Source organism: Camelus dromedarius, chromosome 6 (genome assembly GCF_036321535.1).
Source record: "Camelus dromedarius isolate mCamDro1 chromosome 6, mCamDro1.pat, whole genome shotgun sequence".
Lineage (NCBI taxonomy): Eukaryota > Metazoa > Chordata > Mammalia > Artiodactyla > Camelidae > Camelus > Camelus dromedarius.
The window spans coordinates 14,232,175-14,304,263 of NC_087441.1; the positions used below are offsets into that span (position 1 = coordinate 14,232,175).

At 42.2% G+C, this 72,089-nt stretch overlaps 1 protein-coding gene and 1 pseudogene across 2 annotated transcripts; one reads left to right on the forward strand and one right to left on the reverse strand.

Annotated features, from left to right (window-relative positions):
* Window positions 1-18,615: 18,615 nt before the first annotated feature.
* IYD (iodotyrosine deiodinase) lies at window positions 18,616-41,021 on the reverse strand. Of its 2 annotated transcripts, XM_031456540.2 has the most exons (7): window positions 40,749-41,021; window positions 31,353-31,544; window positions 29,331-29,490; window positions 24,989-25,145; window positions 23,001-23,171; window positions 22,557-22,627; window positions 18,616-19,185 (listed from the first exon to the last, which is right to left on the reverse strand). In XM_031456540.2, the coding sequence occupies exons 1-6, from the start codon at window positions 40,924-40,926 to the stop codon at window positions 22,601-22,603; spliced, it is 885 nt and encodes a 294-aa protein (XP_031312400.1). In that variant the 5' UTR covers window positions 40,927-41,021; the 3' UTR covers window positions 18,616-19,185; window positions 22,557-22,600. The 2 variants fall into 2 exon arrangements, with proteins under 2 accessions (XP_031312400.1, XP_010992304.2); XM_010994002.3 differs by lacking the exon at window positions 18,616-19,185 and having other exon boundaries at window positions 19,796-22,627.
* On the forward strand, window positions 32,161-33,587 carry LOC116154497 (translocon-associated protein subunit alpha-like; annotated as a pseudogene).
* Window positions 41,022-72,089: the final 31,068 nt, after the last annotated feature.

Below are 72,089 nucleotides of genomic sequence, written 5' to 3' on the forward strand. Positions count from 1 at the left end.
AGAACAAATTACTCCTAAATTTAGTAGCTTAAAAACACAATAACCATTTATTATCTGACTCATTTGTTGTGGATCAGGAATTGGGGAGTGGCTTAGCTGAGGGGTTCTGTCTGGGGGTCTCTCAGGAGATTATGATCAAGAGGTCAGCCAGGGCTACAGTCATCTGAAGGACTAACAAGCTGAAGGATTTGATTTCAAGATGGCGCACTCACATGGCTCACAGGCTGGTGCTGGTGGTTGACAGGAGACCTTATTTCCTCCTCAGATGAATCTCTCCATGGAGCTTTTTTTTAATGTTTCATTTCACCAACATTTGTAATATGATGTGATAGATCTTGTTCTGAAGATGTTAAGATTGGTGGCTTCTTGAATATTCTTTCAACATGGCAGCTGGCTTCCTCCAAGATATAGCAAGGTGGAAGCTGCAGTGGGCCATGAAGTCACACTGTCAATTTCATGGTGCCTGTTGGTTATGCAAGTCAGCCCCTTTCAGTGTGGGAGGAGACTGCACAAGGCTGTGGATATCAGGAGGCAGGTATCACTGGGGACCATCTTGTAGGCTGGCCACATTAACAAAGGACTTAAAGTCTGTTTTCTTAAGGACTAGATTAAACCAACTAAAAAAAATATGTAAGTTGTTTTATAGAAAAACTCCCTTGGTCAAAACTTCATCAAGGTTCCTTAATCTGAAAAATGCTAGAAATAGGAAGCTATTTCCCAAGGCTAGATCTTGCTCATGCCCGAGTGGGTCCGGCATGAGTAAGCTGAGTCTGTGGGATGAATACATCAAAGAGTGGAACATGCATTTCTTACCCCAAAACAAACAGTTTTCTATCTTATCAAACTCTGTCTTGCTGGTATATATGTGTGGTAAATACTGGACCAATATCCAGGTTTTCTTCTTCCTGGAAAGATTCCTGAAACTAGCTCTCATCAATGGAATGTAAGCAGAAATGATGTGTGTCACCTCCAGACAGAGGCAGTTAAGTGAAGTATGATTTATCCATTCTTCTTCTCTCACCTGCCAATAGAATGCAAAGGTAGAGGAAACCACAGCACTAGAAGATGGCAGAGTCACCAGTTGGAAAAAGCCTGAATCCCTGAGTGAATGCATGGAGCAGAGCTCCCTCCCCGTCTCCTGCGAGATGCATGTTGAGCTGAGTGAGAGTGAGAAATAAACCTTTATCTTGTTAAGCCACTGAAACATTCAGGTTTTTGTTACCGCAGCCAGCATTACTTGTGATAACTAATGCCAAGTATAAATCCTGTGTAAATCTTTGCCATCCTGGAATTGCATTTAATTATTACAAAACTGAATCCATGCTTACTTTCTTTCACATTTATGTTTTTTCACAGAACATATCATTTTTTAAATAATAAGAGCACCAAAACCCAAGAACATGGTTCTAAGGTGCAACTGTATAATGTCACAACTTATTACATGACACCTGGATCGGAAAAAAAAAAAAAGAAGTTAGGGCTTAAAAATAAAAAGTAAATAAAGGTTATTAAAAATGCAATACTATGTACAAATTGATCCAATATATTCAAAATTTAAAAGAACTCTACCTCTTAATAAATGTCAAATGGCACAAGGTTCTTTTTATATCCCAAGGACTGAATCAGTAAAAAACAAAACAAAAAAAACAAACAAACAAAAAAAACCTTTAACCATATATTTCTAGAATTAAAGGTCGTCTCTGGAGACTTCAGTAAGACATAAATAGTTTCTAAAACCTTGTCAGCATCATTGAGGACTGTTTCTCCATCCTCTTCTAGAAGAAACTAGATCACATTCTTGTTTTGTGATTTAGGCTATTATTTTTTGTCTTCTCCCTGTGGAAACCGAGCACCATCAGGAAAGAGAAGAAAGCACAGGAAATGAGCTCACTTTATCCCATTCATCTTCCACCTTCTTGGGCTGGGTCTCCTGTGCTTTTGCACCACCCACTCCTGAGGCTACCACCACCTCAAGGGATCTCTTCTTTAGATTGCATGAGATCCCAAACTCAAGCATTTCTTGGGACAGCAGCAGAGATCCAGCCAAGAGGTGGAACTCCCAGCCCCCATCAGGGCTTCAAGCCTCCAGGCCGTTCTCGCTTCAAGTTTCTACCCAGAGAGCCCTTGCTGGTCACATCTGTGGCACTGTAACCTCAGGCTGAAGAAATCTCATTTCTCTCTTTTTGCCCAAGTCTCTTCTTTGAGTTCCCTTTATTGACTCTGGACTTGATCCAAAGGATGTCCTTCCAAACTTTTCCTCGGGGGGCCTGAGTGTGTCTGACTCTAGATGGGGTGCTGGGGCGGGGGTGGGGGCTATACCGGGAGACGGCGTATCTCAGCAACCACAGGACAGTCTCACTGACGTGCCTGATCTTGCTGGTTCAGCTTCTGGCTGGGAATAAAACATTTCCTGTCTCTCTCTCTCTTTGTTTTTCTCTTTTTTTCAAAAGACAAAGACAAATAAAGCTGAGTAAAGAAAGCAATCATTTTCTTTGTGTCTTGGGGTATTTCTTTTCTCTAACATCTTTCCAAAAACTGAGCTGCTTAACACAGTGCAAAGTAAAATGAGTGACGTCTTTGAGAGGGCTAGGGAATCGGGGTCTTATAAAAGAAAATTTCCAGTACATTAAAGGTAGGAATTTTCCTCTCTATCAGTATGTGTACAAAAGAACAGAGACCCAGGCCACTGATGTAACTGTATGAAAAATAAAGGAATGTGTGGCAAAGGAATAGTCAAAATACTTGAACTGAAAACAAAGCGGTCATTTTTACAGACCCGCCTTAGACACAGAACAGTTGATTTGGATGATTAATTCTAGCACATCTGTATTTACATGATCTGGAAGACATAAATTACTAACACACAGGAAAATTCTGAGGGAAAAAAAAAAAAAAACAAAAAACAAGTAAACTTCGGCTCCTTAAGTATCTGATGAAGCTATCCGGTGAGATTTACTGTCCTCATCTATATGTGGAAGTCTTGATCTAGCGTGAGTGCGCCATCTAGTGGAGTCACAATAATTGCCCTGATTAGATTCAGTTCAGAAAAGGTGCCTTGAATTTCTTCTCATCAACTACAATAAATGGAGGTAGAAAGAGGGTGGGAAGGGACAGACTGGGATTTCAAAACGTAGAATAGATAAGCAAGATTATACTGTATTGCACAGGGAAATATATACATGATCTTGTGGTAGCTCACAGCAAAAAAAATGTGACAATGAGTATATGTATGTTCATGTATAACTGAAAAATTGTGCTCTACACTGGAATTTAACACAACATTGTAAAATGACTATAACTCAATAAAAGATGTAAAAAAAAAGAATATGAAAAGGAATATATGTATATATATATATAACTAAAACATTATGCTGTACACCAGAATTGATAACAGCATTGTAAACTGAGTATACTTCAATAAAAATAAATAAATAAAGTAAATTTTTTAAAAAAAGAAGGTAGAAATAGTATTTATGTGGCATCCACATGAGCTAGTTCCAAATTAAGTAAGCCAATCATGGAGTGAAACCTCATGAACGTCACATAAACTCCTGGTGTCATCATCTAAAAGCATCCACTCAAATGTCAAGATGTGGACTGTGTCTGGACACGGAAGACACCACCAGCTCTGTAGACGGTCACTGCCCTCCAGCAGTTTAAGTGGTGAGGACAGGGGTTACAGACTTCTCTCTCCTTCTGTTTATAAGGTCCTAAGAGGTAGTGATAGTACTTGTAGCAACTAGCAAAGATCCAGAAGAAAGATCCCCAAATCCAACAGCCATCTTTTAAATGACCAAAGCAACACTGACGTCCTGAGCCGCTTCCTCTGAAATAGTGATGATCCTTGTCAATTTTCTCTCTAAGTGTGAAGCCTCATAACACCATCTCTGGCTCTCTCTTTACCTGGAGTCCCCAGCTCCCTGACCTGTGTTCTGGAGGTCGTCAATACCCACCTGAGTTGTCCCTAGCCCTCAGATTTCCCCAGTTCTCACAGTTCTCTGATCAGCAATTTACACTCTCAATGGCGGTGCTCAGCACCAACCACAGTGAAAGAGTCAGAAGAAACTCGGGGAAGAAAATAGAAAACAATCCCCATAGTTTATTTTACGAGTTGCTTTGAAATGACTGCACATTTCATGCAGACCTATAAAAACATACAAATGTACAGCATGGTAAAATCGCTGAGCTAAAAGAAAGCAAAAAAAATTTTTGCAAGTGAAACCGACAAAGGCTTGATCTCCAGAATATATAAGCAGCTCATACGACTCAATAAGAAAAAAATAAACAACCCAATCCAAAAATGGGCAGAAGACATAAACAAGCAATTCTCCAAGGAAGACATACAAATGATCAAAAAGCACATGAAAAAATGCTCAACATCACTAATTATCAGAGAAATACAAATCAAAACTACAATGAGGTATCACCTCACACCAGTCAGAATGGCTGTCATTCAAAAATCCACAAATGACAAATGCTGGAGAGGCTGTGGAGAAAGGGGAACCCTCCTACACTGCTGGTGGGAATGCAGTTTGGTGCAGCCACTATGGAAAACAGTGTGGAGATTCCTCAAAAGACTAGGAATAGACTTACCATATGACCCAGGAATCCCACTCCTGGGCTTGTATCCAGAGGAAATCTACTTCAGGATGACACCTGCACCTCAATGTTCATAGCAGCACTATTTACAATAGCCAAAACATGGAAACAGCCTAAATGTCCATCAACAGGTGACTGGATAAAGAAGAGGTGGTATATTTATACAATCGAATACTACTCAGCCATAAAAACCGACAACATAATGCCATTTACAGCAACATAGATGCTCCTGGAGAATGTCATTCTAAGTGAAGTAAGCCAGAAAGAGAAAGAAAAATACCCATATGAGATCGCTCATATGTGGAATCTAAAAAACAAAAACAAAAACAACCAAACAAAAACAAAGCATAAATACAGGACAGAAATAGACTCACAGACAGAGAATACAGACTTGTGGTTACCAGGGGGGTGGAGGGTGGGAAGGGATAGACTGGGATTTCAAAATTGTAGAATAGATAAACAAGATTACACTGTATAGCACAGGGAAATATACACAAAATGTTATGATAACTCACAGAGAAAAAAATGTGACAATGAGTGTGTATATGTCCATGAATGACTGAAAAATTGTGCTGAACACTGGAATTTGACACAACATTGTAAAATGATTATAAATCAATAAAAAATGTTAAAAAAAACTTCTGTATCTTTTGGAAACAATTGAAAAAACTGAAATGTGTCAGATTTTTAAAACATATTCTAATTTTGAAACTAGAATATTCCAAACAGTTGATAACATTTGGTGGTTTATTTACTGTTTATTGTTGCTAAGATATAATTCACATAATGTGAAATTCACCATTTTAAAGTATATAGTTCAGGGGGGTTTTTTTTGGTTATTCACCAAGCTGCACAAACATCACTTCAAACTAATTTTATAACGTTTGCATTACTCCCCAAAGAAACCCCTACCTTGGCAGTCACTCCCTGTCCTCTCATCCCACGCCAGCCTCTGGCAACCAATAATCTACTTTTTATCTCTGTGGATTTGCCTAGTCCATTTATTTTATATAAATGGCATCATGTACTATGTGGTCTTTGGTGTCTGGCTTCCTGCACTTAGTACGTTGGAAGTTCATCCATCTTGTAGCGTTATAATACTTCATTCTTTTTTGTGGTTGAATGATAGTCCATTGTATCATAACACATCATTTATTGTACACTTAGCAGTTAATGGAACTTGGGTTGTTTCTACTTCTGGCTTTGTTATAAGTCATGCTGACATGAACACTCATGTACAACTTTTTATATAAACATATGTTTTCAATGCTCTTGAGTATATGTTATAGGAGAGGGATTGATGGTAATTTTCTCTTTAACTCTTTGAAGAACTGCCAAGCTCCTTTGTTTTTTAACTGTAGCTATACCACTTTACATTCCCATCAGGAATTTTTCTGTGTTTTTACCAACACTAGTTATTTTCTATTTTAAAATTATTGTTCTTTTTACTGCTATCCTAGTGGGTGTGAAGAGGTCATTACTTTTTAAGGGCAAGTATTAATGCAAATACAGACTGGAAAACAAATTGATGATCTTGGGCATGGAAAAGACCTATATATTTTAAGGTCAACTATATATTTTGACCCCTAACCCTGAAAAGAATAATTACACAGGTTGTTTACCTATATATTCTGCTACCAGGACATTTTTAGAATCACAGAGTCTTAGAGTAACTGTCAGAGGAGATTCCTCAGCTGATGAAAGAAATTTCTCTACAATTTACCTGACAGTTAATCATTTCATCCAACTCAACCAATGACAGGAAACTCCATTCTTCACAAACATTACCATTTTATTTATAACTTCTAGAATGTCCTTCCTTACATTTAAGGTTTGTCATCTTCTAACTTCTTGTAAAGTTTGAGACCATGTGAAAAATCTTGAACTGTATCAAGCCACCTACCAAGTCCTTGTCCTCAAAATTTTTTTCCATTAAGCTATCTTCAGACCATTACGTTTCCTATGAAGTCATGCATTCCGTTCCTTCGCCAACTCTGATGTCTTCCTCTAGGTATTAAAATGGGTCAATATCCTCCTAAACATGTATCACTGAAATGTGAGCCCAGTGTGCTCTGGACAGTGGGAACACAACGAGAGCGTTATTTAGCTGTGATACTGTGATTCCTCTAATAATGGAGTCTGAGGCTGCAAGACTTTCTGCAATTATGTAATCTACTACCTCAAACTGTGCTTGTGCCAATCAGCTAAAAACTCTCTGAACTTTTTCAAGTGACCTGCTGTCACCCCACTGTTCTTGGCCGGTTAGTTTTCAAGGCTTGTAAGACTTTATCCTTATTAAATCTCATTATTTAAACTTTAGTCTCTAATTCCAGGTTTTGAGAATCTTTCGGACTCATGAGTCTGTTTCCACTTCACTAACTACCTCTCTCAAATTTATGTCAATCATAAGTTAGAAGGGCATTTTTATTGGTCTTTGACCAACTCATTGTTACGAACCACCCAGAAAGCCTCCTCTCTTGGATAGTACCTATTCTCGGATGCAGCACCACCATGCAGTTCAAACATCTGTTCACTTGTCTGTCTCTCTATTAGATTAGACTCACATTGTTCTTGCAAGTACTTGTCACTCAACAAGTGTTTGTTGAATCGAACTGAACTGAATCTCCCATTCAAATGCCAGCTTAGAGCTTTGTTGATAGGACCACTTGCCAAAACACACGAGACATCTCCTATCTCTTGCTAAAATCTCACTGATTAGTTATATTAAACTATAACCAAGGAAGGGGGAAAAAATCTGTTCATTGATACCTTCTGCTTAGCTAATAATTCACTTCCTAATATATCATCCTCTTCTTCCAAGTTCTTGTAGTAATAGTTTATATTCTTTCAGTCTTTTCTATGTGCTAGGATCCGTACTAAGCATTTTACATGTTTCCTCATCCCATCCTTAAAGCAAACCCACAAGTCACAATTATTCCCCATTCTAGAGATGAGGAAACTGAGGCATACAAGGAATTTAAGTCAGTCATCCAGGGTTCTATGTCTAATAGCTAGCCAAGCAAAAATCTAAACTCAAGTCAAATCTAATCTGGAGCCAGAAAGCCAACAGCCATGCACCTTGGCACCTTTTATGAAGTCATGACTTTCATCTAGAAACGAGATGAAATACTATTGTGACGTGCCACTGAGAACATCCATTTTGCTACTGGCATCCACAGATTTCTGCTGGTGATTGATAATCTTTCATTCAAAAGTGATCGCAAGGGAATGATGTGTTTTGCGGCTGCAGAACTTTGGACAAAACTGTTTTGATTTTCAGAGATTTGGGGATTATTTTGATTCCACTTTAGAGTGGCTGTTTATTTGATTTGCATTCCTTCACAACAGAGACCAAAGATAAACTAATCCATTTCATAGTTTGCAATGAATCTCCAATATTTCTGTCCTCACTGTGACCATCACATCTAATATATAAATGGTGCTTTATAGCTTCAAGATAAAAATGATCTCAATTGATTCTTACACAGAACAGTAGGAGTAGACATGACTGATGTTACCCACCCGAAGAGGGAGAACGCAGAGGTCGTCTTCTGACTCTTGGTGTAGGAGACTTCTGCCCACTCAGGGTGGCTTACCACATCTGCCCTTGAGATGGCTGGCCTTCTGCAATCCAAGGATCCTGGCTGGCCTATGTTGGCTCAACAGTTTTATCTGTATTTGCTTCTTAATTGTCAGCTGTGATAAAGAATCCTCCCTACAAGGCTTTATTTTATAAATTAATAATTCCAAATTAGGAACAGTCAACCGCACACATAATTTACTATAAAGAAGAATGTCAGTGAGCTGTCAGAATCTCTCCTTTCTAACCTTGGCTTTGAGAAGGACAGAGTTTCTGGTAATTGGCAGACTCATATTCTACATTACTTTTTATGATCAATCATAGAAATAGGGCTTATAAAAAAAGAAAATGGCATTTTAAATCATATCTATTTGTATATAAGGCTTGGGGCTGTTATAATACTTCAATATAATTCATCACGTTGAAGTGAACCATTTATCTCGATGACTGTGATCTGTAGCTTCTTCTACAACGGATATGCCACATGTCATATTGAAATTGACAAAGCCTGCAGTTCTATGTGATGAAGAACAAACGCTGAAGGATGCTTTAGAAAAGACTTTCCCTACTCATGCAAGGCGGCTTATGTTTAGATAACAATGTAATATGATCATTTGCACTCAAGAATGGTGGAAAAGGAAAATATCTCAGAAATTGCCTTCCTTATTTTCTTTATTGCTCCCATTTTTTCTTTGTTTTTTAAAAAAGAAAATTCAGTACTATTAGCTGCCTTAAATCTTTATTGAAAGTACACATATTTAAAAAGGAAGTAATAGAGATTCGTGCATTTAACAAATACTCATATTTCATCAAGTATTGACTTGGCCCTGAAACCTAGCGTTTGGATATGAAGTCTTAAAGAATTAAAGCTACCGTCTATTAGCTTTGATTTTCATGTCCTGTATTAGTTTTAATTAGTGGATATCTGCCTCTTTTGAGCTTTATTTTCTCTCCAGGTTCTCCTCAACAAATTTCCCTTTACAGGTCACTGCCAGAGTTCACTCTGGCTCTTGTTTAGTTTCTGCCTCTAAGCTAGGAAACTCTGAGTTTTACTTCCAACGTGGGAAAAAAAATCATGCATGGATGAAAACTGGCATCAGTTAAATCGCTCCATTCCCCTAGACGTCAATTAAGGGAATTGCAGAAGTGTTAATTCAATTGCATTTAAACACTTCAACTTCTAATTGAAAAGCAGAAGTCCACTAGCTTCTTGGTACACAAACAGTTTGTGATAAAGGTTTCACAAGGCTCCATCTCAATGTTATGAACAGAATCATTGACACGCATATGTTTGACATGATCCTTTTTGTTTCAATGGTTCATACATTAAGTCTAAGGCCATATAGCTTTCTGGGATCACTAGCCCAAGTTTTTTTCAGAAATTAATATACTAAAAGTTTAGAAGGTAAAGAAGGAAGATCATACAGAAACTAGTGGGGCAGCTGATTCCAGAAAACGATCCTCAAAGACACACAAACAGGCCCAACCTGCCAAGCCAATGGCCGGGGCCTGCCAAGCCAATGGCCGGGGGGAGGCATTTAACGCGGCTCTGTCCCTGAGGGCACGCTGTCCCTCTGGCCTCGCTGGGCTCCTGCGTCCCAAGCTGAGGTCCAGACCCCTAGCTCGGCAGGTGCAGCAACTTGTGCCGGGGCAGCGGCTGAGCGTGGCAGGCTCTGAAATGCCATCGTGAGAGAAAAGAGGGGCTTGTTTTGTCTTCCCTCCTTCCTGCTGCTAGTTTAATCGGGTTCTCACCAGGGGACATTCGGCAGAATGCCCAAGACAGCATTCGACTCCCCTGGTGGAAATAGTGTGTGTTTGAATAAAGGCTGAAAATGAATAATATCGGATGTCCAAGTCCAAATATTTCCATAGAAGGAGGATGACTGGAACAGGTTTTCTATTTTCTGAAGCTTTGTCAGAAGGCGGCTGAAGACCACAGGGCCGCTGTGGAATCTTCTCAGGACAAGAGCTCTTGTGTTGTCCGCCAGACTCTGTTCTAAGGTCCTTGAGGGGGCTAACTCCATAATCCTTACAATAATCCTCTGCAGGAGGCATGCTAGGGTCCTTTCTCCCTTTCCACACACGAGAACCCTTGATGGAGAAGCTGACCAGGAGCTTCCGGTTAAGTAGACCTGGAACTTAGGCCCGGTTGCTGGTCTCCAGGACCCACAGTCCTGCCTACCAGGCTCCACCACCTCTTCAGTAAGAACGGGAAGTTCATCTGTGATTTCCACGGGAACTTTGAGGTCAGGAAGTAAAAGGCATGAGTTCCTTATTGCCCTCAGGGCGACCACAGACACTGTAGTTTTTACTTTTAAATTTTATTTTTAAATTTAGATCTATTAGTAAGCACTAGGAAAAACTATCCCTGTTCTAAAAAAAAAAAAAATTTCCCATAAGACAAAAATAGGGAAGAAAGGAAGGAGGGAGGAAGTGAGAAATGAAGGCTCAGCAAATGGAAAGCAATGGCAGGAGTTCAGAGGGTTGGAGGAAGGGCGAAGTCAGAGTACCTCTTCTCCCTTTCCGCCTTAGACAGCATCCTGGCTGTTGCCACACAGACCTGTGGCCCCTACCTGTCAGGTCATCCATGTTCCCAGCTTCCTCCAGGTGGTCCCTCTGGTAACATCCTCCCCAGCTCCCCACCGCCACTGCCAGCACAGCACCGGGGAAGGGCGGGGTAATGGCTCATCAGCCCTCGTCTCCTTTGGTCTGTCAATGCTCCCATCAACTTTGCAACCAATTTCTTTTTTAAAATCCCTTTATGGAAATAAAGGGTGTCTGTCCCCTTGGCTGGACCTGTCTAATACACCTTGTAATACCTTTCTTAGAATGCAGCAACATGGGTGACATCCATCCCTTCCAAGAGCAGAGAATGGGCTTAGAAATCCCTTTCCCAGTCCAAAAATCTATATAAACATGGTGTTTAGTAAGCCAAATGCTCCCAGTTTGTGACCAGAAATGAAATTATAAACTCAGAGTGCCAAAGAGTGTGGATGTTGCACTTGCTTTAATCCCATCCCGCCACTCCTCTCCGCAAATACATACCCTTACTCTGCCCATAATGATGTGGGTTTTGTTGTAACTGGTTTATGTCACTACCAAATCTGAGAGACCCAGGCTCTCTTTTTTTTTCCTCCAAGAGTTTCCCACCAAAAGTGCAGAAAATGTTTTGGTGAAGTCACCCGATCATCCAGAGATGGCATCAAATTGCAGGGATTCCCTGCAATGTGAATCCTATCAGACAACAATTACCAAGCCCTGACCATGGACCAGGCCATGTGCTGGGTGCCCAGAGGACACCAAGCTGAACCAGGCTTGGTTCCTGTGCTCTGAGAGCTGAGAGTCCAGTGGAGGGCTTGACTCGAGGAAGAGGATGCAAGTGATGTAGGAGGGAACACCAGGGATGCTCGTAGGAGAGAGATGAGCCCAGCCTTGGTCTTCCCCAGTAGAAGTCTGATTGGAGAATCTGGGGAGACTTCTCCAATAAAGTGACAGAAAGCTGGCCCTTAAAGGATGGGAGGATGAAGCTGGGAGAAGTATGTGGAACAGATGTCTGGGTCTGAGCAGGGAGGGCAACCGTAGGGGATTAAGTGGCACCGAAAATGGCCTAGTTTGACTAATCAGGACCCTGTGTGGGGAAGCAGACCGTCTGAGTGATGGTGGGACACCCCGATGCTGGATTCTTGAGTTAGTTCTCTTTTATACACTCTCTGAATACATGCTCAGCCGAGCGCTCTATCTGTCTCTGTCTCTGTCTCTCTCTCTCTCTCCCTCCAGATATCCGAGTCTGGTGGAGCTGGTCCTTGGGGACTAGGAAAGACTGTTAGCGCCTCTGTGACTCACATCCCCAGCCCCTCTCTGCCCCCAGCCCGCTCTGCCCTCGCCCTTTCTCCAATTGTGCCTCTTCAAGCCCCCTTTGGGGGTTTCATTTTCCTTCCTTTTGGTGGTCCTGTTCTCTGGTTGCTGCTAAATGATACATACATTCCAGGCGGGATCCAAGACAGTGTGTGATGAAAACCAAATGCAAATCAGCTAGAAAAAAAAAGCCAGAGTAAACACAAACTTCAAGCCCTCAAACTGAGTTTCCAAAGCTGAGGCTCCATCCAAGCTGTCCTCTAGGGCTCGGCCGCTCCGCCAAAGCGGTCCCCAGGGGACGTGCTGGGAGCAGGAGAGAAGGTCTCTTGGTGTTCTTTCTTTGCTTTTTAAAGATTGATGTGATCTCAGGGCTTACACAGGGAGCCTCTGCTGGGTCGGCATTCCCTCTGCCAGCAGAGTGGCCTGTCCCCCAAACTCTCCCTCTCTGCTGAGATTCTGCATCCCCCCATCACCACAGCCCCCTTTGCCCCTGCAGCTCTGTTCCTATACTCTGAGTCAGATCCTCGCCTGCTGAAGAATCTTCAGGAACTACCCCCACCTCCACGGGGAGCGTGTGTCTGGCCCTCACCAGCTCAGACCCCATGGGCTGGCCTGCTGGCTGCTCAGTGTGAACTCACTCCAGATTTTCTTCCTGGGGCAGAACTTTGGACCTACAGCTCAAGGGACTGTGTTTACAACGACTGCTTCCTTTTTGGCTTTAGGGAGCGAGCAGCCTGTGCGCAAATCCCAGCTTTGTCCCTGAGATAGTTTGTAACCCTGGACAAGTCACTGCACCCTTCTGGGCCACCATCTTCTCAGTCATTCAACAAATACTTACATAGCGCCACTGTTCGGGGCGCTGGGGATACTGAGGGAGCATGAGTGATAAGACGTCTTAAAATTTAAGTGTGATCATGGAAGACCCTCAATATATGAGTCTTAGAACTCGGTGGTTGGGGGGACCGAGGAGAGCAACTTGATAATTTCTAGTTGAAATATGAATGCCCTTCAGCCCAGCAACTTTCTGCCCAGTTATATATACCCTAGAGAAACGCTGAAGACATTTAACAAGGAGAAAGAATGAACAGGAAAGAATTTAAATGCCAATTCACAAGAGAATGAATAATGTGGGATATATTCCCACAATGGATGGTGCAGAGCTGCGGAAATGAATGAACCAGAGCTTCTCACAACAACGTGGACTGTGTCACAGACGTAACACTGGCTTAGAGAAGCATGTCACAGAAAAAATATGTAAAGTGCAACATCATGTGACATTAAAAATATGCAAAATCGTATCACTTGTTATTAAGTGGCAAATTCACTACACAGGGAGGTTGGTGCTTTCCTCCCTGGAGGGATGGATTTGGGGAAGAACGTAGGAGGCATCAACTGCGCTGATGATGTTCTGTATCTACCCCAAGTTGTGGTTATGTTGTTACTTATTACAGTATTCTTTAGATCTGTGTGCATATTTTAAATGTTGCCTTAATTTAAAAACTTATTAGATAATGACAGTTGCTATGAAGAGAATAAAGAGTGACTGGCCTGGGGCTATTTGGATTAGATGGTCGAAGAAAGCTGTGCAGAGAGGTCACAGTTGAGAAGAAAATGTAAATGACGAAGAGGAGCCAGCGCCACAACACCTGGGGGAGGAGCATTTTAGGGAGAGAGAACATTTATTGCAAGGTGTCAGGAACTGGGAAGGATCTAAGCATGCACCCACTTGCATGCTAAAGAGGTAGCCTGCCAGTTTTGGTGCTGGCAGAAGGCCCAAGGCACCTGGGTCAGACCAGGAGATTGTACCATTCACAGCAGCAGGTAGTGCGACCTTCGTGTTCACCTGGGCTCTCCGTGCTCCCTGCCTGTGGGCAACGCAGAGGTAGACTCAGTAAGACTGCTGATGGGTTTCAATGTGGGGGATAAAAGAAATGATAGAAATTTAGGATGCTTTCTAGATTTGAGGCTCCACCCAAAAAAGAATGAACTGAGGATCCTAGCAAGGGTTGAGAAGGACTCAAATTAATTACTTTGAGCACGAAAGCATCTAAGATGCTTAATAGATACCTAAGAGGAAGTGTGTAGGAAGCAGTTGAGTGTAAGCGTCTGGAGTTTAGGGAAGGGGTCAAAGCTGGAGGTACAGACCTGGGAGGCACCGGCAGACAGTGCGTAATTAAAGCCCTGGGACGGACGAGCTCACTTGAAAATGCTGTCGATGTTTATTTACCAGACTAATCTGGTCAGCAGAACCACCTGGAATACTGGTTAAGACCATAGATTTCCAAGTCCCATTTGGATCTCACATTTAAAAATTGTTTATAATATAGATACATGTATTTTTGCACAAATTCAATCTTTTCCTAATATTTATTGAGCACCTATTATGTTTCAAGTACTGCGCTTGGTTGTGATGAAGTAAGCTATATCATCATCCTGCAGTCATGAAGAAAACCCTGGAGAACCACTGAGATTTTGGCACTGATCTCATGGAAGCCTGGACCTGCATCCAAGCTTGTCATTATGAGGGGAAAATACCCCCCTATTTATTTAAGCCACTATGGTTGGGGGTTTTTGTTTATTTGTTACTTTCTGCCAAAAGCATTCTAACGTGAAACACATGTTTTATTATTACGTTTCTAAGTCTAGTACATTTAAATAAAATAAAACTAATCACTTGGGGGAAGAAGGGCTTTAATTAATGCTTGATTAACCCATGTTGAATAAGCAAGACTCCCTTAAACCATCAGTCTCATTTACAAGCATCATTTATTGAAATCTCTTAAACATTTTAAACTCCTTGTATGGACTTAATCATAGCTGACTCTGTTTTAACACTTCATTTAATTGACCTGGCAAGTTTACAACCAATTAAACCAAACTGTTCTCATATACTCAAACATCTCTTCTAAACCTACTAAATTAAATTTATAAATATAGTGAATCTATTTTAATACTGTTAATGAGCTAAGTCAGATTTTATTATACCTTTCAACATAAAATTATAAGCTTTAATCAATTTTACATTTTAAATTGGAATCATAAGTTTTAAATATTTAAATTACCTAAATAAGAAACATATGCAAGATTATTCTTAAACTTGACATGAAAGTGTCAATATTATGGGTTTGTTTTATTCATCATCTCCATATTTAATACTAAACATTCTCAGACTTGGAAAGTCACTTACTCAATAAAGGAACAGATTTTCAACCTCAAGGAAGTCAAAGTTACTGAGTCAGGGACCCATGACCACAAATACGGTGAAATCTCAGATAAGAGGGTTTTTAGGAGCCAAAATCGGGAGGGAGGTGAGAACTCTGACCCTCTCCGTGGTTACTATGACAACAGGAAACACCTTCAGAGAGGTTTGGTTTTAGAACCTTCATTCCAAGTACCTCTTAGTTACTGTACTTTATTTTTAATTATTAGAAAGTTGGCAACTGTAACTCCACCCAAGTTAGCTAACTTCCTTTATTACTTCATTGGCTCGTATATTTACTTGGCCCTCGGCAGACATTGCTAGCATATTTCCATGTTGCTCTAAGGACATTTTAATGCTGTTGAATTTAATCCTGAACATTTGGCTCTATACCATGACTCTAAAATCATGATGATAACACAAACCATTCCTCTTTCTTGTGACTTTTTAGGAATTCCCCAAATGGGATTATAGCATCTCACATTTCATCAGAACTACTGTAGTTAACTTGCAGGATGTCTGCTCTGGATACTGTTCTCCCTCGAGCCTGGACATCCTGGATGTTATCTGAGACCAACCAAAGGGAGCACTTTTCTGGTCCCAATCTCAGATGTATTAGCCCATTCAGTCAACTCCAGTGCGGGGAGTCTCCTTACTGGCCCCACCTCCTGTTCTCTCTAGTCACCTCTCTCTAAAAGATAGATAAGTACTTCCTGTTTTGAATGTCTGGCCTTTTGTGTGTGTGTGTGTGTTTGTGTGTGTGTGTTTGTGTGTGTGTGTGTGTGTGTGTGTGTGTGTGAACATGAAGCCACCACAGCAGAGCTGGGGCAACATTTGTTTCAGACTTTTCATTATTTAAAGATATGTGTGGATTGACTATTTACAATAGCCAAGACATGGAAACAACCCAAAAGTCCATCAACAGACGACTGGATTAAGAAGATGTGGTATATATACATAATAGAATACTACTCAGCCATAAAAAAGAATAAAATAATGTCATTTGCAGCAACATAGATGGACCTGGATATTGTCATTCTAAGTGAAAAAGAAAGAAAAATACTATATGATGTCATTTATATGTGGAATCAAAAAAAAAAAGGACACAAATGAACTTCTCTACAAAACAGAAACAGACGCACAGACATAGAGAACAAACTTACAGTTACCAGGGGGTAAAGGGGGTGGGAGGGGATAAATTGGGAATTCAAAATTTGCACCTTTTGGGGAGTGATGGAAATGTTAGCTATCTTGATTGTGGTGGTGGTTTCATTAGTGGATACAGCTATCAAAATGCATCAAATTGTACATCTGAAATCTATGTAGTTCACTGTACAGGAATCATACCACAATAAAGGTGTTAATAATAAATAAAGATATGTAAGGATTGAAACATTACAATTGTTCCCATTTCACCAAATTATAAGGGAGTGCTCTGATGATATCCGGCAAAAGAATAGTTATGTGCCTCCTGCCTCTCAAGCATAACAGTCATTGATAACTATGTTTTATCTTAGGTTATAGATAATTCTCAAAAATGTTTACTTTTTTTCAGTGTCATATCAGTTCAAATATTCTTTGAAAACTCCAGTATTTAGATAAATTCATTGATGTATCATCTTTCTAAGGTGAATAATCACCCCTATGTTTAGGAAGGAGATATATATGTTTATATGGATTTCCTTGGCCCAAACTGATGTTATATTTAAAAGCTGTATCGGACAAATACCAACCAATCTTAATGTTTACCTTTCAGAAGAGAATCTTTAAGCCTTTCACAATCCTAATTCTAGTTTCATCCATTTCTTCAGCCTTCCTTTCTCCCTCCACTTTTTTTAAACATTTTTTATTGATTTATAGTAATTTTACAGTGTTGTGTAGAGCACAATTTTTCAGTTATACTTGAACATATATATATTCATTGTCACATTTTTTTCTCCATGAGCTACAATAAGATCTTCTATATATTTCCTTGTGCTATACAGTATAATCTTGTTTATCTATTCTACATTTTGAAATCCCAGTCTATCCCTTCCCACCCCCTGCCCCCTTGGCAACCACAAGTTTGTATTCTATGTCTATGAATCTGTTTCTGTTTTGTATTTATGTTTTGTTTGTTTGTTTGTGTGTGTGTGTGTTTTTTATTTTAGATTCCACATATAAGTGATCTCATATGGTATTTTTCTTTCTCTTTCTGGCTTACTTCACTTAGAATGACATTCTCCAGGAGAATCCATGTTGCTGCAAATGGCATTATGTTGTCAGTTTTTATGGTTGAATAGTATTTCATTGTATAAACATACCACCTCTTCTTTATCCAGTCATCTGTTGATGGACATTTGGGCTGTTTCCATGTTTTGGCTATTATAAATAGTGCTGCTATGAACATTGGGGTGCAGATGTCATTTTGGAGTAGGGTTCCTTCTGGATATATGCCCAGGAGTGGGATTCCTGGGTCATATGGTAAGTCTATTCCTAGTCTTTTGAGGAATCTCCATACTGTTTTCCACAGTGGCTGCACCAAACTACATTCCCACCAACAGTGTAGGAGGGTTCCCTTTTCTCCACAGCCTTTCCAGCATTTGTCATTTGTGGATTTTTGAATGATGGCCATTCTGACTGGTGTGAGGTGATACCTCATTGTAGTTTTGATTTGTATTTCTCTGATAATTAGTGATATTGAGCATTTTTTCATATGCCTATTGATCATTTGTATGTCTTCCTTGGAGAATTGCTTGTTTATGTCTTCTGCCCATTTTTGGATTGGGTTGTTTGGAGTAACTCTCCCAGACTTCAGACAATGCTATAGAGCTACAGTCATCAAGACAGCATGGTATTGGTACAAAACCAGACATATAGACCAATGGAACAGAATAGAGAGCCCAGAAATGAACCCACAAATTTTTGGTCAACTAATCTTTGACAAAGGTGGCAAGAATATACAATGGAATTAAGACAGTCTCTTCAGCAAAAGGTGTTGGGAAAACTGGACAGCAGCATGTAAAGCAATGAAGCTAGAACACTCCCTTATACTATACACAAAAATAAACTCAAAATGGATCAAAGATTTAAACATAAGACAAGATACAATAAACCTCCTAGAAGAAAATATAGGCAGAACATTATCTGACACACATCTCAAAAATGTTCTCCTAGAACAGTCTACTCAAGCAATAGAAATAAAAGCAAGAATAAACAAATGGGACCTAATGAAACTTACAAGCTTCTGCACAGCAAAGGAAACCATAAGTAAAACAAAAAGACAACCTACGGAATGGGAGAAAAATTTTTGCAAATGAAACCGACAAAGGCTTGATCTCCAGAATATATAAGCAGCTCATACGACTTAATAAGAAAAAAACACTTTTTTTGTTATATCCAGCTTTATTTCCTAAGGTCAAAGGTGTTTGTTTGGGGGAAAGAGACTTGTAATGCTCTCAGCCTCCCCTCCTTCCAGACGAGGGTGACATTTCTTGATCTTCAGATGAGGCGATGTGACTAGTTTCGGTCACATCAGGTTTCGGGTTGTGAGGGTGAGGGAGACGTTCCTGGGCCAAGGTCTGTAATCACTGGGTACGTACCTCCAATTTTCTCTTCCCCCAAGTGAGGAGACAGTGTGCTCTGGACAGTAAAGTCACAAGACAGCTGAGTCACCCCAGGGAGAGCAATGGTTTTGGAGGGTTGTGGGGGCCTGTGGGTGCTTTTCCTGCCAAGAAATAAACTTTTAAGTCCCAGAAGTGTTGGAGTCATTGATTGTCACAGTCCTTCTTGGTTTTTTCTCCCCTCTCATGACATTGACTTGTTGGAGAGTCTAGGCCTATTTCTTGTAGAATGGTCCATATTCTGGGTTCTTCTGATTCTTCCATCATGTCAATTGGCTTGTTTCTCTAACCTCAGCATTAACTGTAAACTGGGAGTTAGGTGTAGAGACTTGATTGGTTTCTGCTCAGACCTTTTGGGCAAAGAACACTTCATAAGTGATGCTGACCCCGGCATATTGCATCCCAACAGGAGGAACTCAGTGTCCGTTCTCCTTCTTTAATGATGTGCTAAGAGTTTATCACTGAGTTAAGGTGACAGACAGAACTTTCCATCACGATTTTTAAATAAAAATGTTAAAAATGCATGCAAACAGTAACTACCTGATTGCATCTCAAACCAATAACATTAACTTGTACAGCAAATTAAAAAAAGGCATTTCCCAGTGGTGGTGTTTCCTGAGAAGCTCTCTGTCCTGGTGAGGCTGACCCGCTCTGGTCCAACTCCACCTGGCCCTCAGCTGCCGCCTGAGTCCCTGCCAGGCTTCTCCTCTGAGGGGAGGGTGCCCCTCCTCCACTCTTCTTACCTTTGCCCACCTGGAACCCAGAGCAGGGCTGCCTTACAATGACAGTGGTGCCAACCATCACCACCGCAATCTGAACTCCTATCATGTAAAAATGCTGTGTACCGGGTGCTGTGCTAAACTCTATGAGGTAAGTATGATTCACCCCATTTCATGCATCGGATAAGAGGCTTAATTAAACAACTAGCTCAAGATTACCAGGGAAATAAGAATTTTCCCCTTTTTAAAAATTTCTTCATTTTTCAGTTTTATTAGGTAGAATTATTACAATTTGACTGCACATATACAGTATGTTGCATGTAAATACATATACACAATATACTGCACATATTTTTAAAATTTACATATATGTACTGTTCATTGTTTCTAAGAACGTTTAGAGCTTTAGCTTTTCAAGCTTACATAGTTATCAAAGGAATAAAGCCAACCAAAAAATAAGAATTAAGAATTTTCCCCTTTAGATCCCTGACAGAGCAGAGATATGAACCCAGGCTGTGTGACTCCTAAGCTCATATGCTTAAGCATTACACCCGCTGCCCCCACTGTCTCATGGACACGACCTTGATGGTGATATTGACATATGAGGCTACACAATCTCCTCCCCTCTCCCCTCCCCCACCTGTTAAGAAAGGCCTCCCTTCACCTGTTATTATTAGGCCTTTATTACCAGGATCAGAATGATGTATGGGGGAGAGCAGGTGGTGAGGACAGAAGAAGCCAGAAAGGCCAGCTGGGTTTATAACTGTGAAAAGTGAGAGGGAAAAAATAGATGCAGAGAACAGAAAGAAGCAAAGGATACAAGAGAGCTTGTACAGGGCCAGTCTGTGACAAAATGCTGAGATGATTAACAAATGGGGATGGCAGATACCTTGGGAGCAGCTGTCATACATGGGTTGCATGTATATTGAGAGAGAGGGAAAGATGGGAAAGAGGGTTTTCGGTTGTGGGATCTTCCTTCGCTGCGTTTACAGTTTAAGATGATTTAGTGCATGAAGGGCAAGGCTTTTAAGGGGTGCCATTTTATTTTTAATGGGGTCAAATGTGCATGGCACGTAGGGTTAATAATAGTGATAATAACACTAATAATAATATCAAGAGCCCAGAGGAAAAGCTAGCACTAAGTTTTACCACCGTATGCCGGGAACCATGGGAACCATCACACGCAGTCACACAGTAGTCCTGAGATAAGCACTGTGTTCATCTTCATTTCATAGATGAAGAAATTGAGGCTGAGAAAAGTTCAGTTCTCCACCGCCACCCAGCTTATGGGCACCAGGAGGGGACTTGAACCCAGGCTCATCTATGCTGTGCTGTCCAGACTAAAAATTACTAGTAGTTCCACCCCTCAAAAAGAAAGCCAGCTGTAGCTCTCCCCAAATCTATACCTTTGCAACTTTGCCAAGCATCCAGGAAAAAGGGTGGTGTGTCTGGGTGATGTGATTAGAACGCAACCAGATCAACTTTTTGCTCAAGGGCCCTACCTTGTGCTTGAACTTTCACTTTCCTTCAAGTGACTGTACTTAAAAGACCCCTGCCCACCACTGGTGATTCCCTCTCCACCCCGTGCCCAAGAGGCAAGGTACCCTCAGCCTCTCAGCAGGGTGGACTAAAACTAGCAAAGAACTCCCTGGGCTCAAATGGTTCCAAAATGTAAGAAATAGAAAAGAAATTCATAAATACAACTTTGCTTTCTTTGCACTGTGATGCTAAAGTGCAACTCAGAGTATCTTTTTCCTGTTAAAAACAACGTGAGTTACAGTGATTACGTTCTCAGCTCACATAAGTCTAATTAAAGCCACAACGTAGTTAAAATAATGCTCATTTACATAAAGACAAGAAAAATACCTATCACAACACTAATAATTTTTTTAAAAGAGTAGAAACAAAATGTAAGAAATTTTGCATTTAGTAAAATGTGTAGACTTGGGGAAAGCATGTTTAGAGATAAAAGATTTAGATGGAAGATTTTAGAGATTCTAAAAGAGACTTTTGGGTACTAAAGAGATCAACAGCATAAGTTCTTGTAATATCAAATTATATTTTAAACGGAAAAAGTCTTCATTGTCTCTGATACAGACTTGTCACCAGCTCTGACTCTTATCAGTGATACCATCAATGATCTTATCAATGCACGATGTGACTCGCAAATGAAAGGAAGAGAGGCAGGAGCAATTTTTCTGGAGGGAACTGAGTTTAAAAAAATAGAAGAGAAAAAGGACAGTGGGAGGGGATGGAGAGATGAGTAGAGTTGCTTGATGAGCAGTTATCTGAGCTATGTTTACGAATGCACCTGCGTGAGCAGCGCTCCTGGTAGAGAAGACAGAAGATCATTGGTGAAAGACAAAAACTGGCATCTGCCTCCTGGTACATTGTGACCCCATCAGTTTCAAACAGCGTGACTGCCATCTGGAGAAAAAGGATAAGCGTGTTTCATGGCAGAGAGTAGAAAAGAAGGGGGACACAGTTAGTGCTCCCTCATGTACGGAAAGCAGTTCTCTTTAAGAAAAAGAAAGCAAACCCTGATTTGTATGTCTGCCCATTGTGATGGTGTAAGTACTCCCCCAATGGGCAATTTCAAGCTACAAATGGTTTAATCACTGGCTTGCAAAATTCCCGAATATGTAACACTCAGCTTCCGTGAGCTGGTGCGAGCCAGCTCCAACACACACTGGTCAGGGCAACTAGCCATTAATGTGTCCAGATGGTTGCCAGTCCGACCCACTTACGCAAGCACACACTGTTCTATTCTGCGCTTGAGACATTTTAATTATTTCAAAGGTCACTTATTAAAAACTGGTGGAATAGCCATGAAGTTCAGGAAGAGTGTATCTCAAAAGCACATCCTTGCCTAAAAACCACCAGAGAGCCGAGGGCAGAAGGCCGTTTGATCAGTGTAAATTAAAATTCACTTGCTTAGCATGTAGGATGTCCTGGATTTATTCCCTAGTACCTCCATCAAAAGAAAAAAAATCATCACATACCTGAATTCTTGGGGCTACGTTAAAATTTCTGATAATTCTGTCCTCTATGAAGTTTTTAAAAAGTAAAAGAGCTAGAGGGAAAAAGAAAAAAGTAAAAGAAAAAGTCACCAGTGATTTTTCTGGAACAATTTAAAAAACTTAAAAACTAGGGCATGTTCTTAGTAAAATTTTAATGCATTTCCAAAGTGGGCAAGAAATGGGAGAGAACATACTTTTTCATCTCTTACTCTATGTTTAGCTAATCACACTGTCAGAAGCAGGGCTTCTAGGACTCAAAGTGCTGGAGAAAGTGGAAGGGTTTCTTGAGCACTGAGTGGCCACCCCTGTGGAGTGGAGTGCAGGGGAGACCCAACACCCAGGGAAAGAGCATCTGTACACCCAAGAGGAACAGTGGCGGCAAGGCCTTCCAGCATCTCCCTGCCAGGGTCCTTCCTACACAGTCACCATGATCTGATCCAGGGGTTTCCGTGTGAGGTCAGGCACCGTGGCATCTTCACTGGGGTACCCCACGGGAAGCAGCATCAGCAACTTTTCATTTGCAGGGCGGCCCAGGAGCACCCTCAGATGGGAGCCACAGTTCAGAGGCGTGGTCGTGACAGTCACCAGTCCTGCGTTCTACAACAGGAGAGGAAAAAAAAAAAATTTAAAAGTCAGCAGGCAAAAATCCCAGCTCTGCTTCCAGCCTGGCCACGGTCTAGTCCCTGTTACATCTGCTTGGCCCATCATTTCCCTGAAGTTGGGCAGCAGACAGGGTACCAGCTCAGGCAATGGGTATCTTGAGTCTTATAGGTTCCCCTCGACCTCCCCAGACCCCACCTTCTTTTAACCAAATAGTAGAAAACTTCTCAAAGAAGAAAATACCAGTTTTATCTTCCACTGATGCTTAAGAAATCAGAATGGTTATTTCATGGAAAGAAATTTGGGGGATCCAACTACACCAAAGGAATGGAAAAACGAAAGGGAGTTCCTATGATTATATAACCGGCAATGGAAGCAGAGCATCACCCCCAGCTGCAAACACCTGTGTCCAGTGGCGGAAGACCCAGTGGTCAAAGGCTACATTGGAGGTAGAGGAAATACTCCGTTAACCTCTCCCCAGTCCCTTCGAGTGATAAACATCTAATAAAAATCATGTGAGGCTTCAAGACACTTTCCCAGTTGGCTCTCTCTGCCCCCTGCTCTTCCAGTCAGATGGTCACTGTGAAGCCTGGGCCAGTAGGAGGTTCTGGAACTGCCTTTGAGAGGCCTGCACGCCTCCAGTCCCTGTGCAATCTGTCTTCAGGAAGATTCTTTCCTCCCTCACAAAGCCAGACCCATGCTCAGAATTATGCCTTACAGAAAGCCAGAGGGCAGCAAACTCAACAGCAAAGTGGGGAAAGTTGCTGATTTGAAGGCACAGAAGTGAAGGGAGCTCGCTCCAGGCCTAAACAGCTTCTTTGGGGACCCCAACTAAGATGAGTGGCTGTGCCCTGTGGTCTGACGTTGGACAGCGACCCCTTTATTTATCTGTTACAACATCAGGAGGGAAATAGGATGCCAGCTCCTCTGGAGCCATTTTTCAAGTAATCTGAAAACACATTCCTCTTTTGTCACAAGGACTATCATTTGCAAGGGGTTTCCTGCATACACATTTTCCTTTGAGATACTGAAGAAGCATATAGTTTTTTTTTTTAATCAATTGTCCCTTGGAAATAGGCTCATTTACTCTTATAATCCTGTTGGCTTTATTTATTTCATATGCTTAATGTCTCGCTCCAACACTTCCCAGGACCCCAGTCCCTGTTAGAACATACAGTTCTCAAGGCGACTATCCTGGTGACTCCTAGGATCTGCCACATAGAAAGAACTCAGAAAATATTTGTTCGGTGAATGAGCTGAATCTTGCAAAAGGCAGACCTCAATCCTGCTCCATTTCATGCTTGGCATTGCTTTAACTACTATATAGATGGAATTTTTTTAAGCACGTGGACATCTTTCTAACGCAGTACAACGTAAGCTCAACTTCTCAGGAAAGGAGCTCTATGATAGGGTCCCCCTTCTAACTTTGTAATCATCCCACTGGCTCAGACAGCAGTAAACAAAACTAAGAAGCTAATCCCTGAAACCTTCAGAATCTGAAGCTCTTCTTGTGTGTTTACCAAAGCCCTTAACGTTTCCTGTCATTACAGGTGAAGGCCAACACAACGACCATTCTTTTGACCTTTAAATGATGTTCTAAGTAAATTTCAAGGAAGGATTCCAGCTTGTTCGAACCACATACTCACCAGTCCAGGTTTCCAGAGTCAGTTTTTACATCCGTTACTTAGGAATTCAGTGTTAGATAAGTTCCCAACGTCCCTGAACCAGAAACTCAGCTGAAATTTGCAAACAAAACTGCATTTGGCTGCTAAGTATCACCTGTCTCTCTTGGGCTGAGCGGGAGGGTAACATACCTGCAGGGCAGCTAAGAGGATGCCGCAGGCGATGGAAACACTGATCTCGTTGTAGTAGTGGATCTTTTTCTTGCCATTTGCAGCAAAACCATGTACTTGTTTGAAAACGAGAATCAAAACAGGAGCTGTGTCCAAGTACTCTTTAATCCAGTTGGTCCTAAATAGGGGAAACATAGGGTTCAGACGAATATTTTCTCTTAATGGTTTTTTGTTCTCTTTTTACTACCTTAACTTATTGACATTGAAAATAAAAATATTTACCTGTTTAGGGGGGAGGTTAAGTTGAAAAAGAGCGAGATTTTTTTTTTTTTTTTGGTCTGTGTCACATTCATCTTTTTCTATCCAAAGTCAATAAACAAGCATTAATAAGGGCCTACTATGGCAAGGGACGTGAAATGCTAAAAGGTACAAAGATGGATCCTATAACCTACAGGAAGCCAAATTTATCAAAATAAAACCTGGTAAGTGTTATTAAAGAAATATAAGCCAAGCGCATTAGGAGCCCAAAAAGGAAATGTTAGTTTTGAATAAGAAGATTGTCAGAATGTTTCCAAAGTTTCTCTTGAGGCTGGGCGCTGAAGACCAAGCAGAGAAGGGGCATTGGGGAGGGCATCCCAGCGAAGAGATGAGTAAAGGGCAGTCAGGAAGGAGAATGCTTGGCCGGCCAGGGAATTTCAGAAGCCCGGTAGGCTGGAGGATGGTGTGCATGGTGGGGCATGGGTGGGCTGGCAGTCTTCATACAGAGTTTGCAGGGTCATGAACTCTGTTCAGTAGGTAATAGAAAGTTATCACAAACTTCCGAGCAGAAGCATCACATGATCAGATCTGTTTCAGAAAGAGGCGTATTGGTGTGGGCAAGGGACCAGCTCATAGGGGAGCAGACAAGAGACAGTGGCAATAGCCCAGGAGAACTTGGGGCACTGTAGACGCTGGAGCTGACAGACTGGCACAGGAGTGAGCAAGGGAGAAGGAAAAGGTGGCGGTGAGTTTGAACGAAATTCCAGGTGGGCAGATGGTGATGCTCTTAGCCTAGTTATGGAGAAAAGGAAGGAAAATTTTGTGGGAGTGAGATTACTCAAGTGAGGTATAAATGCTGAGTTTCAATTTTCATTTTCCAGCCACGAGTACCTCTTTATTTCATTACCCTACCTATGCACTTCAGAGAAAGCTTTATTCTAGCACAGACATTCAAAGGAAAGATATTCATACAATGCTATACATTGGAATTTTTCTTAGGACATATTATGTCATCAATAAGCAAAAGCTAGTCATCATTTATTTCATTTTTAGCTTAATTATGCTGCCTTGTTTAAAACACACTCAGCTCACGTGTGCGTCTTTCTGTGGTTCCTCTGACACTCCTAACTTCTATACGTTACACTTTAAAACGACTTTACCGTTCTTCAACCAGCTTGCTCGCATTTAACTAGCATCACTTCTTTCTCTCTTTACAAAAAGGGAGACTGTTAATAGTTTAGGGAAGAAAAACTCTGGCGTCAACTAGCTTTGCCGTGTTGGGCAAGCTGCTTACCATCTCACAGCTCAGTTTCCTCGTGTGTAAAATGTACGACTGTACACTCACCTCGAACAGTTACTGTGACGGTGAAATCAATCAAAACAGACCAAGTGCTTAGAAGACTAACTAGCACATCGTGCTGTGGATGTGTTAGTTAGTATTACTATTACTACTAAGGATTATTTTACAGTGAATAATTCAAAACAATTTTTAAATACAAGATGAAGAACAAGCAGTTTACCCAGGTTCGGAGACAGGGGAGTCACTTTTACCAATTTTTGTATTTATTTATTTTGCCTGGGCATACATTAGTAACTAATCTTTTGGGTTTGTTCAATTTTACAAGAGTTTATTATGACATCATATAAAAGACAGTAACGTGCCAAGGCCTGATAAGAAAAGGACAAGGGGCACTTCTGTCTGGGGTGGAGGGCTCACACCAGCAGCAGGAGGGGGAGACTTGACAGGTAGGTCGGGTCCAGATTGCATATGAAGCCTTTGATGACAGCTTTGACTTTCAGAGTTTACTCAAACTGGGTATCAGGACATATGTTCGTTTGTAATTCAATTTGACAAACATTTATTCAGTTACCTACTAGGCATCAGTGCTGTGCTAGGAGGTGTAAGACATTTTTTAAACTGGATGTCCCTGGACCCTAGAGTTTTTCATGTGTAAGTGTGTGTGTGTGTATGTGTATTGTCCGCAGCGAAAGCCTGTAATGTTAATTGGAATTTCAAGAGTATCTTGGTGTACAACAAAGGTTTCTAAAATAGGGCCTATAAAATGAGAAGAAGAGTAAGCTAATAATGAAAATAACTACGTGGTGATGACTACTTTAAGTTCACAGAAGGTGTAATTAGGTGCTTTGAGCATGTAGATGAGAGAGCAACTCCTGCTGCCTTAGCTGGGGAGGGGATGGGGACCGGCTGCATTTTGTATGTGCTGCACACACACAGCACAGCATCTCTCTAAGGGCAGAAATTCAACTTGTCTTTACCCACCCTGTTTTTTCTCATGACTACTGAATGAGATTTACATATTCATTATTCACTTCCTGCACATCTAGAACACGGCAGTAAGTTACACCACCAGTAAACATCCATTTCAGTAGGGTTTAAATATCTCTGGAAAAAAATTATCCTCTGCGGCCTAATAAACAAAACAGGAGCAGAACTAAGAGGCCATTCCTTCTCACCACCTGGCGCTAACCACTGGGGGACCAGTTCTGCTTTACCCCTAGACTGCAGCCCCATCGCCCTTTCCTACGCTGGGAGCACAGTGCTTGCTGGGCGGCTGGTATCGGAACTGGTCACAAAAGGCCCACCGTGGACAGCCAGAGGCATGTGTCTTCCTTCATCCTACGTGCCAAGGACACGAGCTAGCTTCCCTTCGGGGCTGTCTGAGGTCAGGGCCCACATCTGTGTCCCATCCCCACCCCCCATGCTCACTCTGAGAAGAGATTAGAGCAGAAAGGAAATGCCACTGTGGGGCGGGCAGCCTTTGTAAGGGGCACTCTGTGGCAGATGTTTTAAAGTGACAAGGCTGAGTCTGAAAAATGGACTGTTTTAATTACAGATGACTCAGAAATTATGGAATCGATCCTAGATACCGTGTAGGGTGACTGGTCCTTGATGGGAAAAGAGGGCTAAATATGGCATGGTTAGTTGTAGCTACTAAGGAAAATAGAAACCTTGTGTGTCCCTGCTCTGAGACACTGAGGCTCTGTGGTAAAACCAGTTACACTGAGTCACAACCCACTTCTTTCCTGGAGAGAAGGAAGCCCACAAAGTCACTAATGCCTAACAGGTATCATACTTGTACCAAATTTGTGCTGTCACTAAACATGGACTAAAATTAAAGCCTGCTTAAGCAGATCCTGTGGAAGAAGTGATCATTATAATAAAATGTAGTTTATTTCACTCAAGAACCTGAGAAGTATTTTATGATCTTACCTTCCAGGTGGGAGAAAAGTTAAGTCCTCAAAGTTTTATTTACTAATAAGTATTTGGGTCAGAACCTACTTATTTACCCATGTCATGACCCTTACTATGTGTCCTTATCACTGTTCTGGGTGCTGACAAGCTCACCTAACTTCCATAATGAAGTGGATGCTAGACTTATCCCCATTTTACAGATGAGGAAACTGAGGCACAAAGAGGTTAATACGTGGTAGACCTCATATATAAACCCAAGCACTCTTGTGAGCCTCATTTAATCTGCAGAAGCCCCAAATAGAACAACAAAAAGTGGAATAAGGGAGAATTTTCTCTCTCTGCCTAACTGTTTTCGAGCTGAAATCTCAGTCTTCTCCTGCCTTTGGGCTCAGATGTGGATTGGAATGTACATCGTTGGTTCTTCTGGCTCCCAGCCCTTTGGACTCAGGCTGGAACTATACCATCATCTCTGCTGGGTCTCCAGCCTGCTGACTGGGTCGGGGCTTCTCAGCCTCCATAACTGTGTGAGCCAATTCCTTGTAATAAATCTCTTTCTGTGTTTCTCTCTGTCTCTCTTTCTGTGTCTCTCTTTCTCTGCATTGATTCTATTTCTCTGGAGAATCCAGACTAATGCACAAATAAAGTGCCCGAGGTCTTGCAGTTGGAAAATCAGAGCTAAGACATGAACCCAGATTTGATTCTAGCCAGCATTCCTATCACCTGCCCAATATGTTTGCTCAACTCAGTTACAGCGGGGAGGCCCGACTTAACGTCCATAATTTCTCCCACAGTCGAATGCAACTTTAAAGCACATAAAACAAAACCTGCAGTCATAGTTACTTCACTTTAAGAAGCCAAACCAAACACCCCTATTTCTATCCACTTTTGTACCTGAACTTCTTCAGGTCTGTAACCCATCGAGGACCCATCCTCTTCAAGTAGTTTATTTCCTCTTCCTCCTCAATGATCTCCCGAATCTGATGCTTCGTGTCCGGGTCCTTCACAACCACAAAGGTCCAGGGCTCTGTGTGGGCCCCACTTGGGGCTGTTCCTGTCACCAATTAAGTTAAAATCAATAGTTAAAACTGTGGAAAATGTGAGGCTGTTAATTAAGAATAAATATAACTCATATTTGCTCAGGATGAAGTTAGATCACCCGGCACACAGAGCGCCTGGCAGAAGCCTCTGGGATGTCACTGTGGGAGTCTCCAGACCAACTCACTGGGATCAAGGCCAGTAGTCCCAGGGCTGTGGGGATTTATCAATGTTCCTCTTATTATATGGGAGAAAACGTCCTTAAGTAACTATACTGTGACCAGTTAGGGGACTCAGAGGGGAAGTTCTGACAGCTAAAATCCCCCAATTTCGTTTGTTTTGTTTCTTTTTGTTTGTTTGTTTGTTTTTGTTTTGTTTTGTTTCTTGATAAAGTTGTGAGGGTTATTGGAAATGATAAAACTGAAATGGTAAAATGGTTTCAAAAGCACCCTCCGGAAGGCAACTAAACTGTAAACTGCTCTGAGTGCGGCGCTGTGGGTTGGTGGTCTTGCTGGGGATGCATGAGAACTCTTGGCCCTGGGCGCTCCTACACACAACAGCCGGTCTTCCAGCTCCCACAGGCCGTGGGAAGCTCTGCCCGCAATTGAGCCAGTCTCAGTGTCCCAGAGAGAACTTCAGAGTGTGTCATGGAATCCAAGGAGCTTGAATTTCCTTTGAGATTCCAGCCAGGGCCTGGGCCAGCTTCTGATCTGGGTGTCACCCCTCTGTCCTAGAAATGCCCTATTTTTCCTAGAAGTAGCACACAGGGATCCGCTGGGGAGATACTTCAGAAGCAAGTTTTCCTTTCTTCCTAGTGAGTAACTTAATGGCATAAACTCTACAGGAGGGGCCTCAGGCCTGCCAGCCTTAATGGGGTTCTGGTTCGCAACTACCAGTCCCCACAGTACAGAGGGCATGATTAAAAAGTCAAATCTCAACACAAACCCCATTTCTGAACATAGTGACTCCAGTTCACTTTTTGCATGTTGTCTGTTCACTAAATATTTGTTTCACTAAGCATAAGAAATAAATTGTCTCCTAATATTTTTAATTATGCCAAATTTATCTGAATGTCATATGCACACACACACATATTTAGGTACAGATATATACACAGAAGAAATCCAGTAACTGCTATTAGTGAGATGAAGGACTCAACAGTCTAGTGCATTTGTGTTCTTAACTGAAATGAAATGTTTTATTCTTTCTTCTCTTTCATTTGGGCAATGAATTTACAATGGTCATGCGATAATTTCTGCAAATGAATTTAAATGCGAATTATGCAGGAATAAGAATCCAATCAGAGGAGACTCTCAAATAGGGATCTTTCTCTTTTATCTCCTCCTCCTTTTTTTTATAATTCTCATTTATTCTTCTGGAGGGATATTAATTTGCATTGAAAATAGGTTTGCCTTGCTTTGATTTACTTTGGAAGTTCACATGAATAAATTTTGCCAGTTCATTAGCATACAGTATTAGAACACCACGATATGTAATGTAAGAAATTTGTTTCCAAAAAAGGGAATGTGTAAATGTGAGTGAGTGTGTGTGTGTGTGCGTGTGTTTTAAGGAGAGGTGAAAATATGAGGATATTTCTCTTCCAGTGTGTAATAGTGTGTTCAGACATTTTCATTTTTAATAAAAGTTTATAATATTGAATAATTTCAGAAGTTTTAAACCATTGTCACATCTGCTCTCAAGAAGTTTGTAATAGTTGAATGTTTGTGGAAAGTGGAAATCATTATGTTCCTGGCAGTAGTCAACACCTGGGTTAGACTTTATAGATAAACATATCTCTCCAGGCTTTATTCACTGTGTTTGAATAGATATTGTCATTTGCAACTGATGTTCTGAAGGACCCAATGTGCAATTACAGACCTGCTGCTTTGATGACATTATCAATGACTTCCATTGGGACTTGCTCATTACTTATGAATCTAACAGACCGTCTCTTATTGAGAAGTTCATAATATTCTTGGGATCTCCGAACCATTTCCCTCTCAGGATAACGGGTATGGGAGAATGGGATGTGTTCAACGTCCTCCTCTGACTCTTGCCATCCATTGGCATCTGCAGGTAAGAACAAGAAAGACTGTGAATTAAATGACCTCTCTTGGATATGCCCCCCAAAATATGCCTTTTTAGTGTAAGAATTATTTTGAGTTGGTTATTTTTAGGAAACGGCAGACACAGGAGAAGCCCCGAAAAGCAGAGTAGAAGTCACCCTTTTGCAAGAGACATTAACGTTTACAAAGGAAACCTCCATTTGGAAGTGTCTCCCTCTCTGTACCAGGAAGAGAAGGATGACTCAAAATCACAAGAAACTCTTTTAAATAGAGAAGATGTGGACTTAAATCTCTGAAACAAACTTACCCTCGCTTACTGTCTTTTCCTGATGACCTCCCATGACTGGCTCTCCCCAGCCCCCAACATGTTTCTTTTGTCTTTATTTGAAGATGGTATTTAGGGCCGTTTGGGGGAGTTACTCAGTTTTCCTGGGTCTCTCCCATGTGCACAAGAGGTACACATGCTATTAAACTTCTGTTTGTTTTTCTCTTGTTAATCTGCTTTCATTACAGCGGCAGGGGTCTCAGCCTAGAGACCCTAGAAGGGTAGATGGAAAACTATTTTCCTGGCCTATATTCATAAGGTGGCCATTGGGGAGACGGAAATGAAGTTCTCAAAAATGTCGGTAAGGTTTCATAAAACATCAACCAAAAAATGAGAAGAATAGATCTACAGAAGGCTGCACTCGGATCTTGACTGTCCTTCAAACTCCAGGCTGGTTATAAATCAAGAAAAAGAAAATTTTTACCTACACAAAGATGAGAAATACAAATTTCTATTAACTGTGAACTACCTTATTTGAAACAGTCTCCCACTGGCTGAAAACCACTAAGATCTCAAAATAAAGTAGTTTTTTAAAAGCCCTTTTAAAAATCAATGAATGGCTGACAACATAGTAAGAAATCCCCAGGGCAAACCTGAAGGGAAAGTATGAACCTGCAGAGGTAAATTAGCACAGAAGCCGCACTCACCCTGATAGTATCTGTCAGTCTCAATAAATCTGAATTTTTAGTTTTATATTTTCAGGGATTAAGAAGGGCAGAAATCAAAGCCCAGGCCCATGTACAATGGGAAGTCTAACAAGCCAGGACCTCAAGACTACATCCTTAGGAAAAGCAAGAATCATAAATAAATCAGCCCCCAAGGGGTTATAGCATTTCGGTGGATCCTGCCTCAAACTTGAATTTGGAACAAGGTGTTCCTGCTTGGAAAAAAAAACCAAAAACATTGTTCAGCAGAAGTAAATACCAATATACAAATAATTCTAAGTACAATTATCAGCAACCCACCAAATACAACCAGATATACAAAATCAAAACATCTTGAGCAAGAAAGAGCAGAATTGATTCTTTAAAATAGAGTCAGACATTCAAAGTCTCCAAATATTGGAATTATCAGACGCAAAAGGTAAAACAACTAAGATTACCAGGTTTAGCAACAAACAGCGCTGTGAAGTTCCTGGGAGGCTTTTTAAACAAGGGTTCAGAAGACTTTACTGTTGAATCCCCGGACGCTTCATTCCAATATTCTCAGAATTGTTGGTTACATATCCAAAATGTCACAGCTCTACCTCTGAATACGTGTTTCTTCATTCCTTTCAGAACCATGAGTAGACACTACTTTTAGTTTGAACTACAAAGACTTAAATGTGAACTACAAAGATTTCAACAGAAAGAAATTCCAAGATGCTGTCTTGAAATAGTTAAAATTATTGAAAATAGGAATGCTTTGGATGGAGAATATATACATATATTCCTTGCTTATCTTGATTTAGTCTTGGACTTCTGGTTGTTGGTGAACTTCATCAATTCCTAGAATCTAGGAGGCAAAAAACATCAAAAAGAGGGCAGGACAGAAAGTGGATCTCAGTACATCAAATCAGAATGAATTGATACTAGTTGGATTTTTCAGGGAACTTGAAATCAGATAAATAAGGCTTCACCAAGATGGCTACCCAGGAAATATACACTGAATATATCAGTGAAATCTAATGAGTTCCTTTACACAATTTTGCTTTTTCTAAATCTGCTCTGTTTTTCAGCCTGATGAAAACTGGTGTAGAGAAGCCATATTACCAGTAGGAGGCAATTCCCACTTAGATAAGAACAGATATCAGAGTCCACAATGAAAAAAGTGCTGAAAATGCTCCATACTTACTTTCATAAAGTAACAAATTTAGATTTTTAAACCATTAACATTTGTGTGCATGTGTATGCCTTACCTGAATTATTATTAATACTACCTAAACTGTGTCTTTAGAGAACTGAATATGATGCTGTCATATATCTTCCTCATTGATGACCACCCAAAACCCAACGAATATTTGTCTGATAGGATGTACATCCCACACCTTCAACTGTGTGATGAAAACAACTTGTTGTTGCTTTCTTCTTTGCATAGATACGAATCCACTTTGATGTGCAGATTAGCTGATGTTGTGGTTGTGGTAAGGTTGTTGTGGCATTTACTAAAGGAGTTCCACTTCCAATAATGGTTATTTACATAATTTGCATGAACCCTCCAAGTTAAAGAAAGTTAATATTCTTAGTAGAATATAATTTTAAGCATTTTCTTCTAAGTACTAAAGAGCTCATCTGTGCCTGTGGGACATCACAGTCAAAATCTAGATGAAGGTTAGTACCCACAGAGGTAGACCAGCACTCAACTGTCCAGAGAACATTTTCCAGTTACCAAGAAACAGCTATGAGGCTGAGCTGAGACAGAAGGATGGTGATAAAAGTCAAAACCCCAGGGCCACCCAGGGCCTGAAGGTTATGTTGCAATAGTAAGAGTAAAATTTACGAAAGCCAGCCCTGATGTCTAAGAGCCTGCGGTAACATCCTGTGAGTCCTCAGCCTTGACCTCAGATTGAAGTTTCCCCAGAGTATTAGAGTGTTGCCCAACTGGTAGATGCAAATGTGAATATTCCCTGGAAATAGGTAATGGTATTCTAGACCTCAAAAAATGTAAGGTTTAGCCATTTAATTGGAGTCCTGGAAGAAAAGGAGAGAAGAGAAGGAGAATGGGACAGAGGTAATATTTGAAGAGCTAATGGCTGAAATTTTTCTGAAATTGTTGAAAGACATCAATCCACAGATTTTAAAACTCAGCATTATATAGTGAAATTAAATATATATATTTAAATATATATATTCTACAAGTCTCTACTTGGCTTCTCCAGGAAGCAGACTCAGACTGAGACTAGTGTGTAGGATGTTTATAGGAAGTACTTCTGGGATCAAAACCTGGGAAAGGAAGAGGAAAGTAAAAGGACTGGACAAAAGGAGAAGTCAAGCTGTAATGCAAGTCTGAATGATGGCTTAACCAAAAGCAAGAGCTTCTTTGGGACAAAAATAGCCCATCAGAGTTGTCCCAAATTAGTGCTCCCAAAATGACTGGGCCTTTATACCACTGACCCAATCAGTCACTGGATTTGGGCCACCCTGAGAAAGGCAGGATCTTGGGCAAGGCAGCTAGGCAGTACGGGTAAACCCTGGAAGATGCTGACAGTTGAAGGCTGTTTGCTGATAGCACTCCCAGCAGAAGGGACAGCAGGTCCTTGAAGGGGAATCTAGGTGGTACATTTCCATGCCAATCACACTATAACCCTGCAATTCCACATATGCCTCAGAGAAGCTCATGTACATGGGTACCCGAAACAAGTATTAAAATGTTCATAGAGGCATGGGTTATAATAATCCTAAACTAGAAATAGCCCATATATTCATCAACAGTAGAGTGAATAAATTGTGATATACTCATGAAATGGAATACTATACAGCAGTGAAAGTGAATGATCTCCAGTAACACGTCTAACCTGGATGAATTTTACAAATACAATATTAAGCAAAAGAAGCAAGTGGAAAGAATATAAACAATATAATTCTACTGTTTAGGAATGCATACATAGGTGATACATCAGTAAAGAAAAAAGCAAAGAAGTAATTTTCACAAAATTCGAAATAATAGCTACTTCTGTCAGATATGGAAGAGGTTATGACTGGGAAGGAACATGTAGGGGTCTATGGAGTACTAGAAATGTATATTTCTTGACCTAAGTGATAATTACATGGATTTTTGCTTTAAAATTATTTGTTAAGCCATTCATCTATGTTCTGTGTAGATTTTCTATGTTCTGTGCATTTCATGGTTAAGAGGTTTTGTTTGTTTGTTTGTTTTAACAAGAAGGCCATAGAAATGAATTACCAAAAAAACCAAGGGTAGATCAACTAACCACAACTCTTAGATAAGGACATCTGAGAAAAAGAGCAAAGACACGATATTTTCTTAGGTGAGATGAGAGCACAAGAGATGAACCATTTGGGGAAGGTGGAGCAGAAGTAGGAATAGGAATCAAGGGCACAATTAACTTGTCCTGGCCACGCAGTAATCCTTATGCAGCCAGAACTATAATCTAGGTTACCTAACTGCTAAGTCAGTGTTTTTTCTCCCAATATAGTAGTCCTCCCTTAGCACAAGTTTTGCTTTCTGAAGTTTCAGTTACTTATGGTCAGCTGTGTTCTGAATATATTACATGGAAAATTCAAGAAATAAACAATTCACAAATTTTCAATTGTGTGCCACTCTGAGTAACACGGTGAAATCTCACACCTGTCCTGCTCCATCCCACCCAGGATGTCAATCATCTCTTTGTCCACCGTATCCCCCCAGTTAGTCCCTTGTAGCCTCTGAGTTATCAGATTGACAGTCAGGGTACCACAGTGCTTGTGTTCAAGTAACACTTATTTTACTTAGTAATGGCCCCAAAACACATGAGTAGTGATGCTGACAATTCAGATATTCTCTTCCTGTGTCTAATTTAAGTTAAACTTTATCATAGGTGTGTATGTATATGTATAGGAAAAAACATAGGATGTGTTGGGTTCAATACCATCTGCGGTTTCAGGCATCCACTGGGGGGTCTTGAAACATATGCCCTGAGGATAAGGGGGACTGCATTAAATGTCCAGAAGGCGAGAGGTCACTTTGGGAGCCCTCACATAAAGATGAGGATGACAATAGGAACAGAGAAAAGAGACCAAAAAGAGAGAGGGCCTGGCCCTGTGGGTCTGGGACGTTCCGGGTGGAAGAGAACCCATTTCCCACAGGCACATCCACGCACTTCAATCCAAGGTACATGCAGATGGGGAGAAGAAGCCAAGAGGGAACAGAATGAATAAGAACTTCAAAGAGACTGAGAGCCCAAGCACCGTACTAACAGCTACCAAGGTTAGCTCAGTGCTAGTGTGAGAAACTTCCTTTCCCACTTTGCGAGCTGGAGCAGCTGGGGCCCACACTCTACACATTTAATGAGGAGGCCCAGTTACTAAGTTAAAAGGAAGTAGGTGTGATGGAGGAGTGGCAACAGACGCCCATCAGCTTTCTAACAATCCACTCTGTATCCAGCCCAGGTATCATTAGTATCAACCCCAAACTTTATCAAATGGGTCAATAAAGACTTTCAATCCCAGTGAAACTTCCCCTCCCTTTATTATGAAGTCTGCCAACCTCTCCAAGTCAGTAAGTAGTAAATGAACCAATGCACAAACGACCTCCCTGACTTCCGGTCCGTTGAGCATTGTATAATCTAAAGGCAGCCAGGGGACATGACTCCGCAGTGTTGCAGCCTCTCAAGTCCCGGGCAGCCTCCTGCTCTAGCAGAAGGACGGGCCGCTGCCTGAACTTCATCAGCGCAGCCGTTATTTCCGAGCAGGGCAGACAAATGGTCCCAACCAGTGCTGGGTTGGAGTGTCCTGAAGAGCCCTCCAAGGCACAGGGGGACTGCTGTCCCTGAGCCTCTCCCAGGGCAGAAAGTCCATGTTTGGTCTGAGGAAAAGGGGCATGCCTGGAGAGAAAGCTCCAAGGATCAAGGGCCATGAAGCAGTACAAGAGGTACCACTCTGTCCTTCCTCTTGAACTCCTGACTGCGCCCGAGGAACGCCACCCTCACCAGAGGGGACAGAAGAGCTTCCTTCCACAGCTGTCCTGCCTCCACCCCAGACCAGCCAAGCCACTCTGGGAGGTTCATTCAAGCAGCAAAGCCCACCTATTCCAAAATAAATGTGTGCTATGATGCTCTGCTTTTTAATATAGGTTCTGTGCTGCCACACGCCAGGTTTGCTATTGACACCAAGACCAACTGGCCTTTCATCACTGCTTTAATGCCAAGGAACCTTGAATTGCTCTGTAATTAGGTTTAATGGCTAAGAAATTCTAGGCCACGTCTATCCTTTAATGTTTGACTTGGAGGCATTTTTCTGGCTGCATCTCTCCATAAATTGGTTTTGTGTTTCTGCAGTTCTACTTCAAAATCTTTGCAAATGGGACAAATATTTTCTAGCTGGGAAACGACAAGGCCAATTTGTGTCAAGTCTTCCTTGTTCCCTCCTTGCAATTTTGGGGGAAACTTAAGCAGCAATATTAATAAGCCTCAGGGTGACACAGCTCTTGTAGGAGACAGATTCTGAAGGTGGGGATGGGAGCAACACCTGTCCTGAGGACTCCTCCTACCCAAAGGCCTCGACCATCACTCTGCTTTCTACACGGGCCTCTCAGCCATCCAACTCCCTCACTGCAGTATAGGCTGATGATTTCACTAGCAGCAGTCGGGGTGGGTGGGGGCCAGGGAGCCTGGGAGTGTCCAGATAGAAAGACCTTGAATACAGCAGGGCTATTCTGGGTGAAGCTGACAAGACTTCTGAGCCCCTTCACCTCTTCGTGGTGTCCCCAGTGTCCTGTACTAATCTTCACTCTCCCCCTAGAAGAACTCACTCAGGTTCAATCCCAAGGACAATGTCTTCATTCAATTCCTTTCCCTTCTCTAATCTTCTCTCATCTGAATTCTAACCTCCCTCCCCTTGGTCCTGGAACCATAATGTCTTATAGGAGTCCTGGTAAACAAACCTTTTAAAATTAATCATTCAGAAGCATTCATATGTGAGTGTGTCAGATGATGATGAAATGCAAAGATGAAGCTGAATTTATTACTCCTATAGCAAAGGAAAGCTATGCTGGTCATGTTCTGTGAACACAGGAGAATGCTGACTTTATATAGTGTTTTTGTCAGTGGTGTGCTGGTAAACCAGTTCTCTAATCAGGCGAGAGCCCTGATTTACAGCATTTACCAGTTCCAGTGGAGTAAATATTCCCATCATGGCCTGACTTCAAGCTACTGATAATTGAACAAATGGCCCAGGATTTCCTGCATATTTAACAGCTGGATCTTGCCGGCTCCACAGCCTAGCTCCAGCACACTGCTTGGTGGGGAAGCACGGAGTTCAGGGATTGGTGGACTTCCAGGACTTACACAAGAGCATTGATGTCATCTCTAGGGACAGTGTTACTACACTGAAACTGTTTTTGATTGGTTGGCACTCAGAGGGGCTGGTACTGGAGTGAATCCACCCCTGATTGGTTGACTCCCTAAGCTTTTACTGAGATGAGTTGTCATTGATCCATTGAACAGGTTTGAAACCAATTCTGACAGCTGCTTATGGGTGCATAAAAATCTGTCTGTTCCCAAGTTTGTGGGAACATTTTTATTCTCAGGTGTTACCCACACTAGATAAAAATTTTAACAATGATCTTTTTAGCAGTGACTGTGACAATCAAAATTTCAGTTAGAATAATAGCTTGTGGATGGCTAATGACACTAAGGGAAGAAAAATCCCCACTAACATTAAAACGGACATATCTTAGTGAGTCGTGCTTCCCATATCTTCTTCTCCTATTTCCAGTTCCATGAACTGTCAGGAATCTGGGCCTGACTAGAGAATTTTTGTGCTGGATTTTTGGTTCGTTTTAGGGAAACAATCTGAGGTTTCCACTTTGAGATTAAATGCCAGCCATTTCTCCTCCTTAAACCTTAGACGCTACAGATAAACAGGGAACTGACAGCATTAACAGGACACCATATTTGGTCCCCAGAGGAAGTATGTGTCTGCCATCTACTCAGCATGTCCTCTCTGTGCCCCAACCGCCATTCCCCCACCGGCCCACACATTTGCTGATTTCCTGATCTGTGAAGATGGAACAGACATTCTTTGTGAATCAGAGCAGGCAGAGGCACCTGTATGTTCCTTAACTCACACTACAATGGCCTACCATGCTTATTTTACTGTTTTGTCTCATTGTTAATTATCCAGTTGGTTTGAATCTGGTATTTATTTACTGTTACCAAATCCACCTCATGTTCCTTCAGTAGCAGAATCCCTTCTCTTCTCCACACACACATACACACACACACGGGCGCACACACACACGTGCACACACACACACACCTTCAGGTGGCCTCTGTCAGAGGGAGGGTGGAGGCATTACTAGCCTGGCTGAGAGTCACTGAGCCTCTTCCAAAGCAAATCCATCCTACAAACCCACCTCAGACAGACCTCAAACACGGATTACTCAAGGCTCTTTAAGAACCTCTCCCTTCCTTCCTGCCTCCTCTATTATCTCTTCTTTCTCAGGTCATGCATCCCCAGACTGTCCTCAATACCCCATTTCATTTTTGCCCTTTCCCTGGTGAGTACAATCCTCCCGTCTTATCAGCATCCTTGCCAGTACCAGTCCCTGTACTGAGGCTCTTTTTGTGCCTCTCGCCTGAGCTGCCTCCTACCCTTTGCTATTCATCTCATTCATCTACCAGCCCCGGTTCATTCTTTTTCTAACTGCTCCACCACCCACTCCCAAGCCTTCTCAAAACACCTTATCATCAGTTCCACCCTGTTCATCTCTGTTTTACTCTTATCAGTTGCCTGTTTATTGCCTTGTCTACTGAATTGGATGCTCAGCTTTGAGGACAGCAGCCTCTAACCCATAGAGAGGTAGCGAGCCCGTAGGCCGGTGTTCCTTTTTGACTTCAAAGTTCTTGATCTAAACCTGACCACTAAACCCACGGCCACCCCAGCCTGTGACAGGCCCCTTCAGAAAGATTTTAGCATCCAGAACAGGACTGGAGCCAGGGAAAATGTCAGCCCCCCTATAGCTTTTTACTGAGAATCCAGGAATAAAAGGGGGTTCGTGCCAGCAGGTGACAAGCTGACCACTTGAGAGAAATGACCAGTCTCCGTCACACACTAATTTGTTTGCACAAGAGAGGTTGACGATGACCTGCCTCTGTTTCTTCCTCTCCACAAGCCCTGCCATCGACTTGCCCTCATCATAACAATGCAGAAGGTGGCAGCTGAGCGGTACAGCCAGTATCCTTACCTTCCTCCACTTGGTGGACGTCAGTGCAGTCTTTCAAGTCTTCATCCACCCAGGGACAAGCCTCGGCCTGGGCTCTAGCCTCCCCCTTCCTTTGCTCGGTGCCTCCATCAGAATTTTTAAAGATCCACACCATCAAAATGCAGACAAGTGCTACCAGGACTGGAGTCAGAAGAAACATGGTCGTGAGGCTGACCCTGAATGGTGCCCATACTTCCCAGGCTGGGATTTAAACAAACAGGGACAGGAATGGGGAATGCCGGGAGAGGCAAGGAACAAAATGAACTCTGATTCTACGAGGACTTTGCAAAGGTGCAAAGATCACAGGCATGTGCATCAGGGTGTGTTGTGGGTTTGGTAGTGCATGGATGCGTGCACTTTTTTAAACTGTGTGCTCAATCAATATATTCTTAGACAATAATTGCCAAGATCTGAGGACACTTTAGTGCACTAGATCTTGCCAGGAATGGTGAAAGGCATTTAATTTTCCTCCTTGTAGATTTTCTGAGAGCAATGTGTCTTCAAATTGCCTGGGGCTAAGAATCACCTGGAGAACTTTTTTTTTTTAAAGAACAGATTTCCAGACACCAACTCAAATCTGCTGAAAGAAATTTTCCAGGAAAGAGGTCTGATAGTCTGCATTTTAAAATAGCGTGTTTGGGAAACACTGCCCTGAGGTTTTATTTACTTATTTTTTTAATGAAGCCTGAGCCAACATATACAGCATATAAGTGATCCTGTTTTACATTAGAGAACAAAAATTTGATCCAGGAAAAGTGATACCAAAAAAATTTAAAATGGCAATTTAATTAATTAATTATAAAGTAACTTAAGTAAGCCTTTAAAAAAAAGTCTTGTTAAGCTGCGGTAACAGAAATACCATACATTATATTTTTGAGGATCAATGTGAAAGGCATTTCTTTAGGTGCCAGAAATTTCTTTAGGTGAACAGAGCAGACAGTACCTGCCTTCCTGAAGCTGTGGGCTAAAGGAGGAAGCAGGCGATCAAGTCTTGCCAATTAACGTCTCATTTCAGTTATCCCAGAGCAGGAGACAGTGAGATTTGGCCAAGCTGGTGAGATCAGAGATTTCCCAGAGAAAGGAATGGTTGAGCTGAGGTTGGGATTATGAGAGGGACTGATTAAGTAGGGAGAGGAGGAATCTTCCAGGCAGAAGAGAAAATGGGCAAAGCCTGCACTTTGGAGGGAGGGCAGAAGCAGGGGATGTGGGGAGCCTGCTGATGCCAAGAAATAAGTAAGTGCTAGAAGATGATAAATTGTTTTCTTTGCCCTAAATGGAATGTGGGGAGGGGAACGTTAAGAGCTGACACTTACCACGTGCTTGCAGTATGGTGTCCGGTTCTCCTCTGAGCACTTTATGCACAGTAACTCACCGTGTATCACAACAACCCGCCCCGTAGATCCCAGTGTTATCCCCATTTAACAAATGAAGAAAATGAAGTTCGTGGAGGCTAAGTAATGTGCCTAAGGTCAGTGTTATATAAATGGGCCAGAAATAACCCCTGTGTGTTAGCCTAAAATGGCCCCATGCCACTCACTGCCTCACAGCAAACTGGGATCAGTAGCCCAGAACCCTCTGGAGCCAAACTGGCTTGACTGGGGAATGGAGGGTGGAATGCTATGGACTAACTGTGGGTGTTCCTCCCCAGATATGTATGTTGAAACCTGGACTCCAACACTGTGGTCTTTGGAGGTAGGGCCTTTGGGAGGTGACAAGGACATGAGCACAGAGCCCACACAGGTGGGATTAGAGCCTCTGTGAGAAGCAACCCGAGAGCTCGCTCGCCCACTTGCCACCACATGAGGACACAGCGTGAAGGCAGCCGCCTCTCACCAGACACCGAATCTACCAGCAAGTCGCTGTTGAACTCCCAGCCTCCAGCACTGTCAGAAATAAATGCTGGTCTTTTTACACTGCTCAGTCTGTGGTATCCTTGTTGTAGCAGCCTGAGCTCACTAAGACAGAACTTCCCATGGCCTGTGCTCGGCTTAGGAAGAATACAGAAAAGAGGTTTGAAAACAGGTCTAGTTCAGAGAGAAAGAATTTAGCAGTTGTTATCAGGTGAAGGGCAAGAGAAGGAAAGAGAGGAGCCAGGTAGTTCATGGTGATGCCTGGAGAAAGATGCAGGGTTCCCAAGCTTTGGTACCCAAGCCGCCTTTTTTCCAAAGCACCCGCAGTGCTGGTCTCAGCCAAGGTGACTTCTCAGGTCTCCTGGTCAGTCTTAGATGTCCAGGAGATCATCCCCCTCTCATTCCACGTGAACTCCTGCAATACTCATCTGAGCTCGTCCGAGAGGGTCTCTCTTCACAGGCCCTTACCACCCACACAGCCTCCACAGCCGGCTTCCCACTCATGATGAAGTCAAGATAGTCACATTTTTCATTGTCATCAGCAAGCACTGTAGTAAAGCCTTCTGATAATATCACAGTTTCAAATCAGTTACACTTTGGACACAGAGCTTGTGGTGTAGGGACAGAGAGGCCCTGCACTGCTGACGTTTGAATGGCCCAGACACACCTGTCCACTGTGAGCAGGTCTGACGCATCTTGGGGTAATTGTTGTCCCAACACTTCCTCCTCATCAAGGCAGGAGAAGGGGATGAGCGCGGAGGGTAGATGCCATGGAGGACGCCCTGAGACACTCTGACATCATTTATTATTGTAATGTTTTGTTACTCACTTCAGATTCGTTGTCCATCTTAATCATTTCATTTCCAAATATGGCAGAAAACTTAATTTTGATTTAAGACAATTCTACCCCTTCCATTTGACACTGCAGACAATGAGGATTCTCTCTTGCCCTTTCTTTCCCTGGGCACCCTCAATGTGCCCCGAATGGAGGAGAAGCGTCTGGTCCTTGGTGTGAGCCCTCTTCCTGCTGGATTCCACCCAAGGATACAGTGTTAGGTGACAGGCACCATACGGGCTGTCACCACATGAAACCTCCTCAGTCCCCCAACGTCCTCTGTCTCCTCCAAGTCCAGATCACAGGGCCCTCTGGTTGGCCCACTCTCCCCCAGCCTCCATGCCCCTTTCGAGTGGTTACCAGATCTCCTGGGATGGTGCGGTTTGGGAGACTGGGGGAAGACTTGCCTAGCTCAGGCCTCTCCCTCACATTTTGCCATATGTGTGTATCTATTTGAATTTTTTCAACCAGTATGTAATTTTTTTCCTACTTTTTTATTGTGATAAAATATAGTAACATTTACCATCTTAACTCTTTCGAAGTGTACAGTTCAGTGGCATCAGGAACATTCACAGTGTTGTACACCCATCACCACTCTTTCCAACGTGGGCTTCATCATCCCAAACGGAAGCTCCCTAACTATTAGCCACAACTGCCCACTTCCTCTCCCCAGGGCCCCTGGTAACCTCTGGCCCCCTTCCTGCCTCTCCGACTCTGACTCCTCCAAGTACCTCATGTAAGCGGATCACACAGTATTTGTCTATTTGTAACTGGATTATTTCACTGAGCAGAAGGTCTTCAAGGCTCATCCATGTTTTAACATGTATCATAACACATTCTTTTTCCTGGCTTTAGCGTGTGCTACTTATTTTTATAACTTCAAAATAGATACTAAATAAATATTCTGTGATATTTTAAAAAGACCATTACAATACAGTGCAATGAATGCTATGATAGATGTGCACACTGTCCCTCATTCAGTCTAAGGCAAGACAAGACCTCACGGAGGACATGAAGATTTTTATCAAGTCTGGACAAATCCAGTATGACCTGGGACAGTGCTTCTCAAGGAGCGTGTGCCAGAATCTAATCAACGCACTGTTTCCTTCCTTCTGAAAATCTTGTTACCAAAAAAAAGTCAGCTGACCTGACCTAAACACTGTGTAGTGCGGTGACGTGGTCAATTTGCCTGAATCCACGTTCCAGTGTGTGCTCCATGTCTCATTTTATGCGTCAAGATTGGATGGACTGGCCAGTCTGCAGACCACACTGTGAATAGCATTATCCTGGAAAACACATTTTCCCAAGACACACATATGACTTTTAACTTCCAATGCTGATGCTGAATCTGATTTCCCCTGTCCCCGTTTCCTTCCTGCGTTTGCAGCATCTGACAAGTGTACTTGCAAGGGAATTCAAAGGACCTTAAAGAGAATTTTCCAGGAAAGAGACTTTCTGGGGCACTGAGTGTAGGAACACAGTGTTAATGATCCCCACAAGTGACCTGCCATCAGACATTTCTATCAAGTGCCAGTTTAGCAAGTGTTATATCAAGTATTCAAGCTAAAGGCTTGAAAGAGGATGTGCTTATGTCTGCACCAAAATCTTATCTCAGTTCAGGTGTAAAGTTGGGGGAGAAAATTCTAAATGTTTTTAAACCTAACGGGCCCCACTGTGCACAGTCCATACTCACTAACAACATCAACACCATCAAAAGGTATTTATTATATATTTACACCTAACTACTCACACATTTATGTTACTATGTGCAAGCGCTGTGGTGACACTTTATCTACATTATCCCATTTAATTCACAGGGTGAGGCGCTTTATAAGAAACTCCACTGCTCCAGCAATTCCACTACTGGTCATATACACAAAAGAATTGAAACCAAGTTCTCAAAGAGATATTTGTACACTCATTGTCATAGCATCATTATTCACCATAGCCAAGACATGGGCTGGGCAACCCAAGTATCTATGATCAGATGAATAAATAAATGAAATGTGGTAGATACAGGCGTTGGAATATTATTTAGCCTTTAAAAGTATAGATGAACTCTGAAGACATTTGCTAAGTAAAAAAAACACCAGACACAAGAAGATAAACATTGTATGTTCACAGCAGCATCGTTTAAAATAGTTAAGACATGGAAACAACCTAAATGTCCATCGACAAATGACTAGATAAAGAAGATGTGGTATATACACAATGGAATACTACTCAGCCATAAAAAATAATGAAATAATGCCATTTGCAGCAACACAGATAAATCTGGAGATCATACTAAGTGAAGTAAGTCAGACAGAAAAAGACAAAAATCATATAATATCACTTATATGTGGAATCTAAAAAAAAATGATACGTATCTTATTCACAAACTAAAAATAGACTCATGGACATAGAAAGCAAACTATGGTTATCAGTGGGGAAAGTGGAGGGAGGAGGGATAAATTAAGAGTTTAGAATTAACAGATACACATTACTATATATAAAATAGGTAACGAAGACCTACTGTATAGCATAGGGAACTATATTCAATTTCTTGTAATAAAATATAATGGAAAAGAATCCAGAAAAAAAGATAAACATTGTATAATCCATATATATGAGGTATCTAATGTAGTCAAATTCATGAAGACAGAAAGTAAAATGGTGTTGACTACAGCTGGGGAGGGGGGAAAAGGAGAGTTACTGTGTAATGGGTGCAGAGTTTCAGTTTTGCAAGATGAAAAAAGTTCCGGAGATGGATGGTGGTGATAGTTGCACAACAGTGGGAATGTACTTAATGCTGCTGAACTGTACACTTAAAAATAGCGAAGACGGTAAATTTTATGTCGGATATATTTTACCAAAAATTTTTAATTAAAAAAAAAAAAACTCCACTGTTCTGAAGAGAAAAGAAAATGAAGGCTTATATACCATGACTAAGGCACTGTGGATGAGTTAGAAAAAGGTCCTCAAAGTGTGGTCTAGGGTCACTACCATCAGCATCCCCTGGGGGATTTGTTAGAAATGCAAATTCTCCTGCCCTACCCCAGACCCACTGAATCAGAAACTCTGGGGGAAGGGAGGATGAGCCTGGCATTCTGTGTTTCCAGAAGCCCTTCAGGTGATTCTGACTCTTGCTAAGCCTGAGAACCACTGGGCTCAAGAAAAGGCTGTCTCCTCACATTCTCTACTTTGTCCCAAATTTAGATTCTCCAAGCCTAAGTCCTCTACCCATCCAGGAGAGCAAAGTATTGTAAATACCCAATGCTAATTGAAACTTTTTCCCAGTGTCTCAATAAAGCACAGTATACTGAACACAATAAACTCCTAATAAATATAAATTCAAAGTTTTAATAATGAAGATGATGTCTTAAAAACTGTATTACAGAAGATTCATCTGGTTACAAAATCAGATGCCATTAAAGGCTGTGGCCAGGGATCATTGCAGCAGTTCAGATGAGAGCTAACAGAGATCTCATCTAGGGAGAGAACCATGGGACTGGGAAGAGGTAAAGGTGGCATGAAATCTGGAGGTGGTGGCAATGACAAGGTCCAGCCATGGGGGGTTACAGAGTGGGAATCAAAAAATACATCCCTTCTCCTCCAAGAAAATCACAACTTCCAATCTGTACTTTTTCTCACTCCTCACGCTCTCTGGGAAAAGAGTTTGGGATTTCACAGCCTTCGTGTTATCAACCCAGTGAGCATTTAAGTGGAGAGACTGGAGGGAGAGACTCTTCACAAGAAGGAGCTCTCAGGAAAAAAAGCTCAAAAGAAAATGTGAGTCTCACAAAGCTGGGGATTGTTCCCAAACCTGATTTATCAAGTGAAACTTTCCCTGCCCCTATCAAAACATGACTTCTGAGACTGGAGGGTTTCCCAAGAGTTTCTTGTGCTCACTCAAACAATATAACAACATAGAAACAGCAGAGCCAGGTCATGGACTGGGGCTCACAGAAGAAAAATGATAGGATTTCTCCAACCACTGTATTATTATTTGTATTATTATTATTATTTACTATTACTATTATTTTTACCTTTTTTTAATTGAAGTATAGTCAGTTTCAATGTATCAATCTTTGGTGTACAGCCTAATGTTTCAGTCATACATATACATACACTTGTTTTAATATTCTTTTTCATTATAGGTTACTACAAGATATTGAATATAGTCCAACCACTGTATAATATTATCTTTTGAAAAAAATGCCTTTATATGGAAGAGCTTAGCCACAAACAAGATGGCATCCATTCTAAATAAGAAGACAAAAAACACTAGTGGTATTAACCAGAAATATTTTTAACAGAAAAATGGCATGTCCCAGAGCAATATTACTTAGCATTTATCAATACTGTATATATTTCCTTCCTATAAATTCATTATTGTTTTTCTGTAAATTAAAAAAAAATCACCTGAACTAATGATTATTTCTCAATCTTATTTCTCCTCTATGAATAAATTATGAGGCAGAATTTTGACAAAATAAGGCGACCCTTAAGAAAAGAATTGATTGCTTGGCATTTAAGGTGATGGCCTGGTTAGTTTCTGAGGGCAGCTGTAACAAAGTACCACTAACTGGGTGGCTTAATACCACAGAAATATATTGCCTTATAGTCTGGAGGATAATGGTCTGAACTCAAGCTGTTAGCAGGGCCATGCCCCCTCTGAAGTCTCTAGGGGAAAATCTGTTCCAGGCCTTTCTGTTAACTCCTGGTGGTTGCCAGCAATCCTTGGTTCTCCTTGGCTTGTAGAAACATCACTCCAGTCTCTGCCTCTGGAGTCACACGGCATGACTTTATTTTCTGGTCATCTTCCCTCTGTGGGTCTCAGTCTGTGTGTTTCTTCTCCTCTTCTTACAAAGACTCTAGTCATTTTAGATTCAGACCCACCTGCTGACCTCATCTTAACCTGGTTACACCTGCAAAGACCCTAGTTCCACTTAAGGTCACATTCACAGGTTCCAAGTGGACATGAAAATGTCCATGAGGACACGAACATGTCCATGAGGACACAGTTCAACCCTAACACCTGGTAAAATGGAAGTGAGGATACTTACTGCCTACTTCATATGAGAATAAGTTAATAGGCAAACATTGTTCAAATCATAGAGGGTCTCCAGGTTTTTAGTCTTTCTGATGGTAAAGTGGGCAGAGCAGGAGAAAGTGCATTCATTTCTCTCCCTCCTTGAAGACAAAGGTGTTCACTCAACCACCCTATCTGTAATCAGTTCCCTAGTGGAGGCGAAGGCTCATCAGTGAGTAACCTGTCCAATTAGGACTTTGAAATTGTTTAATATAAATGGTGGAAGACCAGAATTCTTCTTCTTTTTTTTTTTTTTTTTTGGTATACCTAGAGTCAACCCTGGACTCTGGAAAGGCCAGAGGTCCAAAGGTTACATAATTTAATATTCCTTATATTTAAAATGTTTGACTAGATAGTAATGTTAACTACTGTAACAAGCAACAGCTGGTCAAGTCCTTCTCTCATGTCATCACTCTGACCTCCACCTCTACCCACTTTCCGCTGGGAGAATGACCAGGGCAGGGGGTGGGGAAGGAAGGATCTCTCCTTCCGATTACACTGGGCCCGTCCAATAATCCAGGATAGTCTCCCTATTTTAATATTTCCTTGGAAATTTTGACATAAAAGAATATTTCTGCAGACAAAGGGAGGCATTCAGTACCTTTCTTCCAAATAATGACTCAAAATCTCTTTAATACTTCATGCTAAGTATCCATGTTGGCTGTTTTCCTACTCATTAATAGAGTTATGGTACTCTTGTTTTATGAACAATTGATCTAAACTAAGCCTAAAGCCAACGGCATAATATTCTTTTTTTTAAAATTCTGGTAAAATAGACATAAAATAGAACACAAAATTTACCATTTTAACCATTTTTAAGCTTACATAAACAGTGCCATTAAGGGCATTCACACTGTTGTGCAACCATCACCACCATCCATCTGCAGAACTTTTTTCATCATCCCAGACTGAAACTCTGTACCCATCAAACACTAACTCCCTATTCCCTCCTCCCCTAGCCCCTGGCAGCCACCATTCTATGTCTCTATGAATCTGACTACTCTGGGTACCTCATGTAAGTAGAATTATATAATATTTATCCTTTTATGTCTGGTTTATTTCACTTAGCATAATGTCTTCAAGGTTCATCTACACTGTAGCATGTGTATAGCAGAATTTCTTTCCTTTTTAAGGCCAAATAATATTCCATTGTAGGTGTATACTGCATTTTGTTTATTCATTTACCCATGGATGGATTCTTGGTTTGCTTCTACATTTTGGCTATTGTGAATAATGCTGCTATGAACATTCTTGAGCTGTGCTATTCTTTAACACTGCTAACAATATAGTTCAATTTGAGAAACTGAAAACTGACTCTAAAATTGGTTGCCCCAAATGCATGAAGGCTGATTTTTAAAAAAACATTATACAACACAAGTAGCTAATTTTTCTGAGACTTAGTTTTTTTCCCTAGTTAACATTACAATTACCCTTAATTTCTTGTATTTTAATTTTTAAATATTTCTCTAAAAAACAAATAAATTTATTTATTAAATAAATAATAGCCCTGGCTCTTTAAAGAAAAAAGAATACAACATACACTAATAAATGTGAATAAGAAAAACACAACTGAACAGAATTAGAACTCAGATCATAACTAAAACAATTACAAAGTGACATTTTAAATTACATAAATGTTTATATAATTCAACGTGGATACATTTTTAAACTTGATAAAATGGGCAATTTCTGGGGAAAAACAAGCAAGATTCTAAAACTGACCAAGGATATCAGTGACTATGATAAAAAAAATCTTTAAATTATCAAAGAATGTTACATTTTTTAAAAAAATGTATATTAGTTCAGATGACAAACTTTTCAAACACGCAAAGAATATTATCCAAGCTAAATAAAAAGTCTCAGAGTATATGTAAGAATGAAAAGCTGCCCAGTTTATTGAGCAAAAATGGTATAAACCTACTAACAAAGCTTAACAAAGATAGCAAAACAAAAAAATCAATTTCACTTATAAATGTTACAGAAAGAATTAACAATTTAAGTTGATCAATATATTTTAAATGTATCTTCACTAAATACAGTCAAGTAACATTTATCCAAAGAATGCAGAATAATTAAATATTTAACTAAATATTTAAATTTAATTAATTAAATATTTAAATAATTAAATAAGGAAGCCTACATATATATTTACAAAAATTGATCAAATGTTAAAATTATATAACAATCTTCAAGGATGTCCAAAAGCTATCTGATATTATTTAATACTCAACCTGATTCTTAGGAATTTCTTTAGAAGTCAATAATTTAAAAATATTTCCTTAAACTGGTTTAAAAATCCATCTTAAATGGAATCAACAATATTCTTAATGATAAACACTAGAGGCAATATCATTAAAATTAGGAATCAACACAAATAAAAAGGAAGGAAAGACAGAGGGAGAGAAGAGGGGAGAGAACTTACTGTCTGGCATTCTTGTTCTGGAAACTCTGGTCAAAATATTTAAAATGAAACACGTTAATAGATCCATTAGACCATCAGAACATGGATGCTGCATTGTCCAGTTGAAAATAAATAATAATAAAAACCAATAATAAAACTAATGTTTTGGTTCTCATTTATCTAATTCCTAAGTCTATCTCTGAACTCCAAGCAGCAGAGAGATGATTTATTATTACAGTGATTAATTATTACATTCAAACCCCAACAGTAGGCATTTTTTTCTTCCAGTTTTATTGAATATAATTGACATACATACAGCACCATACAGGTTTAAGGTGTACAGCATGCTGACTTGATTTACATACATCATGAAATTGTTATCACAGTAAGTTTAACAAACATCCATCGTCCCATATAGATAAAAAATTAAAGAAATAGAAAAAAAATTGTGTGTGCATGATGAGAAACCATAGGCATTTTATTATTCTTATTTTATAGAAGAAACTGAGGTTTGCAGAGATTAAGCAACACATGTGAACGTGCTTGGATATGTTTCCGAGACAGGCCGTATGTTCATACCCACTGCGCAACTCGATGTAAATAGTACCTTTCTGAAGTTGCACAGTGCATAACTTCCTGCCCCCCACTCTGGCTGCTGTGATTCTGGTGCCTTCTAGAAAGAGTGCTTCCTTAAAGAAGAAGGAAATTGCTGGGCCATAGGGGAAACACACATTCAGCTTTACACAATAATGCCGAACAGACTTCCAAAGTGCTTATCAAACTGCAATCCTATTAGCAAAGCACAATGTCCAAGAAAAAATTATTCTGACACTTGTTAAAGGTGACAAGGAAAACTTTGCTCAAAGGCCCACTGCAGTGGGAGTTTTGCTCTAAGGGAGAGACTGGGCTCAACTCTGCATAAAACAAGGACAGGAACAGATTCCTAGCCAAGAGGCAGGGCGGAGTCTTCAGGTGGAAAATTACTAAGAGGAAACATCAAGGCTAGGGGATTGTTGCTAAACCAGACAGGATTTCTGCTGAAGGCAGGCAGACTTGAGATGATATGGAGGGTGGGGGGTGAGGAATTTGATCAGCTAGGAAGGATGGGGGATTTTCACTAAATTAACCCAGCAAGATTCTTGCTAAAGCTGGACTTAGAGGGCCAAGGACAGAGCCCAAGGTCTAGGCCTGGTTGAGAAGAACCTGACTCAAGTCTGGTTGAGGAGAGCCCCTTTGTCAATAAGAGTTTCCTTTGATCCACATCTTCATCAACATGTGACATTGTCCTCATTGAGGACACCCATGGAGCAGCCTATACTTGCCTGGATGGGTGAGGGAGTTTCCTATGGGTCAAGTAGAAACCTCAGAAGGTAGCTGGGTGGGCACATCCTGCTCCTGAAGGCGCCATCAGAGGGCAGGACCTGAAGGCAGCTGGAGCTGGAGCGCCGGAGCTGGTCTTCCACTTCATGACCACGCTGTGGGCGCACCTCTCACCAGGGCACCCGCACCAAGAAGCACTTTTTACATCTAAGAGTAATAAAAGAAAATTAGATAAAATGGATTATATGGAAATTTAAAACATCTATATATCTAAATCGTGTGTAAAAAAAAGTAGAAGAATCAAATCAGAACACAGAATAAACCAGATTAGGAGTCCCTCTTCAGCACTTCCTGCGGGGTGGGCGGAGGTGTCTGCTGTATCAGTTCCCCTTCTGTCCTCCCCTCCTACAGGGCTGACCCCAAGAGCTCTCTGAAAATGTCTGTCTTAGCTTCCCCTCCTGGGAGCTGACACCCACGTGGGAGAGACAGAAAGCCAACAAGCAGGCAAACCACTGAAGACAATCAGTACTGGGGGGCAGAACTGAGAAGCCCCGACAGGACAGGGGCAAGGTGGTCAGAGGAGGCCCCTGAGGAGACAGCCTTGGAACTGAGACAAAAAGCATCAAAGAAGTCAAAGGTCAGGATCAGCAGGTGTTTGCGAAACAAAAACCAGTGAGCTGGAAGGAGTGATGCCGGTTGGGTGTGGGAGGAGACAGTAAGAAAGGGCCCTTTCCGCAGGGGAGATAAAAGGCCTTGAGGAGTTCAGATTTTATCCTAAGAGGATGAGAATATCTGGAGAGTTTTAAGTGTTCGAGAGAGCTGATCCAATGTAGGTTTTAAAAAGATGATTTTTGATGGCGGGTGGAAACTAGACTGGAGAGAAGGAAGAGCTGAAGCAGGAAGACTGCTCAAGAGACTTCTGCCTTAATCTACGTCACTGTTTCTCAAAATGCAAGCTGCAGTCCACTCACGAGAAGTGAACTCAATTCAGTGGTTGTAAGCAACATTTTTAAATGAAATAGCCTAGGCTAGACTTGAATAGAATGCAATAAAATAGAAAACTGAGTGTGTGGCATTCTGTAAGAGTAAATGTTATTTCATGATACTTAAAGAGTTAAAAATATTTTTATATGTGTGCATTGGCTCAAGATTCAAAGCAAATTTCTTACTGTAGATCTTGGTTAAAGAAGTTTTAAAGCCACTGATCTTGTTGATTTATATTTACAGATTGGGGTCATGAGCCGGGACCGGAAGAGAAGCACACAGGACCAAGGAAGTGTGATGTCCAGCGTGGTCAGTAGGGATGGGGACACCTGCGAGAAGCAGCAGGGGCGGGACAGGCGGAACAGCACATGGTCTAGAGTTAGGAAGACCAGCGTAAAGACCAGAGCTTGACTGGTCTTGGCTGGTCCGAAGATGAGAGAACAGCTGGGTGAGTGGCTGCCTCAGATGTTTTGGGCTTTGAGGCAAAATGCTCTTGTTTTACTTAGTAAAGATCCTGCCGGGGGAAGGCGGACCAGCCACAAGGTGGCAGGCGTGCACTCGGAGAGGGGCTCAGCTTCCGTTGAGAGCACTCCCCTGGCTGGCAGGCCCAGGCGCCCGGGGCGGGCTCCTCAAGGCGCGGGCGCACGTCCTCCCCTGGGCAGCACGGTCCATGGTCCTGGGAAATTGAAACGAAGGAAGAGTGGTGTCTGGACCTGAAAGGCATGGAAGCAGCATTGAGGGTAATATTCCAGTACACTGGAGAACTCCACGAGCGAGACGTCTACAGGGCTAAGGGCATCACTTCACAGAAATGTTTCTCAGGTTGTAAATTCTGGAGGAGTCTCTTCAATCAAAAAGTTCTCTGGACACTTCAGTCAGGGAAACCCTGGATCCTGTATCCTCTCTTCTTATGTGTTAAATTGTGTGCCCCCCGACCCCCAAAAGGTATGCTGAAGTCCCAACCCCGGTGCCTCTGGATGTGACCTTATTTTGAAATAGGGTCATTGCAGATGTAATTAAGTAAATGAAGATGAATTCATATTGGAGTAGGGTTGGCCCCAAATCCAACATGACCAGTGTCCTTATAAAAGGAAGAGAGACATACATTCTAAGTGAAGTAAACCAGGAAGAGAAAGAAAAATACCATATGCTATAACTTACATATGGAATCTTAAAAAAAAATGTCACAAAAGAACTTATTCACAAAACAGAAACAGAGTCACAGACATAGAAAACAAACTTATGGTTACCAGAGGGGAAAGGGAGTAGGAAGGGATAAATTGGGAGATTGAGACTGCAGATACTAACTGCTATATATAAAATAGATACACAACACGTTCATACTGTAGAGCACAGGGAACTATATCCAGTAGCTTATAATAGCCTATAATGAAAAAGAATGTGAAAACAAATATATATATATGTATGACTGAACTATTATGCTGTAAACCAAAAATTGACACAACATTGTAAACTGACTGTACTTCAACTAAAGAAATGTAAATAAATTTTAAAAAAATTTTAAAGAGAGACATAGATACACCAAGAGACAGCCACGTGATGGAGGCAGCAGAGATTAGAATAATTTGTCTACAAAACAAGGAATGCCTGGTTGCTGGCAGACACTATGAGCCAGGAGAGACAGGAAAGACTCTCCCCTACAAGTTTAAGAGGAAGCACAGCTCTGCCCGTAGCTTGATTTCAGACTTACAGCCTCTAGAATTGTGAGACCAGAGATTTCTGTTGTTTTAAACCACCTAGTATGTGGTACTTTGTTAAGGAATCCAGGACACCAGGTATCTCCTTAAATGCCAAGCCACCAGGACCTTCCAGAAAGGATCCCATCTTACACAAGTCATCCTGAAAGCCTGAGACATGCACGGTTTGAGACACGCTAACATAGAATATTACTTAAAAGACTCTGCTTTAAGAAAAATATGCTCTAATCCCAATCTTTCCCTTCTTTTTACTCTAGACATTCTATCTGGGGTACCATTTTATGTCATTCCACATTCAGGTGTCCCACCAGAAAGGAAGAGGTTAAACATTCGGACCATATCTCAGACAAAACCCTGGAAAGCTCAGAGGTTTGGATTCACAGCATCAGACCAAGCTTCTGTGCCACTTCAAGGTTCACTTGGCAGTAATGATTTCTCCCCTTCTCCCTTGTCTCCTGCCAGCGAGGCTGCCCACCCATCTGCCTGTTGGCAGGAAGGAACTCACAAGAGAAGGTCCCTCAATGGATGCTGTTTGTGTTTTCACCTCACGCCCTTAATCTGAGTGGGAAGAAGGGCAAAAGAGAGGGCTTGTCTCTTTTCTAGAGAGTACACCCACATGAATGATAAGAGAATGAGAACCAGAGTCTGTCACCTCTGAATCCCAGCAGAATGAAATTAAATCAGAGGGTACAGTGTTTCAACAAGACTGATAGAATTGAACTATCTTTTAACTAAGATGCTTCTGGCTCATCCCTCCATCTGTTTAATAGAGCATCAACATCAATTACCACTGCTCTGCGGTAAAACAAGGAATAACAGAGTGATGCTAAAAGCAGGATGGCCCCAGGAGAGGAGGAGAGCATTGCTGAGCAGAAGTGCAGTACCAGGGACTCCCAGGGGGTATGGTGGTGGCTGCCCTGCCTGAACAAATCCATTTCCTCTCATGGACTCAAGATGGAGCTTGTATGATGTAAACTTATTTCTTTGTTTATTTCTCCTTTGGGAGGGGTAGCAGGTGGAGGCGTTACCATAGTTACCATAGAAATCAAGACACCATTCAGAAAGCTGAACCTCATTACTGACAGGGGAAAAGGTGCATTTTTAGGGTTAAAAACACTATCGGGTAGGTTACTGAAGGAAACATGGAGGGACTTCAGGGAGTAACATAAAATCCGAAGTAACCACAGCATTCGGAATTCAGACTCTGTAACGCCCTCCCATTGCTCACACTCTAAAATGACAGTTTTCCTGAGACAGAATTACAGGTAAAGTTAACAATCATGGTTCTGCAAGACATAACAGACCTTCCTACCGTATTGTAATGAGACTGGCAGCTTGCCAGCAGCTCAGGCAAAGCCAGAGCTTAATTTTGGATTTAGGCAGCACAAATTGCTTAAGGAGGTTTGGAGCTACTGAGGGATTTTGCTGATTCCCCAGTGATTTTTCAGCATATCTGTACTTACAGGAAAGAAGTGAAATCTCACTGGGAAGTATTAGCCTGTATTCCCTCATTTCCATATCTGAGGATGACTTACTGCGGGTCAGTGAGAGGTAAAAGTGGGTAGTCCCACTTCCCACCAGCCAGAATCACAGAACCTCAGGGATCCCCCAGAGTAACCCCAGCTGTTCACTTTCCAGTTGACAAGTGGCTTCCAAGGGCTGCACCCCTAGTCACCTGCAGGTGTTAACCAGATGTCCTGAATGCCCTCCCCACCCAGCCTGGAGTTCTGCTCCTGCTCAATCACTTGCAGAGTGTCTGACCTTGGACAAGTCACCTAACCTCTCCAATCCTTTTTTTCTTATCTATAAAATGAGGACAACAAACGCTTTCCTTTCTTCTTGCCTCAGGGGTGGTTGTGAAGCTCTAGTGAGATATGTAAAGAAAGTGCCCCTAATTGGCAGACATATTTAGGAAGGGAAGCTATTATTAGAACCTCCCCTCTGTGAGCAGGACTTCCCTCTGCCACATGAATGACAGATGGAAGGCCCCCGGGCTCCTAAGTCCCTGTCAGGAAGATGCTAACAAAAATACACCAAAACCTTGGGCCTTTAAAAATATTTTTTTAATACCTAATGTGTGTGTAGAGTTTGACATGGACTAGGAATATCAGACTCCCAGGACTGCAGACACACCAGAATAAGTTACAGCAGATTTGTTGTTAACCCCCTGAAAAAAAGCCTGGGGCCACCACCCCCACCCTGTTCCCACTTCCTCACTTCCTTCAAGCTCCCCAGTCTCTTCCAGTAAGTCCCGACCCCTCACCAGCACCTGCCAAAAGATAAAAGAGAATGTTTGGGGTGCACATAAGGGCATCTCCTGTACCATTGTTCCCAGTGCTATCCTTTTAGCCAGACTTGCATCTTAACTCAAAATGGAAGAGCAAGGACAATGACTGTAAGGTATTAACTACCTTCCTTCTGATTCAATTTCCTCTCTGTAATTTTAATAGTAGTTTCCATTTTCCCACACGTTGTGAAATAAGGAGGCATTATTATTTGTGTCATCTTTCATTCCAATGTCTGAATCTAAGATTATATATACTTGGCAGGGGGGCACAGTGGTCATCTAGCACAATGCCAACCATAATAGGCATTCAATAAATGGTTAATGAATAAATGAATGAAGAGTATTCATGACTTTAAAAATATTTGGTATTACATATACAAAAATAAACTAAAACTGGATTAAAGACCTATCTGTAAGACTGAATACTCTAAAACTCCTGGAGGAAAACATAGACAGAACACCCTTTGACATAAATTATAGCAATATTTCTTTGGATTTGTACCTTAAAACAAAAGAAATAAAAGCAAAAGTAAACAAATGGGACCTAATTAAACTTAAGAGCTTTTGCACAACAAAGGAAACCATTGACGGAATGAAAAGACAACCTACTGGTTGGGAGAAAATAGTTGCAAATGATATGATCAATAAGGGTTTAATATCATTTATATATATAAACAGCTCATACAACTCAACATCAAAAAAACAAAGAACCTGATTAAAAAATGAGCAGAAGAATTGAATAGACATTTTCCCAAAAAGGACATGCAGATGGCCAATAGGTACATGAAAAGATGCTCAAAATCACTAATCATTAAGGAAATGCAATCAAACCCATTATGAGATATCAGCTCACACCTGTCAGAATGGCTGTCATCAAAAAGAACACAAATAACAAATGTTGGTAAGGATGTGGAGAAAAGGGAACTTTGGACACTGTTGGTGGGAATGTAAATTGGTTCAGCCCCTGTGGAAAACAATATGGAGTTTTCTCAAAAATAGAACTATCATATCACCCAACAATTCCACTCTGGTATATCTGAAAAAAAATAAATAAATAAAACTAACTCGAAAAGATACATATACCCCACTGTTCATAGCAGCATTATTTGCAATTGCCAAGATATGGAAGCAACCTAAGTGTCCATCAACAGATGAATGGATTAAAAAGATGTGGTATAGTTATACAATGGAATATTACTCAGCCATAAAAAAGAATGAAATACTACCATTTGCAACAAAATGGATAGATCTAGAGAATATCATACTAAGTTAAGTAACTCAGACAGAAAAAACAAATACTGTATAATATCACTTATACATGGAATCTAAAAAAATACAGCAAACTAGTGAATATAACAAAAAAAAGAAGCAAACACACAGATACAGAGAACAAACTAGTGGTTACCAGTAGGGAGAGGGAAGGAAGGAGGGACAATATAAGGGTAGGGGATTAACAGGTACAAACTATTAGGTATAAAATAAGCTATAGGATATACTGCACAATGTGGGGAATATAGTCAATATTTTATAATAACTATAATTGGAGTATAACATTTAAAAACTGTGAACCACTACATTGTATACCTATAACATAATTTTGTATACCAACTATACTTCAATTTTTAAAAAATGAGAAAAAATATTTAGCAGTAAAACCATTTATTTTTTTAAAGTTCACTTTAAACCCCAATATTTTGTGCAGCTGATTCAGCCTTTTTCATTTCCCTGAAGAGATTCCAAGGCCACCCTCAGGAGCCCAAGAACAGCTACAGAATTTTATAGAATCACTAGCATTTTTATTCTTATATTTTGACCTTTCCTCCATAAGGAGACATCTAATTTTAGGCCAAAAAAAATTGTCAATTGGATTTGTTCAAAGGATAATATTGTTTTGTTTACACTTCACACGTTTTCATCAAATTAGAATCTCAATTCCCTCATAATAATTAGCATGTAATGACATACACATTGTGGGTTCTGTTGAACCTTCCTTGAAGTCATTTCATTTAGTTGAGCTTGTTAGTGGACGTGATTGTCAGAAAAAACAAAAAGCAAAGGACCCCATCAAGTGTCCAGTTTTACAGAGATCACACTACCGTATTGATCAAAACAAGAAGTGACCCTATTTTTCCCATGGATTCCCATTGCAGCCTGGACACTGGAGTACAGTTTCTTAAAATGGATGAAAAGATTTATATATTTTGTGTGTCTGGGTAGGAAGCTGAAATATAGTCTCATGCTATTTACTGCAAGAAAGAGTTATGCAATTTTTTTTTATTCTTATTTTGTTTGCTGGAAGGGAACTTACAGTGCTCCTTATCCATGTCCCACTCAAAGGCACTACCATCAACCCTTGACATTTAAAGGAATTTCAAATTCCAAATTCCACTCCAGACTATGGTTTTCTTCACAGAGTATATTAATTTAATGAAAAGAGCAAAATCATTTCTTTGGACCTTTCCTGAAGACTGTTGCAAACAAGGTAATAAATAGAGAACAGTTCCATTCAATGGAAATGGAGATACTGGCAGTTGGCTAGGCTCACTCACTACCTAAGAGACTTGTTCCTACCCACGAGCTTTAAAGCACACCCAGTTCCTAGCCTCAGCCAATCCAAAAGCTGCAACATACCATGGGCTTTCCCTATCACTCGCAAATAATTTTAACTCTGGAGGTTACAACTGAGATAAAGGTCCACTGTATTTTTTTTTTAAATCATCTGAGACTCTGCCATTCAAGGGCAGTCATTCCTACTAATCTCATCACAAGACATCGTCCATTTGTCAGTTGGTAGCTACTGAGCCATTCCAACATCGTGTTTGCTAAGTCCAGAGCAAGTAAAACGACCCTCTCACAACGTGTTTCCAAAGCTCCCGCACCTTCTTTAAGGGGCAACGTCACAAAATTCTGCTCTTGATGCCACAGGTGTTTGCTGGCATTCCATCAGTGTTTGCTTTCTTGTATTTTACTTTAACTGGAAAATTTGGAAACTTTATAATTAAGTGGCAATAAAAATAAAACATAGAGCATATACCATAGATAGAAGGGTTTTGATTTAGAAATGAAAAAGAATGAATATAAGTAAGAATCCTCTACCACTTTGTAAGGATTTGAGGCAAACTCTGACATAGGATGAGAAAAATACCACCGTAACTGGAGTAGAAATTGTATGCACTGAGATAGGCCTTTGAAGGACAGTGTTCAGCCTCTCCTAGAAAATGCTGGCCTCTTGGGTAGTCCCCTCCCCTGCCTTTCTCCCTTTGCCCTGGGGGCATCTGGCCACGGGGTCTTCAGAGCTGAGGTCTGTCACAGCTGTCCCTGGCCTACAGTCTCACCCCACATCACAGCACAGTAGACCTTCAAGACCTGCTCCCCTGGCAGGACTTACAGGTGACTCCCAGCTGCTTGTGGATTGTGCCTAGGCCACTTCAGAACCTCAGGCCACCTTGATAAAACCATTTCTGAGTTGCCATCCGCCTGACTACACCTCGTTATCTTTCTACGGTTTCCCCCACCTGGTGTAGAGACGGCCTCCCCAGGCTCCCAAATTACTCAGAGGCAGGATCACAGGACTTTCAGAGGCCCCTCAGCTCATCCAAAATATTTTCACTATGGCCCAAAGCTCAGAAAGAGGAAATCAAGAGACACACATGGAAATCCCCCGACTTGCTTACATGCCTAATCCTCCCAGTTCATTAGATGGGGGGCAGGCGGATGCCTCTGGAATACGAGGTCACGCTCAGGTGTTTAGGAAGACACTGTCAGCTACTGAACAAGTGTGACGACCTCTCACTGTTTGGTGCTTGTAGCTGAGAAAGTAGCTTCCCATTTTGTGTCTCGTTTGATCTGTACAACAATCTTTTAAGTTGGGCAGAACTAGTTGAGTCTCATTTTTTGTAGGAGCTATGTTGAAAAAGTCTCCACACGCATGGAATTGGTGGATACTGAACCACTTTCCTTAGAGGAGATACTGGCTTGGGTTCCTATGAGCCTCTGCTCACATCATTTTCACCAGTAGTCATTACATAAATGTGTTTCATTCAAAGAAAATAAACTGCACCAGGTCCTGAGCGGCCGTGGGGGAGAGCAGCAATGCTCAGTGACCCGAGATGGAAAAGAGGAAGCTCCAGCCCCTGAGCAGATTTGTTTCAAAGAATGAGATTTTCATCTTCAACAGAATCACTGACTGGGTGAGGACAGAGCAGTAGAGACGACAAAAAGGAACTTAAACTCTTTTACCAGCAGTTTCCTCTTAGGGGAAAGGGAGGAACACAAATAGGTTCTGATTTATTAATTCTTAAAATGCAATTAAGAAAAAAATTTTTTTTAAATTTTTATTGAAGTCTAGTTGATTTACAATGTTAGTTTCTGGTGTACAGCATAGTGATTCAGTTATACATATATATATTCTTTCTCATGTTCTTTTTAATTATAGGCTATTACAGGGTATTGAACATAGTTCCCTGTGCTGTACAGTAGGACCTTGTTGTTTATCTACTTTATATATAGTAGTTAGTATCTACTGATCCCAGACTCCTATGCCATTTGCAGCAACATGGATGGATCTAGAAATGATCATACTAAGTGTAGTAAGTCAGAAAGACACGTATTATATGATATCACTTCAATGTGGAATCTAAAAAATGATACAGATGAACTTATTTACAAGCCAGAAAGACACTTGCAGACATAGAAAATGAACTTATGGTTACCAAAGGGGAAGGGGGGTGATATATTAGGAAAACATTTTTAAGAACAGTCAAATCAGCAGTGCAAAATGCATCCTGGTAAATCTGGAGATGACCCAGACGTCCCAAAGAACAGCCCCCTCATCAGGTGGAACTCAGTGAGACGAAGGAGGCGGTGACCTCTGGGGCTTCCACTCCAGGTCTCTGCCAGACCTCCTCCTTGGACGTGGTGGGCAGTGCAGGGGCTGCACTGGGCTTCCCGCCCTCACTGCCATGTCTCCTGCCATTGATCAAGGAGATGGCAAGTGTATTAGAAAAATCCAGAAGGTTTGGAAGAGGAATCGCCATCACCTCTGGTCTCCACCTGCTGCTGCAGGGTCAGGAAAGGGGAGACGATTTAAGGAGATCCCGCTTGTCCCAGAGCTTGTCAGCAAGAGGACTCAATCACCAGCTTTGATTCTTGTTCAAAGGACAACTTGGAGGAGCTGCTCCCTCAGCGCTCACAGCTCTTTTTCCCTTTGTTCTTCTCAGCTGGCTGGACTGGGACCAAAACCTGTGAGGCTTGTCTCAAAATACCTACAACCAGCCCCAGCCTTCATGTTTCCTGTGATTGCCTGTCCATTTCTCTGTGCCCCCTGCTGGCCCTGGAAGTTTCTAGTTGGCCAGAACGTACACATCTTTTACCTGTGTGTCTCTGGCGCGATGCCTGACCCACAGTAGTGCCAATTAATGGGTGTTTACTGAAATAATGTATGAGCACTGAAGTCTAGATTGCTTAAGGGAAGAAGCCAGTAGGAGCCAAGGCCGGAGAAAGTGGAGTGAACATCCTCAGGGGACAGAAAGTGGAGAAATGGAAAGGGAAGTTTCTTCTACTTCTCAGTCCTCTCCAGGGCAGTTCCTGCACAGGAGGGTGTCCCCATGGGAGACGTGACCGATAAGCCTTGCAGAAGAGCCTGTGTGTCCAAAGCCCTGTGTCACTTCAGCTGATTCCTTCAGTTCAAAGTGAAAAAAAAAAAAAACAATGAAGATCCACTGCCTTCTGTCACTGCTTCATTTTTTTTTTAAATTTACCTCTGTATTTAAAATGAAATGAATGCATCTCAAGGGCTTGTGTTGAAAAGGAAAGTTTTTGTAAAGGACCCAATAAATAGGAAACACTGAATGTCGTGTTGCTGGTCAGGTGACATGCAGCCTTCGGTGTGTTTGCTAATTCAGGAGCCCTCTGCAGCCAGAGGTTAGGGACTGATCCTAAACCTTGTCACCAGTCATTGGTCCCGGCTCAGGACACTGAGGCGAAAAATCCCAGGCAGCGTAAGTGGTAATACAAGCACCCGCTTTGTACTCACCACAACACAGTGCTATCTGGAATGTTTACTCTCAGTATATAAAGAGAAATGGGCTTGATACACTTCTTAAGGATATAAAATATAATGCATAAAAAGAAACAGAGTCTTTCCTAGTTCCTAAATTGCCACCTACTTTCTGTTGTTTGAATAGTAAAGTTAATATGGAAAATTAGATTGTGGTGTAAACAAATGTGATAATGCTTAATTTACTTTTGGTTTTGCTCATACTTTTTTGTACATTAAAGAAAGCAGACTTCTATTAGAAAAAAAAAAAAAAGAAAGAAAGAAACAGACTATCTTAAACATTTACCAAAAAACCCTACGTGATAAAGAATAGGAAGTACAACTTTCCTTGCCATATCGCAAAAAGAGTTGGATACAGACTTTTAAAAATTTTACAAAAGTTTATACCTTTGTGTTCTTAAAGTATTATTTGTACTTGATATAAAGCAATTATTCTTTTTAAATTGTGGAATTTTTTTCCTACATACATGACTATACACTCCTTTCCCGTCCAATAAATTCAATCACTGCATCGCCCTGGCTCATTCTGGGCATTAAGACGGAGATCTGGCGCGACCTTCATCATTCAGCATGTTTCCTGGGTGCCAGGCCTGATGGTCACTTCTCAGGGGATCACTAGTGACAAGGTGCTGCCTTTGTGGTATGTACATCCCAGAGGAACAAAGAATCAAGTGAGCAAGTGTATGGAGCCGGGTCCATGGTGACCAGCGCTGCAGGGCCAAGACCAGGGCACTGTGACAGAAATGATGTGGTCAGAGAGCACGGCCTGGGAACCGAGATAAGAAGGAGGAGAAGAGGTCAAAGGAACGGCCAAGAACAACCAAACCAGATGAAAGCAGCCCGCAGGTGCCAACGCTCCGAGGGCCTGTGGGCCCAGCCCGGCCGCAGGGCGAGAGCGCTCCGCTGTGCAAGGAAGCTGAGACGTTGTCGGAGCTTGAGTGTATTCTAGAAGGATAAGGAGCCCTGAAAGATTTCAGCAGAGAGATAGCATGACTGAAGTACAGTTTTTGAAGATTATTCTCTTGATTGTGGTAGTGGTTTCATGAATCTACACACACGAGTGGGAGTAAAACTGGGGAAGTTAACTTTGGGTTGCCTCAGTGTCAACTTCCTGCTTTTGATCCTGTTTGCTGGTTGTGCAAGATGTTACCATTGCGGGAAATTGCGGGAGGGGTACATGGGATTTCCCTGTGTATTGTTTTTTGCAGCTGCCTGTGAATCTAAAATTATTTTTAAAAAATAAAAAGATCATTTTCTGACTCCAGTGGGGAGAATAGACGTGAGGCTTTGCAGCAGATGCAGAAAGAGCTGGTGGGGCTTGGAACAGAGATGGAGGTAGAGAGAAATAGAAGGACTTGAAATGTGTTTTGAAAGTAGGAAAAATACAGGAGCTCTCAACAGATTAGATGTTGCTCTGGCCAGGGGTGGGGGGCAGGGGTTGGACTGAGGATGACTCAGTTTTTGGCTTCAGCAGCTGGGTAGGTGGTAGTGATACTCTATATCTTCACTTCCCCACCCCCCCAAAAAATAAATAAATCCCAACCAGCCGTCACTTCAAAATAACAAACCTAAATAAGGATCTTGGGAAAAATGTGTCCTTAGTGATGTTGAGGACAAAAATGTTTAGAGGGGCTAGATTTTAGACAGTCCAGGAGTTTAACTAAAGTTAGAAACTCTGGTCTCTCATCAAGGTTTTGCTATGAAATGCATGACCCTGGACAAGTCACTTCTTCCCTCAGAATCTCGGTTTTCTCACCTGTCCCCTCCTAAAAATAATTACTAAATAGAAGCTCCCTGAAATGCCAGCTTTCAAATTCTGTAAAACATGATCTATTAATACTGAAGCCGGATGACTATGTCTTTACTGAGCTCAGCCATGGTAAGTAGCAGAGCAGTGTGGTTTTCTCTGGACACCAATTCACAGAACATCAGTCGCTTTTAATTCTGTACTTATGCCAACTTTGCATTCCAGGAAGAGCCCCCATGGGGCTCCTAGTCCTAGAAAAACAGCATCTTTGCAAGATATCGCAATGTGTGGGTGGTAATAAAATACACCAAAATGCTTCTCTGTCTCGCACAAACTGTCTAAGCTCTACGTGGTTTACACCAGGATTAGCAGGGACACAGAGAAGCCACTGCTGACAGGGCTGAAACCGAATCTGGGCCTGATGGATGTGTTGAGTGCACGGCCTGGCTCACCGCCGGGACGCTCGGCTGCATGCTGCCTTCTTGGCTGCTCTGTTAGACCTTGTCCTAGACTATAGGCGGGGTCATTTCCCTGGAGGCCCTATGTTGAGTCTGATTTAATCGACACGCCACACTTAGCACACTGTAGCTGCTGCCCATCCACGTAAATCCCTCTCATGAAGCCCAGAGAGCAGCCTTCGCGGAGGTGTGGCCGCCAGAAGGATACTAGTTTGAGCCCGAGGCCTGCACAGGAGCTTTAGAGAAATCAAAACTCCACCCAAGTAGGAAATGGACGCACCTCTTCTCTCCCTTCGATGGACACTTATTGAGGGCCTACTGTGTGACAGGCACGTGCGAGGGGAGCAGGGAGCAGCTGCAGACTTCAGGGGGTCTTGCTGAGGCCACTTGTCCACACAGAAACACCCAGAAAAACTCGGGCCTAGAAGCCTTTTCCCCTGTGGGCAAATCGCTTTTCAGATTACATGTAATTAGACTTTCCAGATTCTCGGTGGCCCTCTGTGTAAGAGGCATCACTCTCATGTCTGGTGGATAGAAAATCAGAGTACTGGAAAGAACTAAACCAGGATTCTTATCACCCAAACAGCCCTGCATCAAAGTTCCCACTCGTTTGTCTCCAGTGGTCTTCAGATATTTTCTATATTGAACACTTGCTTTGTGTCATGCACAAAATCCCTATGTCATTGGTCCTGAGGACAGTCTTGTAAGAGGTAACATTATTATCCCCAGGGGGAAACTGAGGCCGGGAAAGCCGAACATAACCACAGCTGGGAGATCGCCAAGTGCACATCCGGACGGAGTGCTCCAGCCCGGGGCTGTGTGAGCTGGTGCCTGGGGACCGCCTTGCCTCTGACTCCAGTCCTGGGGTCTCCCCAGCCTGAAGGTGGATGGGATGAAAAGCTGACGGTCTCTGGAGTTTCAGTGCTGCCCAGAGAGGCGAAGACCTCAGGCAGCTCGGGCTGCTCTGCTGAGCTCAGCTGCAGAAACAGTACTTCACCACGGGGGCACCACGTACGACTCACAAGACATCAAGGGCTGTGCGCTCGACTTCATTAGGGCTTTGCAGCCAGAAAGCTACCAAGGGTACCAGGCTGGCCTCTAACCTTTCATGTCCAGCCTCAAGCCAGTCTACAGCGCCACCACTCAAGTTTGGGGTGAATCCAGAGTGGCCCCCACCACAAGAGCTCAAAGGTAGGGGGTGCTTACAGAGTCGTTTGCATCCCCTGCTGTCTGCACTGTCTCCTACCAGACAGGACAGGGAAGACATTTAGGGTCAAGACTGGCAAACTTGATTGTTTTGCAGCATAAAGATGTGAGCAGTTCGGTTCTGGGCACTTCTGGAGTGTTTCCCAAAAGGAGAAATTCATCCAACACTAGGTGTCGGCACCAGCACATGAGGAGGGACAGACGACAGACTGGCCACTTTGTCCAGCTGGCATAATGTGCTTTTTTAAGGCGGGATTTCTAGGAATTGAGTTCCTGGCTGCAAGAGTGTGAAGGACATGAGGTCTCTGGGGAGGGGCCTGTCTTGATGCTAAAGACCACCTCCTTCACCCACCTACCCCCACCCCACCCCGGCAGCTCTTCTGCTGTCCCCGCCCTGCCAGGCAGTTACAGGCCGCTCAGCGATGAATTATTACCAATATCCTCTGACATAATCCAACTATGATCAACATCCTCATCAAAGGAGAGGGCCCACGTGGGGAAAGATTCATCGGGGTATGTAGTTTTCTTTAAACAAAGGTGTGATGTTCAAATATTTAACTTGCCTGACCTTTGGGGTCATTTACTTCTCAGAGCTTTTATGCTCAAAGCAGCTTGGACGTAGCAAAGGTTTGGTTTCCCAGAATCGGTCATGGGCAACCTGAGACTCTTTCACCTGCATGAGCCAGAGCTCAGGGGCTCCAAGGACCCCACGTGCACGTTTGGCAGCCTTCTCTCTGGGTGCAGGAGTCCCCACCAGCAGCCACGTGTCCTCTGAGCAAAGCCCGGGAACCTGAGGGACAGCTGGCTCTCAGCAACAAGAAACAGATTTGGTCAATCAGCTGCGGGGGCAGAGCAGTGAGGCACCTCTGAAGGTTGATCGACCCCCAGATCATTATCTTGAAGATGGTGAGCTCCCCCTTCCTTCTGGATTTCATGCCCTGATTAGGTCCCTGAAAGGCTAGCGATCCCCAAGCCGGTGCCCTGATCTTAAAAGCAAGAAAGGAGAAAAAGAGACAACATCTCAGGAGCAGCATCCGGCGGTTATCTTACAAAATCATCTGAGTTTCTATTTATAACCAGACCATGGCTCAAAACGCCAGCTCTGTAAAATTATAAACATACACGCACATTCTCCCTAGCCTCCATCAATGCTTCCCTTGTCTTGTAGACCTTAACATCATCTCACATATCTTATTATTCATATAGTTAGTAATATTACATAGATAATGTCAATTAGGAATACTGCTTGGTGCTCACATCATGCTGCCTAGATGCTCATACCAGAGGTGCTCAGCAATCCTTGCTGAAGGAATGAATGATGAAATAATGGACACCACCAAGTCAGCCATAAGTCTACTCAGAGTCTACCTGCCTGGGCATCAAGTAGCTCCTTTGTGTGGTCCCTGATATGGGCTGTATGGTGTCCTTTCCAAATTCCTATGGCAAAACCCTAATCCCCACAGTGGCTGTATTTGGACAAGGGCCTCTAAGGATAATTACAGTTAGATGAGGACATAAAAGGTGGGGCCCTGATCCCAAAGCATTAGTGACCTTATGAGAAGAGATACTGAGTGTGTCCCGCCCCACCCCTCCCCCTGGCCTCTCTGTCTCTCTGTCTCTCTGTCTCTCTCCCCACCATGTGAGGATACACAGAGCTGGCAGCAGCCTTCAAACCAGGAAGCCAGGAAAGGCACCCTTACCAAAACCTGACCTTGCTGGCACCCTGATCTCAGATTTCCAGCCTCCAGAACTGTGAGAAGTAAATGTCGGTGTATAAGTCCTGGTCTGTGGTTTTTGTTCTGGTGGCCTGAGCTGGCAAAGACAGTCCCCTCCCCTTTTGCAGCCTCCCTGGCCCCTTCAGTCTTTCTGACTTTTTAGCACTGGGCCCTGCCCCCTGGTCCCTTGGTGTCAACCTGGACAGGTCTGGGAGGAGCTTTCTGTCCTAAGCAAGGCTTAGGAGGAGACCTTAGATTTTTAAGTGAAACATCTGCCAAGTCTCAGCATGACTTTAATGCGTTACTGTTCCTACGGCATCCCAGTACTTTCTTTTCCTAAAACCAAAAATTCACAGCGAAGAGGGGAGTTATCAGTGAGAAGACTCTAGGCTATCACACAAGAAATCAAACTCACGCTGGGTTCTGGGAATCAAGATATCATCTTGAGGATACACAAGAGTGGGAGGAAGGAAAACGGGCATCTCGTCCAGGCTTTGTGGGAATCCCGGAAATGCTGAACCACCAACCAGCTGGCCCCAGGGACACACAGGAGCTGCTGGGCAGCCAGCCCCACAGACAGCGACCCCAGTGCAAGAGCTGGAAGTGGCCTGGTTCAAGGCCATCCTGGTGACCCAGAGGCCTGTCCTTAGTGGTGGGAAGTGGCTCCCCCACCATCAGGGTGAGCTAGCCTCCCTGTCCTCTCGGCTCCTGCCCGGCACCACCGAGGATGACCTCGCCCTGTGTCTTTCTCCACCCTGCTGCCCTGTGCTCTCTCATCACTACCACTCACTCACGGCCCCTCCTTTTTTGTGCCCCTGTGTTTGTCTGCAAGTCTTTTCAGCAGAATCCTCTGCTAACTCTGTGACTTCTACCGGTTTCTCCAATGCAGATTCCAGACAGAGAGGCTCTGATTAGTCATTTGCCCCTCTTGGATAATCACAAGTTGACAAAAGAGATTGTATGCCCTTCAGACAGGCATCCCCCTTGAACCCAGTTGTCCCGAGGGGTGGGATTGGTGGGGGAAGTGGAGGACCCTTGGGTCCTTGGGTGCCCAGTGCACAACTAAGGAGCACGTGGTGAGGGAGCCATTTCCTAAAAGAAGGCTGAGTACAGTCCGCGTGCTGAGGCCCAGGCCAGGCTGGTGCCGAGGGAGTGTCTGGTGGGTCACTTGGAAAGGCACTGCTAATGGAGGGGGTGGCAGGCCCTGAAGGCAGACCATCTATTTCAGAGCTTCACTTTGGGCTTGCGCTACATGATGTGGAAATTTACCCAAACTGTTCCACCTTCCCTTTACCACTATTCATACACTCCCTCTATGGATGTGAAGTAGTCAGAAGTATTAAATCAACTGAGTTATTTGTTCTGATTCTGGAGATGCCTATCTTTTTAAAAAGCCAAAGTTTGAAGGTCAGTGTGCAGAAGAGATGTGGCCCAGAGATACCATGGCCATGTCACCATCCCTCTACCAGCAAATGTGACAACAGGCCAAGCCGCAGTGGGTGCCATCAAGGGGACACCTAAACTCTCTCCAAAGGCACAAACACTTTCCAGCTTCTGCCGCTCTGCCAGCGTCAGAGGTCACAGGGCTGCTCTGACCTGAAACTACTTCAAGCTCTAAAAATGGCTGCTTCAAAAAATAATATCACAGAAATCATCTCAGCTGGACTCATACATGCGACTCCAAAGAAGGAAACCAAGTCACTCTCCTTTCCTTTCTTTCTCCTCTCCTTTCTTTCTCCTCTCCTTCCTCCTTCTGCAGGTGCTCTGAAATGTGCAGCCAAGTCCCCGACTAGAACAGAAAGGACTAACAGCATTACCCACTACTTAAGTGGTTCAGGTCAGGGACAGCCAGAGGTTTCAAACTCTCACTGAGCGTTCTCTTCCTGAACCAGTAATCCCCCATTTATCTGCAGTCTGCCATCAGCATTCATGTCCATTTGAACAGTTTTGAGATATTATATGTAACCAAAGCAATTTGTCCTTCAGCAATAAAGGAAAAAAGAATTGGCTTTTCTCCAGCCATTTCTTTAAAAAAAATTAAACAAATTTTTCAAAAAAAAATCTTTACTGAAGTATAATTGATTTACAATATTATATGAGTTTCAGGTGTACAATGTAGTGATTTGATATTTTTATACATCACAAAATAATCACCATCAGGCAGACCTCCCAGAGATGAGCTCTTACAGTCCCTGCTGTTGAACTATTCCGGCTGCTGAAGATGCAGAAGCACCCACTGGAAAGTGGAAGAATCAATTTTCATATCTGCTCCCATTCATTCACCGTGTGCCTGCCCTTAGCTGGGGTGGAGAGGGCACCAGACATGGCCACGGATCTCAAGGGACGTCATACTCCCACCAAGGGTGACACCCAGCTCTTACCAGGCACCTACTCTGTGCTAGTGCTTTACATGCATTGCCCCTGATCCTCACAACAACCTTCTAAGGCAGGTGACAGACAATTTAATTGGGGAACAGGTCAAGCATATAAACGATGAATAAAAATATAAAGAACTATATCTCACGTTTCAAATACATGGTAAAGAAAACTCAGTTATTAAAGTTTTGAGAAAGGAGGTCAGCTAGGGTTGTCTTGGGAGGCTTCCAGAAAGCACAATAGCAGGAGAGAAAGAGCAAGGCCTTCCAGATGGGATGGGCGGCCCGGGCCGTGTTTCAGAGGCAGGATTTGTGCACAGGGAACTGGAGGAAGAGGGGTCTGTGGAAGGGAGAAGAGGGAGGCAATGTTGAGATGGCTCAGGATGGCTAGGGGGTAGGGGAGGGAGTTCTTCCACTGGGTTGACCAGATCTCCCACATTTCTTTGTGTGTATCTCTGGGCTAAAGGGCTTCCCCAATATATTGCAGGTGGCTCAGAGCCCCCAGAGCCATATTTTCCAGGCTGAGCTTGCCTGCCTTCCCAGGAAGCCCTCTGCAGCAGCCCCATCTCATGGCATCGCTCCCTTCCTGACCACCTACGGCGTGTACTGTCCTAGAGACCAAATTGTCATGTGGTGGTTTTTATAGTCATGCCTCACTCTCCAATCCTTTGTGATGTGCATGTTTAGTGTCTCCCTCAAGATGACAAAGTCTTGGAGATCAGAAGCAGCATTTTACACTTCCCCTCTCCTCCTCCCTGACTCTGCATTTGTCCAGGACTCAAACCGTGGTCTTCTGATCTTTTCCATTGACAGTATCCCCTCACAGTGTCTTCCATTCTCATTTGAATCTACTGTTTATTTGTAGATGACTCCTAAACTTTTATCTCCAGTCTTTTCCTCTCATCCAAGTTCTACTACTGAATCTCCAACCATCTGTAGGCAGGGTCTTGTCATCACCTCCAATATAATATATTAAAAATAGAATTATCTATGCTCACTGCAGACCAGCTCCTACAGCCAACTTCATCACCTTTGCCAAATATATCACAATTCACTCAAACATACAATCCTTTTACAAAAATACAAAAGATAGGTGAAATGTTTATTTCATCAAATTCCAATATGCTGATTCCGTGTCTACATGGGCAGCCTTTACCGAGAGTGACAGCAGTTCCGACGGCACAAATGTCTGTAACACCTCTTTTGTGTACCTGTCACTTGTCCAACGCCTCCACTACCTCCCACACATCTGAGAGCCCAGATCTGAGCCCAAATGTTCAATACATTTTCACTAT

Bases quoted from the DNA above. Each gene is read 5' to 3' on its own strand.
- IYD (XM_031456540.2), bottom strand. From the start codon at position 40,926: ATGTTTCTTCTGACTCCAGTCCTGGTAGCACTTGTCTGCATTTTGATG. The intron at 25,146-29,330 runs GTACAAAAGTGG...TCCCCTATTTAG, and splicing joins ACAGACCTGAAGAAGTTCAG to GACCAACTGGATTAAAGAGT. The intron at 22,628-23,000 runs GTGACTGTGTAG...TTTTCCCTCTAG, and splicing joins AACCCCTGGATCAGATCATG to CTCTTTTACTTTTTAAAAAC.